The 62,129-nt window shown below is 48.2% G+C and overlaps 2 protein-coding genes and 1 pseudogene across 5 annotated transcripts; 2 read left to right on the forward strand and 1 right to left on the reverse strand.

Moving 5' to 3' along the window:
• LOC100397939 (cytochrome c oxidase associated subunit FA4 pseudogene) lies at positions 9,521–9,769 on the forward strand (annotated as a pseudogene).
• PATZ1 (POZ/BTB and AT hook containing zinc finger 1) lies at positions 22,904–43,473 on the reverse strand. 4 transcript variants are annotated; one of them, XM_035269835.3, is made up of 5 exons: positions 41,457–43,473; positions 40,028–40,091; positions 32,242–32,413; positions 25,879–25,951; positions 22,904–24,391 (listed from the first exon to the last, which is right to left on the reverse strand). In XM_035269835.3, the coding sequence occupies exons 1-5, from the start codon at positions 42,725–42,727 to the stop codon at positions 24,358–24,360; spliced, it is 1,614 nt and encodes a 537-aa protein (XP_035125726.1). In that variant the 5' UTR covers positions 42,728–43,473; the 3' UTR covers positions 22,904–24,357. The 4 variants fall into 4 exon arrangements, with proteins under 4 accessions (XP_035125726.1, XP_035125721.1, XP_035125723.1 ...); XM_035269830.3 differs by having other exon boundaries at positions 25,879–26,016; XM_035269832.3 differs by lacking the exon at positions 25,879–25,951.
• An 839-nt stretch (positions 43,474–44,312) lies between these two features.
• Positions 44,313–45,316, forward strand: LOC103796618 (uncharacterized). The gene has a single exon (XM_078338706.1). It carries the CDS (start codon positions 44,456–44,458, stop codon positions 44,849–44,851), a length of 396 nt encoding a protein of 131 aa, XP_078194832.1. The 5' UTR covers positions 44,313–44,455; the 3' UTR covers positions 44,852–45,316.
• The last annotated feature ends 16,813 nt before the right edge of the window (positions 45,317–62,129 follow it).

Genomic DNA, 62,129 nt, shown 5'->3' on the forward strand with positions numbered 1-62,129 from the left:
GCACTTAGTCATTCAGTAAATAGCTTCTTCTCTCACTACCCTATTCTAATCAATAAACTGGTGCTTAAGACTGACTAAGAAAGTTGTACCTCCTTGGGTTCCCAGTCTGGGATGAAGAGGGAAGATGAGGACAAACATGGACCAGGTCATTATGGTATAATGTAAGAAATACCACTATAGAGGAATATATAGAGAGAAGAATACACAAAGTTACATTTTCTGAAATGGGGCAAGGAGGGGTTGAAGAAGCTTCAGGGTACCAGTGACATTTGTGTTAGGCATTGAAAAACAGGCTTTGGATAAGATGGACAGAAGGTACAAAAGTTTCTGGGCAGAAGGAACAGCATGTGTGCAGGCACTAAAGTATGGAAGAGCTCGGCAGTATGTGTTCTGGTAATGGCTAGAGGTTTGGTATGCAGTTTGGGTATCGGAGGTGAGAAGGTAACTGAGTAGTAACAAATGAGTTTGCAAAGAGAGAGGCATTCAAGATTTCAGATGTCATTTATGTTCCAGCACCACTAAGACATTTAGACGTAGACATATTTTTGTTGTTATTTTTTTGGTTTTTGTTTTGTTTGTAGAGACAGGGTTTCGCCATGTTGGCCAGGGTGGTCTCAAACTCCTGACCTCAAGTGATCCTCCTGCCTCAGCCTCCCAAAGTCCTGGGATTACAGGCATGAGCCAATGTGCCCAGCCAACATGGACATATTTTAAAAGAAAATTTACTGAATGTAAATAAATTAAGCAACAAAAACTTTATAAATGCTCTATTAATATATAATTCACATACCATGAAATTCATCATTTTATAACATACTGTTCAGCAGTTGTTAGTACCTGTGCATCACTTAACAACAAGAATAGGTTCTGAGAAATTCATCATGCAGACATCATAGAGTATAGTTACACAAACCTAGTTGGGACAGCCTTCTACATACCTAGGCTATGTGGTGTAGCCTATTGCTCCCAAGCTACAAACCTGTACAGCATCTAACTGTCGTGAATACTGTAGGCAGCTATAACACAATGATAAGTATTAGTGTGTCTAAACATACTAAACATAGAAAAGGTACAGTAAAACTGTGTTATTTATAATCTATAGCAGGGGTCCCCAAACCCCCAGGCCATGACCTCTTAGGAACTTAGTAGCACAGCAGGAGGTGAGCAAGCATTACCATCTGAGCTCCGCCTCTTGTCAGATCAGTGGTGGCAGAGGATTCTATTAGGACCATGAAGTGTATTGTGAACTGCACATGCTAGGGATTTAGGTTTCACACTCCTTCCAAGAATGTAATGCCTGATGATCTGAGGTAGAACAGTTTCATCTGAAACCATCCCCTGGCTCCTGTCCATGGAAAAGTTTCTTTCATGAAACCAGTTCCTGCTACCAAAAAGGTTGAGGACCACTGTGTGACAGGACCACTGTCATCTATTCAGTCTGTTGTTGAATGAAACATCATTATGCAGCTCATATCTGTGTATTCACAAGGTTGTGTAACCATCACCACTATCTAATTCCAGAACATTTCATCACCCCAAAAAGAAACCCTAGTACCTGTCTACAGCCATACCACCCTGAACATGTCCAGTCTTGTCTGATCTCAGAAGCTAAGCAGGGTTGGGCCTGGTTAGTATGTGGATGGGAGAAACCTAGTACCTGTTGACAGCCACTCTTCATTTTTCTTTCTCCCCATCCTCTGGTATCTTCTGATCTCTTTCTTTTTCTAAAATTTTATTTATTATTTTGTTTTTTATTGTCCCAAGTGTTGCAAGTAAATACCAATCTCTTTCTATTTATATGGATTTGCCTATTCTGGACATTTTGTGTAAATGGAATCATGCTATATGCAACCTTTTGTGTCTGACTTCTACTAGGCATGATGTTTTCAAGATTCATCTAAGTTGTAGCATGTATCGGCATTTCATTTCTTTTTATGGCTGAATAATATTCCTGCCTATGAATGTACTGTATTTGGTTCATCCAGTCATCAGTTGAACATTTGAATTGTTTCCACCTTTTGGCTATTATGAATAATTCTACTATGAACATTCATATACAGGTTTTTGTCTGATACCTATTTTCATTTCTTTTGAGTCTATACCTAAGAGTGGCATTGCTGGTTATTCTATGTTTAACTTTTCAAGGAACCATCAAATTGTTTTCTTTTCTTTTTTCTTGAGAGATGGAGTCTCGCTCTGTTGCTAGGCTAGAGCACAGTGACGTCTCAATCTCTTGACCTTATGATCTTCCTGCCTCAGCCTCCCAAAGTGGTGGGATTGCCTTTTTTTTTTTTTTTTTTTTTTGAGATGGAGTCTCACTTTGTCACCCAGGCTGGAGTGCAGTGATGTAATCTTGATTCACTGCAACCTCCGCTTCCTGAGTTCAAGTGACTCTCCTGCCTCAGCCTCCCAAGCAGCTGTGATTACAGGCTTGTGCCATCACATCCAGCTAATTTTTGTATTTTTAGTTGAGACAGGGTTTGCCATGTTGGCCAGGCTGGTTTCAATCTCTCAACTTCAGATGATCCACCCCGCTCAGCTCCCCAAAGTGCGGGGATTACAGGCGTGAGCCACCATGCCTCCTGATCTAACTATTTTCCATATCAAATTTAGGCAAGATTGGAATGTTCGGGGTGGTATGGCTTCTGTAGGCAGGTACTAGTGGCTGTACCCATTTACATCCCCACCAGCAATATATGAGGATTCTAATTTTCCACCTCCTTGCCAACAGGATGTTATTGACTTTTTTTCCTTTTTTTATTATTACCATCTTTGTGAGTGTGAAGTAGGATCTCATTGTGGGTTTGATTTGCATTTTCCTAATGACTAATGGGCTTGTTGGCTGTTCATTTATATTCTTTGGAGAAATGTTTATTGAAGTTGTTTCCTCCATTTTAAAAATTGAGTTGTCTTTTGTTGTTGAGTTGTAAGAGTTGTTTTTTGTTTTTGTTTTTGTTTTTGTTTGACAAGGTCTCGCTCTGTTGCCCAGGCTGGGCAATGGCACAATCTCAGTTCACTGCAACCTCCACCTCCCAAACTGAAGTGATTCTCCTATTTCAGCCTCCCAAGTAGCTGGGACTACCGGCATATGCTACAGTACCCAGCTAATTTTTTGTATTTTTAGTAGAGACAGGGTTTCACCATGCTGCCCAGGCTTGTCTGGAACTCCTGAGCTCAGGTAATCCTACCTCAGCCTCCCAAAGTGATGGGATTACAGGCATAAGCCACCAAGTCCAGCCAGGAGTGTTTGTTTGTTTGTTTGTTTTTGAGACAATTTTGCTCTTGTTGCCCAGGCTGGGGTGCAAATGGCAACCTCTCAGCTCACTGCAACCTCCGCCTCCCGGGTTAAAGCAATTTTCCTGCCTCAGCCTCCTGAGTAGCTGGGATTGCAGGCATGCTCCACCATGCCCAGCTAATTTTTTTGTATTTTTATTAGAGATGGGGGTTTCTCCATGTTGGTCAGTCTGGTCTCAAACTCCCGACATCAGATGATCTGCCCACCTCGGCCTCCCAAAGTGCTGGGATTATAGGCATAAGCCATGTTGCCCAGCCAAGAGTTTTTTTGATACACTCTGAATACTAGACCTTTATCAGATATATGACTTGGAAATATTTTCTCCCAATCTGTGGGTTATCTTCTCACTTTCTTAATAATCCTTTGATGCACAGTTTTAAATTTTGATGAACACAAGTGTATCTGTTTTTTCCTTTAGTCTTTTATGTTTCTGATGTCTTATTTTGCATGCGAATATCCAGCACTGTTTGTTGATAGGTTAATAGACTTTCTCCATTGAGTAGTCTTAATATCCTTGTGGAAAATCAATTGATCACAGATGTGTGAATTTGTTTCTGGACTCTCAATTCTGTTTCATACATATATATGTCTACCCTAAACCAGTATCATATATTGTTTTGATTATTTAGCTTATTGAATGTTCTACTTTTGTTACTCCGGATGTGCTTGTGATTTTTAGTACCTTTTAGTATATCATGATCATTATTTCATATTCTCCCTTTTTTGATGCGAGTACTTCTGTGTGGATCATTTGCATAATCAGCACACCTGTCATTTAAGGTAATTAAGTAGTGTTTTTTTTATTGCCTTACTGTGCTGTGGTTAGATTTTCTAGGCTCTTATTTTACCCTGTTTTCTGAGTTGTTTTTTACTATTTTAGAATGCCTTGTTTGCACTGCTCCTTCTGGACCCAGACTCGTTAGCTACTGAGGCCCACTCCCTTAATATCAAAGAATACTGGCTGCTGTTTTTACTTCATCCTCACAAAAACTCAGGCTACACCCATATGCTTCAGCTCAGTGCTCATACTTCCTGCCAGTTGTGGACTGAATTTCTGAGGCAGAAAGCCTGCTAAGAAAACCTCTTCCTTGAACTAGAGCTCTCCAGAGGTCAAGAGTGGCACTTGCCTTATGCTTTCTGATATGCTTTGTTGTAAATTGCAATCCCTGAGATACCATATTGATGAGAAGACACATGGGAAAGAATCTGTCTTTTACTTCTCTTTCATGCTGCCAGAAGAAGCATTTATAAGTGCTGTCTCCATATGTACCCCTCATCTTTAGAAAGGAAGAGCTGTGACCGGTCACAGTGGCTCACACCTGTAATCCCAGCACTTTGGGAGGTTGAGGCGGATGGATCATGAGGTCAGGAGTTCAAGACCAGCCTGGCCAAGATGGCGAAACCCCATCTCTACTAAAAATACCAAAATTAGCCGGGCACAGTGGTGTGTGCCTGTAATCCCAGCTACTTGAGAGACTGAGGCAGGAGAATCGCTTGAACTCTGGAGGCGGAGGTTGCAGTGAGCTGAGAAGATTATACCACTATACTCTAGCCTGGGTGACAGAGCAAGACTCCATCTCGTTTTTTTTGTTTTATTTTGTTTTGAGACAGAGTTATGCTCTTGTTACCCAGGCTGGAGTGCAATGGCGCGATCTCGGCTCACCGCAGCCTCAACCTCCCATGTTCAAGCGATCTTCCCACCTTATCTTCCCCAGTAGCTGGGACTATAGGTGAGTGCCATGATGCCCAGCTAATTTTTTGTATTTTTTGTAGAGACAGAGTTTTGCTGTGTTGCCCAGGCTAGTCTTGAACTCTAGGCTCAAGCAATCCACTGGCCTTGGCCTCCCAAAGTGCTGGGATTATAGGCATAAGCAACCGTACCTAGCCATTAGCCAACATTTAAGATCCCAGTTTCCAACTTGCCATTCCCTCTTCCCCTAGCCCCTGGCAACTACCATTCATTCTACTTTCTGACTCTATAGTATGAATTCGACTACTCAAGGTATGGCATATAAGTGGGATTATACAGTGGGATTTTGTGACTGGCTAATTTTACTTATGTCCTCAAGGTTTATTCATGTTGTAGCACATGTCAGAATTTCCTTCCTTTTTATTTGTATTCATTTTTTTATTTGAGACACGGTGTCTGTCACCTGGGCTGTAGTGCAGTGGCACAATCTCAGCTCATTGCAGCCCCCTTGTCAACAATCCTCCTGCTTCAGCCTCCTGAGTAGCTGGAACCACAGGTGCACACCACCACATCCAGCTATTTTTTTTGTATTTTTAGTAGAGATGGGGTCTTGCCATGTTGCCCAGGCTGGTCTCGAATGCCTGAGCTCAAGCAATCTGGCCACCTCTGCATCCCAAAGGGCTGGAATCACAGGCTTGAGCCACTGCATTCAGCCTTTCCTTCCTTTTAAAGCTAAATAATATTTTAGCCACCTTTTGTTTATCCATTCACCTATTGATGGACACTTGGGTTGTTTCCACCTTTTGGCTGTTGTGAATAATGTTGCTGTGAATGTGGGTGTACAAATACCACTTTGAGACCCTGTTTTCAGTACCTTTGGGCCTATACCAGAAGTAGAATAGCTGGATCATATGGTAATTTTAATTTTTTTAGGAACCACCATACCATTTTCCAGTGGCTGTACTATTTTACATTGCCACCAACAGTGCATAAAGTTTCCAATTTCACCACATCCTCACCAACTCTTATGTTTTGATAATAGCCATCCTAACAGGTTTTGTAGAATGCAGTGAATATATATTTTAAAGAACCTTCAGTCATAACTCAATTCATATTTTGTATACAGATTTTTAAAATAATTATAACATATTTGATGTGCATTCAACAAACTTTTATTGAATCCTGGCTACATTTCAGGCATTCAAATATAAAATATGCACAGTCCCTGCCCTCATGAATAACATGCATAAAAAGCCCATGTGAAATAACTTACAGCCATTCTACCACTAACTAAAGGATCGGGACCATAGGCTCTAGCAACAGATCTGAGAGAAGGGTACAGGAGAGAAACCATCCACAGCTTCAGTGTTTTCTGAACTCTTTAGGAATTTTGCATGGGCAGGTTTGCTCAGTTTTCTACCATAACAAATGGGGTGTTCTCTGTGAAACTTGGCTACAGTGGTAATTCACTAAGTTGTTGAAAAAGAGATACATATTAGCTTTCCCTATAGGAATTTAAAAACATGCACAAAAATAAAGAAAGTAATATAATAGGCCGGCCACAGTGGCTCATGCCTGTAATTTCAGCACTTTGGGAGGCCAAGGTGGGTAGATCACAAGGTCAGGAGATCGAGACCATTCTGGCCAACATGGTGAAACCTCCATCTCAACTAAAATACAAAAAAAAAAAATTATACGGGCGCAGTAACTCGAGCCTGTAGTCCAGCTACTCTGGAGGCTGAATGCAGGAGAATCACTTGAATGCAGAAGGCAAGGAAATTGCTTGAACCTGGGAGACAAAGGTTGCAGTGAGCTGAGATAGCGCCACTGCACTCCAGCCTGATGACAGAGAGAGACTCCATCTCAAAAAAAAAAAAAAAAAGTAATATAGTGAATCAGCAAGTACTTTCCCCCAGTTTATGGAATCATCAACACGGTACCCAGTCTTGTTTCATCCTCACCCCTACTCACTCCCTCTCACCACTAGAAGATTAGTTTGAAACAAAGTCAGTATAGTTTTCATTTTCTTCTACTTGTTCTTGATGTTGTTTCCCTTAGATACTAAGGTGTGTGTTCTCATTTTGATTTCTTGTAGCTGTCTTATTGCGTACAATCTTGTGTTCTGTTTTGTATTGTATTGATAGAATCACAGCATTTTCCTGCCTCAAACTCTCTTGTTTTGTCTCTCCCACTTCAGAGTCCCATGAACCTACCACACATTTTCACTTTTACCCAAGGCAAAGTGACTTGGACCTCTACTCAGCAGTTCCCTGAGTTCATCTCTATAATGTATGAGGTCAGGGACTTGCATTCTTAATTATTCTATGTATGGTGTCTAGCCTGAAGCGTAGTAGGTACTTAATAAATAGTTGTTGATGACTGAATGGGTGAACTCCATTTGGCTTTCCACTCATCTGAACCTCACAATCAGAACTTACTTTAGCAATACACTTGGTTTTCTCTCTCTCTCTCTCTCTCTCTATATATATATATATACATATATACACATATATATAAATATATATATTTTTTGTTTGTTTTTGTTTTTTGTTTTTTTGTTACAGGGTCTTGCTCTGTTGCCCAGGCTGGAGTGCAGTGGTGTGACGTTGGCTCACTGCAACCTCCGCCTCCAGGGTTCAAGTGGTTCTTGTGCCTCAGCCTCGCAGGTACCTGGGACTACAGGTATACACCACCATGCTTGACTAATTTTTGTATTTTTTGTAGAGACAGGGTTTTGCTGTGTTGCCCGGGCTGATCTTGAACTCTTGGCCTCAAGTGATCTTCCCACCTTTGCCTCCCAAAGTGCTAAGATTACAAGCATGAGCCATCACACCCAGCTGGTTCTCCATGGCTTAAATGAGAAAATTACCTGGGCCTTGAGAAACAGCTTTTATCCTTGACTTCTTTTGTCTAGCTAAAAAAAAAAAAAAATCTAAATTTTTCTGGCTCCCCCTGCTGGTCTCTCTCGATAGGACTGTAGCCAGAGCCAAGTTTATGAAGGGAAAACAGCATTGTTGGTAGAGTGCCCTGACCAGCCCAGGCAGGTTTGAGGAAGAATAGTGCAGCTTGTTGAAAACAGTTCTGGGAAGTGCAGCTTTCTGTGTAAAGGGTAAGAAAGGTGGCCCACTGCCAGCTAAAATCAGGAGAGCAGAGATGGGGGCTACAGTTTCCTGGTCTGCAGCAATGTAGACCATGAGAATTATGACCACATGAGCCCATAAGTGAGTTGGTCATTATGTGGGGATCAGATCCTACTTTGAGAATGGAGATGGGCTCCTTTTCTAAGACAGAGCAACCTGGGTCAGACATAGTCACCATTGCAAGGAGAGTACCTACAATGTTTTATTTGGGGCTCTTGTGAAAATTGAGGTAAAAATGGTGGTGAATGTAGACAGGAGCATCCCCAGAATTCACAGTCCTGCATTGGCTACATGACCCTTCTATCTCCGAGTTAAGACCATTAACAATTTTGTGAAGCTCTGGGTGGAGTTTCTGCCAGGGTCGTCTTCCTCCACCCTCTGTAAAAACAATAAATTCCCCACATCTCTCATACCAGTCAGAATGGCTGTTATTAAGAAGTCAAAAAACAACAGATGCTGGTGAGGTTATAGAGAAAAAGGAAAGATTTTACACTGTTGGTAGGAGTGTAAATTAGTTCAACCATTGTGAAAAACAGTGTGGTAATTCCTCAAAGACCTAGAGGCAGAAATATTATTTGACCCAGCAATCCCACTACTGAGTATATACCCAAAAGGATATAAATCATTCTGTTATAAAGATACATGCATTCATATGTTCATTGCAGTACTGTTCACTGTTCTTCCTACATGGGTAGGAAGACTCAATGTTGTCAAGATATCCGTTCTTCCCAACTTGATCTGTAGATCAAAGCAATCTCAATCAAAATCCCAGAAGTTATTTTGTAGATCTAAACAAATTGATTCTAAAGTGTATACAGAGAGGGGGAAAGTCCCAGAATAGCTAAGATAATAATGAAGAAGAATAGAGTTGGAAAACTGACACTACCCGACTTTGAGACTTATAAAGCTACAGTAATTAAGGTAGTGTCATATTTGTGAAAGGATAGACAAATAGATCAATAAAACAGAATGGAGAGGCCAGAAATAGGCCCCCATAAATATAGTCAACTGATCTTTGACAAGGAATTAAAGGGAATACAATGGAGCAAAGATAATTTTTTCAACAAATGGTGCAGGAACAACTGGACATTCACATGCAAAAAATTAATCTAGACACATACCTTACACTCTTCACAAAAACTAGCTCAAAATGCATCATAGACCTAAATATAAAACACAAGCTAGATATAAACTCTGAGAGGATAACAGAAGAAAACATTGGATATGGTTATTACTTTTCCAGCACAATACCCAAAGGCTGGAAATTTATGAAATAAATAACTGACACTAGGTGACTTTGGAAGTCCGCACAGTGTCAGTGCAGATACTACTTAGTCCGGGGCCTGGTGGCTGGGCTCATTTTCTTCTTTCCAATCTGAGGTCTCCGCCACAAACATGCTCCGCCACATCTTAGGTCAGGCCAAGAAGCATCCGAGCTTGATCCCCCTGTTTGTATTTATTGGAGCTGGAGGTGGTGGAGGAGCCCTGTATCTCTTGCGTTTGGCATTGTTCAATCCAGATGTTTGTTGGGACAAAAAGAATAACCCAGAGCCCTGGAACAAACTGGGTCCCAATGATCAATACAAGTTCTACTCAGTGAATGTGGATTACAGCAAACTGAAGAAAGAACGTCCAGATTTCTAAATGGAATGTAAAGCTGCTTTAAAATGAAGGTCTTCCAGAAGCCATCCGCACAATTTTCCACTGAACCAGGAAATATTTCTTCTCTAAATGCATGAAATCATGTTAATGTAATCTATTGGTGATTACACTGATTAATAAATAACTGAAACTTGAAAAAAAAAAATAAATAAATAAATAAATAACTGACAATCTAGACTTCATTAAAATTAAAAATTTCTGTGAAAGACAATGTCAAAAGAATGAGAAGATGAGCATGAGCATAGACTGGGGGGAGGAAAATATTTGCAAAAGACACATCTGATGAAGGACTGTTATCCAATATATGCATAAGAACTCTTAAAACTTAACAATAAAATAAAACAATGCATTTTAAAAATGGACCAAAAATCTTTTTTTTCTTTTTTTTGAGATGGAGTTTTGTTCTTGTTGTCCAGGCTGGAGTGCAATGGTGTGATCTCAGCTCACTGCAACCTCCACCTCCCAGATTCAAGCCATTCTCCTGCCTCAGCTTCTTGAGTAGCTGAGATTACAGGCATGTGCTACCATGCCTGGCTAATTTTGTATTTTTAGTAGAGATGTAGTTTCTCCATTTTTGTCAGGCTGGTCTCAAACTCCCGACCTCAGATGATTCACCCACCTCAGCCTCCCTAAGTGCTAGGATTACAGGTGTGAGCCACCTCGCCCAGCCTGAAAATGGGCCAACAATTTAACAGACACCTCACCAAAGAAGATATACAGATGGCATATAAGCATATGAAAAGATGCTCCAAATCATATGTCATCAGAGAAATGCAAATTTAAGTGACTATTAGATACTACTACACATTTATTAGAATGGCCAAAATCCAGACAACAAATAGGATGTGGAGCAACAGGAACTCTCTCATTCATTGCTGGTAGGAATGCAAAATTGCTGGTACAGCCACTCTGGAGAACAGTTTGGCATTTTCTTACAAAACTGAACATACTCTTACCATGTGATCCAGCAATCACAGTCCTTGGTATTTTCACAAACGAGTTGAAAACTTATGTCCACACAACAGCCTGCACACAGCAGGTTTATTCATAATTGCCAAAACTTGGAAGCAATCAAGATGTCCTTCAGTAGGTAAATAAATGAGTATACTGTGGTACATCCAAACAATGGAATATTATTCACTGCCGAAAGGAAATAAGCTATCAGGCCGGGCGTGGTGGCTCACGCCTATGATCCCAATACTTTGGGAAGCTGAGGTGGGAGGATTGCTTGAACCCCAGGAGTTTGAGACCAACCTGGGCAACATAGACCTCATCTCTACCAAAAAAAAATATATATATATATTTTGTGTATATATATACACACACACACACACACACACACACACAAATTAGTCAGGTGTGGTTGTTTGCCTGTAGTTCCAGCTACTTAGGAGGTAGAAATGGGAGGTTCAGTTGAGCCTGGGAGATTAAGGCTGCAGTGAGCTTTGAAGGGAACCCTGAGATGGACTTTTTTTTTTTTTTTTTTTTTTTTGAGGCAGAGTCTCACTCTGCCACCCAGGCTGGTGTCCAGTGGTACAATCTTGGCTAACTGCAACCTCCACCTCCCAGATTTAAGCAGTTCTCCTGCCTCAGCCTACTGAGTAGCTGGGATTACAGGTGCGAGCTACCATGCCCGGCTAATTTTTTAATTTATTTTTAGTAGAGACAGGGTTTCACTGTGTTGGCCAGGCTGGTCTGGAACTCCTACCTCAAGTAATCCACTTACCTCAGCCTCCCAAGTACTGGGATTACAGGCGTGAGCCACCACACCCAGCCGAGATGGACATCTTTAAATGAATATTTTTATGTGTAAACATTTTAAATTAATCTTAAATGCCAGATGGAAACTGTTCTAATTCCTGAAAGTGGCTGAGTCTATGGCACCCATTATTAAGCTAACCAGAGGGAAAAAGGAATTTAGCATGGTGTCACTGAGGGTGGCTAGTGAAAATCACTAAAAATGCTTACATTTATGTAGAATGAGACACCTCAATAAACCTGTTACAAGTGCATTTCCTTCCAGTCTTTTCTCCGTGCATCTTTTTGTTTGATTGATTGAGACGGGAGTCTCACTCTGTCACCCAGGCTGGAGTGCAATGGCATAATCTAAGTTTGCAACAACCTCCACCTCCCAGGCTCCTGAGTAGCTGGGACTACAGGTGCAGTGTTGCCCAGGCTGGTCTCGAACTCCCGGACTCAAGTGATCCTCCCACCCTGACCTCCCAAAGTACTGGGATTCTGTAATCCCAGATGTGAACCACTGCGCCTGGCCTTTCATGCCTCTTCTTAAACATTGTTCAGGTCTTACCACCTAGGCAATTTTGTTCTTTTAAAACCTGCTGTTTTCTCATAATCACTCTTTTTTTTTTGAGATGGAGTTTCACTCTCGTTACCCAGGCTGGAGTGCAATGGCGCAATCTCAGCTCACTGCAACCTCCACCTCCTGGGTTCAGGCAATTCTCTTGCCTCAGCCTCCTGAGTAGCTGGGATTATAGGCACGCGCCACCATGCCCAGCTAACTTTTTGTATTTTTAGTAGAGACAGGGTTTCACCATGTTGACCAGGATGGTCTTGATCTCTTGACCTTGTGATCCACCCATCTCAGCCTCCCAAAGTGCTGGAATTACAGGCTTGAGCCACCGCGCCCAGCCAGCTCATAATCACTTATTACTTAATTTTTGAGGTAGGATCTCACTCTTTCACCCAGGCTGGAGTGCAGTGGCATGATCACAGCTGACTGCAGCTTTAACCTCCTGGGCTCAAGCAATCCTCCCACCTCAGCCTTCCAAGTAGCTGGGATTACAGTTGCATGCCACCACACCTGGCTAATTTTTTGTTTATTTTTTGTAGAGATGAGGTCTATGTTGTCTAGGCTGAGCCTCATTTCTTATCTATGGAGTAGAGATGACTGTACCCATCACAGTCATAAGGATTAGAAATGTGGTCAATAAATGGTAGTTGTTAATATTATAATGAGAAGCTATTTAAAAAGCTGGCTGCAGAATTCCTCTTAGGAAATTGTCTTTTTTCAGGAAATAGCTCGGTAATCTGTTTGGACATGAAAAGAAAGGTGAATTCCTGTTCCTCCTTATCCCCACTCCACATAGTTCAGAATTAGAAAAAGAGACATTTCAACTGGGCGGGGCACAGTGGCCCACACCTGTAATCCCAGCACTTTGGGAGGCCAAAGTGGGCAGATCACTTGAGCTCAGGAGTTCAAGACCAGCCTGGCCAACATGGCGAAACCCTGTCTCTACCAAAAATTACAGAAATTAGCTAGGTGTGACGGTGCACACCTGTGGTTATCCCATTTATTTGGGGGGCTGAGGCAGGAGGATCACTTGAGCCCAGGACATTGAGGCTGCAGTTACTCCAGCCTGGGTAACAAAGTGAGACCCTGTCTTAAAAAAAAGAAAGAAAGAAAAAGATCTAAGTATTCTACTTGGATAACTGTGGTAAAGAAAAGAAAAAGAAAAAGATCTAAGTACTCTGCAAAATATTATGAGAATTTTATGTCTCTGGGGAGGGGACAGGGGTAAGCAAAGGATGAAGAAATTGAGGGGGCCCAGGAAGTAGGGCAGATGACTGGGGAGATTGAGAATGACCAGCCACCTGAGGGCACTGAGGAACAGCCTCACGAGGGAAATGTTCCCTGTGGCAGATATGATGAAAGGACTGGGACAGTGTGTCTTATGTCTGGCTATAACAGCCTCTGTTGTCCCCAAATCAGGGTGAACATCAGAGCACCTACTGATTTTGAAAAAAAGTGAAGGAAAAGCCCTAGGTTCCATGTCTGCGCTGATGCCAGTGGAGAGAAGGACCATTTAAAAATTTTTTTTTTAGAAACAGTGTCTTGCTGGATAGCCCAGGCTGGACTCAAACTTCTGGGCTTAAGCCATCCTCCTGCCTCAGCCTCCTGAGTATCTACAGGCATGTGCCAGTGCACCTGGCTTGAGAAGGGACTTTTTTTTTTTTTTTGAGATAGAGTCTCACTCTATTGCCCAGCCTGGAGTGCCATGGCACGATCCCAGCTCACTGCAACCTCTGCCTCCCAGGTTCAAGTGATTCTCCTGCCCCAGCCCCTGAGTAGCTGGGATTACAGGCATGTGCCACCACACCTGGCTAATTTTGTATTTTTAGTAGAGATGGGTTTCACCATGTTAGCCAGGCTGGTCTTGAACTCCTAACCTCAGGTGATCCACCCACCTCAGCCTCCCAAAGTGCTGAGATTGCAGGCATGAGCCACCGCACCCAGCCAAGAAAAGGGACCATTTTTAGGTGACAAAGGGAATTCCATTAAAGTTAGAAATCAAAGAAAAGGAGCCCTTCAGACTCCTTAGAGATACCTCCCACCCTTTATGAAATGGGACCAAAGCCATTCTAACTTCAGTATTAATGAGAAGGATGATCCCATACAGCAGGAGGTGTGGAGGGCAGATGCTCAGGCTGACGTTAAACAACAGTCCAAGGAAATGTGAAAGCCCAGGGAATGTGGCTTCCACAGGCATGGCCTATTGGGATTCTCAGGTGCCTCTAGTTTGTTTGCACAGTTGAAAGTATTTTATCTTTCTTTCTTTTTTTTTTTTTTTGAGACGGAGTTTCGCTCTTGTTACCCAGGATGGAGTGCAATGGCGCGATCTCGGCTCACCGCAACCTCCGCGTCCTGGGTTCAGGCAATTCTCCGGCCTCAGCCTCCTGAGTAGCTGGGATTACAGGCACTCACCACTATGCCCAGCTAATTTTTTATATCTTTAGTAGAGACGGGGTTTCACCATGTTGACCGGGATGGTCTCGATCTCTTGACCTCGTGATCCACCCGCCTCGGCCTCCCAAAGTGCTGGGATTACAGGCTTGAGCCACCGCGTCCGGCCGAGTTGAAAGTATTTTAAAATGTTCTCAGGACCTGGAGTGGGGTGAGCCCTGGGAAGCGGCCCCATGTAATGGGGATGTCCATCTCTCCTGAATTTCCACCCAATAATGCCAGTTGGCCTTTCCTTCTGAGCTCTGGCCCTGGGCTTGCAAGAGGGTTGTGGGGTATGGGGCTGTGTTATTGGGAAAGGCAGCCTCGAGTGAGGACAGGTATCATCATTTTATCTTGTGTTCATCCTGGTATCCAGCCTCAGTATGCTTCCCACCAAACTGGCCTCCACTTTGGAACATGGTCTGTCCTGCCCATGGGGCTCTTCACAGTCTGATGGCTGGCCAGCATTTTCCAGCAGCTTCTACACAGTCTGAAAAGGCCCTTTGTCTTCCTTGGTGACATGAAGGGGCTTGTCACTTCAAATGTCAGCTGGCGTTTGGACTTCAAGGGCAAGTTTACCCATGTCCTCCTGTGAGCACCCTGCCCCCCTCCCTACATGTCCCAGTCCTAGTATGGGTCCTCTAATGCCACCTGACCAGCATCTTAGACCAGGTGGGCATCTCATCTTTCTCCACAGCACCAGAGCATTTATTTTCCTTCACTTTACATGTCTCATTCTGTCTTGTGTTATAGACATTTATTTATATGTATGTCCCACATCCTGTGCTACTCTACTATATGCTGAAGCTCCTTGAGAACAGGAATTAAGTCTCTCTTAGCACATGGTAGCCACTCAGAATATCTGTTGAAAAATAGTGGCTGCCAAGTGCCAGGCACTATTCTAGGTATTGGGAATACAGAGATGAATTATCTTTGCCCAACCTCCATTAGCAAAGAAGTCTGGTCTCATATGGCGAGATAGATCCCTAAAAAGATGATGCAAAGTGGAAATATGTGCAGAACAGGGAGGTGGCACAGAGGACCACATCCATTATGATGGAGTCCTAGGCTCCCTGGTCAGACAGTTCCAAATTCAAGTCTTGGCTTTGCCACTTCACAGCCGTGCGACATTGCGAGTTCCTTCTCTGGGTCTCCATGAGAATAAAATAGTACCTACTGCATAGGGTTGTTAATGTATGTAAGACCCCTGTCATGGTGCTTGGCACATGGTAGTGATGTAATACACATAGGCTGTCTTGTGGAGTGGGCAGGAAAAACTTTGCAGGCAAGGGGCAATCTGAACTGAGCTTCTGAAAAAGAGTTCCTTAGACAAGAGATAAGTATTTTAGAGGCAGAGGAAACTTCACAAATAAACTATAGTTTATCATCATCCAAAGAAAAGCTTTGAAAAATGAAACAGAAGCCCCACAGCTCATGGAGTTTGTGTTCCTTAACATGGACTCCAAATCATTCAGCAGCTTCAGGGCACAGATTTGGACTTGGAAGGAGGGAGGGAGATGTTAATATTCTCAAAGTCCCTCTTCATTGCTGCCACAGGCTCTGACCTCTGCCTGGTATGGACTGGCCATGGGGAAGGGTGCCAGATTTTGGAGAGCAGAAGACTTCCCTGAAGGAAAAATAAGTTACTTTGCTGGTGTTCCATTCACAGCAATACAAAGAAGCTTTATTTCAGAGGCTCCTACCTCTGCACTGCCCTGTCCTCAAAGGAAACTTGTTTTATTAGGATGGATTAATCTCTTAGATAAATATTTGGTATTTCCTTTCACAGCAGTTTAGCAAGAGATGCGGATCTAGACATTAATCATTCTGCCCTCCTCCTACCTTCCCCCAGTGAAAATAATTTCACACCGTTTACTAATCACCCTCCACTCTTGGAGAGGTGCAGAGGCGAGTAGGCAGCCTTGGGAGAGAGACTGAGAGGTGGGATTTGTAAGTAGTAGAATTCTGGAGATAAATGCTGCCAGGTGCTCAGCAGCCAGGCACGATTATGTAAACTGGAGGGAATCCTGACAGCCTGCCTCCTCCAACAAACGGAAGGGATTTGTGAGACGCTAATGATACTTCTGGGTAGGTTTTAGGTACCTTTAGGGTGAGTGCTAACCATTGTTACTCAAGGTGGGAGAGGGCGTGACTATGTAACTTCCTCCTTCAAGAGGCACTCAAAAGAACTGTGAGCCATAATCCAAGCACTTTGGGAGGCTGAGGCGGGTGGATCACTTGAGGCCAAGAGTTTGAGACCAGCCTGACCAACATGGTGAAACACCATCTCTACAAAAAAATACAAAAAGAAATTAGCCAGGCATGGTGGTGCGTGCCTATAATCCCAGCTACTTGGGAGGCTGGGGCAGGAGAATTGCTTGAACCCAGGAGGTGGAGGTGAGCTGAGATTGCACTGCTGTACTCTAGCCTGGTTGACAGAGTGTCTTTGTCTCAAAAAAAAAAAAAAAATGTGGGCCAGGTGGCACAGTGGCGCACACCTGTAATCTCAGCACTTTGAGGGGCTGAGGGGGCACATCACTTGAAGTCAGGAGTTTGAGACCAGCTTGGCCAACATGGTGAAACCCCATTTCTACAAAAAATACAAAAATTAGCCAGGCATGGTGGTGCATGCCTATAATCCAAGCTACCTGGGAGGCTGAGGCAGGAGAATCACTTGAACCCATGAGGCGGAGGTTGCAGTAAGCTGAGATCGTGCCCTGCACTCTGGCCTGGGTGATAGAGTGAGACTGTCTCAACAACAACAAAAAGAACTGTGAAATTCAGAATTTATTGCCCAAACTGGCAGCCCCCACTTGTCTCTGGTACCTCAGAGAACAAGCTTTTCAGGAAAGCCAGAAAACAGAGGCAGATAGTAACAGGATTCAGTCACTGGCTTCATTTGCCACTTCCTCTATTCCGTCCTTCTGCCTGCTTCCTGCTACCCTCTTCTGTTCCTCCTCTTCTGTCCCTACCCACAAAAGACACATGAATGAAAATAAAATGACCAGAAAACACAGTAGAAAATGCATTGAGCTGACAGTTCTTGTTCTGCACACATTGGACCCTTCTTGGTGTGGGCTTTGGAGTTCCTTAGAGCAACCTTGGTCAAGGTATGTGACACTGCACTCTGGGTGGATCGATGGATTGATCAGCTGACCAAGAAATTACAAGCCCTGAGTGTCAGATTGATTTAACTTATGAACCACGAGCCTGCAGGAGGATGGGACCTGAATCAGAGTGAAATCCAACATCCAAAACCAGGAGAGGGCCTAGAGAAGCCAGAAGAGAAGCTGGTCATGTGAAATTACCCGATAGCTTGTGGGCCAAATCCAGCCCTCCAATGTTTGTACAGTCAAGCTAAGAGTGGTTTTATATTTGTAAATCGTTGAAAAAAAAAAAAAGAATATTTAGTAACATGTAAAAATTACATGTCCCTCCATGAAGTTTTATCACAATGTAACCATGCCCATTAGTTGCTGTATTGTCTGTGATTGGCTGCTCTTCCACTGCCTCCACAGAGTTGAGTAGCTGTTACAGACAAAAGTGTTGACCCTCTGGCCCTTTACAGAAGAAGTTTGCTAACCCTTGCTCTTGTTCACTCTTTCCTTAAGAATGAGGATGTGGTCGGGTCAAAGAGACAACACAGGTAAATAAAAGGGAACTTATTGAGCGTTTCCCAATGTGCTTCAACAGGTGGCAGCTCATTTAGTCCTCATAGCAGCCCTGTGGATGAGAAACAGAGACACACCTGCTAAAGGTTACCCAGTTAGTGGTGGCACCAGCCAGTATGGTGGCTCACACCTGTAATCCCAGTACTTTGGGAGGCTGAGGCGGGTGGATCACCTGAGGTCAGGAGTTCAACAGACCAGCCTGGCCAACATGGCAAAACCCTGTCTCTACTAAAAATACAAAAAATTAGCCAGGCGTGGTGGCAGGCACATGTAATCCCAGCTGCTCAGGAGGCTAAGGCAGGAGAATCGCTTTAACCTGGGAGGTGGAGTTTGCAGTGAGCTGAGATCGTGTCATGGCACTCCAGCCTGGGCAACAGAGCGAGACTGTCTCAAAAAAACAAAACAAAAAACGTAGTGGCACAAGTATCTGCACCAGATATCACAATGAACCAGAACAGTGATAACAATCCAGAGAAGGGGCTGATACAGTGCTGCAGAAAGTCAGAGGAGAGTGGTGGCAGCTAAGGAAGACTGAAACGTATGCTGGAGCTGTGGAGGAAGAGCCTTCCAGGTGGAAGACGCCCAGTGGGTAAAGGAACGGGCTGAGAACAAAATGGAAAGAGACTGGTTGGAAAGGACACTTGGGGCCAAGCCATGGCAGTTCCTAGTGCAGGGTGGCAAGAAAGAAACAGGACTCTGGGCCTAGACTGCCAGGCTCAGAGCATCATTGTACTGCTGACAGCTGTGTTAGGCACAGGGGCTAAGAACTGCTCAATTGTAAAAGCAGTTCATACCTCTTTGGGCGAATGTGAGGGCAAACTGAATTAATATGTCAAATGTGTTTAGAAAGGTGCCTGCTGTGAAGAGTTGGTTTTGGGGGTCCCCCAAGGCTACTAAAGGAGAAGGGCAGAAAGAAGGAACAGAGTGGGCCAGAGGAAGTTTATCCCACTCTCACAGAGCCTGGCTTTCTACCCAACACCTGATGCACATTGTTCATCCTAACTGTGACCATGTAAGGGTGAGACTCAGCCAGGCCTGTCATCCCCTTTACAGCTAAGGAAGCCCAGCTTTGGAGAACTGGCTGAATTGTAAAAAGTTTCTCAGAAAGTACATCTTGAGCCTGGCCACAACCTACCAGGCCCCCAGGTCCCACCTGCTCTTGGCTGTTAGTGGTCAATATTTGCTGGGATCCCTTGGTGCCACGCACTCTCCCTCACCTCCACAAGGCAGGGATAGGTAATCACACAAAGGGAGATGGGCACAGTGCTCCAGTCTTGGCCTGTTCTTGGCTTAGGCTCTTAGCCAGGGACTGGACTGATTCCATAGTGTGGCACCTCTACCAGGTTCAAGTCCACCTTCACTTCAGTGGGGCCCAAGGTTGCTGAGAGTGGGTGCATGAATGAAGAGCGTGCTCACTTACACAGGATATCTGGGCCCTTCCTCTGGCACTTACTCTGACCCTCAGTGCCTTTTTTCTCCTGAACTATATAGGCCCTTATCCTGGGGACCTGGCAAGAGTCTCCTCTGTGCCAAGCATAGTACCAGGTATTTACATGTGCATAAAGAAACTATCACTGGGAGCTTAAGAATAAAGGCTGAGGATAAGGCAGACCTGAGTTTGAATCCTGACTCTTAAGACTTACTATGTGACCCAGGGGAGTTCCTCCATCGCTGTCACCCTATTTCCTCATCTGCAAGAGGGGGATGATAATAGAATAATGGAACTAGCCTTACAGGTTGTGCAGAGGATTTAGCTCATGATGATGGTCTCTTTTGGTTTTCACAAAAGACCTCATGAGGAAACAGGCTCAGAGATTTAGGGATTTCTCCAAGGTTGGCAGGGAGCAGATGGTGAAGCTGAACAGCCAAAGCTCAGATTCTACTTTTTTGTTGTTTGTTGTTTTGATTTTTTTAGAGTTAGGGTCTCACTCTCTTACCCAGGCTAGAATGCAGTGGTGCAATCATGGCTCATTGTGACCTTGAACACCTGGGCTCAAGTGATCCTCTTGCCCCTGTCTCCTGAGTAGCTAGGACTACAAGTGTGCACTACCATGTCCAGCTGTTTTTCATTTTTTGTAGAGATGGGGTCTCACTATGTGGCCCAAGCTGGTCTCCAACCCCTGGCCTGAAGCAATCCGCCTGCCTTGGCCTCCCAAAGCTCAGGCTGCCAGGTGAACAGTGCTTTGGAATACGCAACAGCCTGCTTGCTCTGTTGTTCCATTCCTATGTGACAGATACTCCTTTCTAATGCCTATGGTCCCTGCCTGTCCATGGACATGTTCACAGGTCTCCAGGGAGCAGAACTAAAATGAGTTCAAGAACTCAGGCCAGCCCAGTCAAGTCCATGGTTCAAGCCAGGTTCTCTCCTTTTTTTTTGAGACGGAGTTTTGCTCTGGTTACCCAGGCTGGAGTGCAATGGCGCGATCTCGACTCACCGCAACCGCCGCCTCCTGGGTTCAGGCAATTCTCCTGCCTCAGCCTCCCTAGTAGCTGGGATTACAGGCACGCGCCACCAGGTTCAGCTAATTTTTTGTATTTTTAGTAGAGACAGGGTTTCGCCATGTTGACCAGGATGGTCTTGATCTCTTGAACTCGTGATCCACCTGCCTCGGCCTCCCAAAGTGCTGGGATTACAGGCGTGAGCCACCGCGCCCAGTCTCAGGTTCTCTACTTTTAATACTCGGTGGATGTGACCAGGTTCTGTGGTGGTCACAAAGCCCTATGTCCACAGGGTCTCCACATTCTAGGGTTACCCTTTCCTTCAATACATCAAATGGCCTAAAGCCTCAATTCCACACAGTCCACAAAGCCCAGCAGCTTACTAAAGATTTTGTGTAAATGGCTTAGAGTTGTTTTTTTTTTTTTTTTAATTCAGCTGAGAGTCTTTACCTTTACACCAGAACAATGTAATTCTAGGCAGGGTGCAGTGGCTCACACATGTAATCCCAACACTTTGGGAGGCCGAGGCAGGCAGACCACCTGAAGTCAGGAGTTTGAGACCAGCCTGGCCAATGTGGTACAACCCCATCTCTACTAAAAACAAAAATTAGTCTGGGAGTGGTGGCTCACACCTGTAATACCAACACTTTGGGAGGCTGAGGTGGGCGGATCACTTGAGGTTAGGAAATTGAGACCATCCTGGCTAACACAGTGAAACCCCATCTCTACTAAAAATACAAAAAATTAGCTGGGCAGGGTGGCATGCACCTATGGTCCCATGTACTCGGGAGGCTGAGGCAGGAAACTTGCTTGAACCCAGGAGGCGGAAGCTGCAGTGAGCGAAGATCATGCCACTGCACTCCAGCCTGGGCGACAGAGCAGGACTCTGTCTCAAAAATAAATAAATAAATAAATAAATAAATAAGCCAGGCATGGTGACACATGCCTGTAATCCCAGTTACTTGGGAGACTGAGGCACGAGAATTGCTTGGACGTGGAGGTTGCTGTGCTAGATCACACCACTGCAATCCAGCCTGGGCGACAAGAGCAAACTCCATTTCACAAAAAAAAGTAATTCTGATACCAATATGGGTCTAAAAATTTTTGTGCTGTTTGTTCCCCTAGGTCTGTTTTTCTCTCCTATACCGTTGTTTGTTTTCTTCTTGCTTGGAGGTTAAATGCTGTCTCTATCCTTTTAGGGGTTTCTCTCTTCCCTGAGATTTCTCAAGATGCCCAGGGTTGCTTAAGTCTGCCTGTCCCCTCTTTTTTTCTTTCTTTGAGATGGAGTTTCACTCTTATCGCCCAGGCTGGAGTGCAATGGCGTGATCTTGCCTCACTGCAACCTCTGCCTCCTGGTTTCAAGCAATTCTCTTGCTTCAGTCTACCGAATAGCTGGGATTATAGGCGTGCACTACCACACTCAGCTAATTTTGTATTTTTAGTAGAGATGGGGTTTCACCATGTTGGTCAGGCCAGTCTCGAACTCCTGACCTCAAGTGATCCACCCATTTCAGCCTCCCAAAGTGCTGGGATTACAGGCGTGTGCCGCCAGGCCCAGCTGGCCTGTCCCCTTTTTTCCTCATTCTTATTCCCATTAATTATCCATTGTGCTTGCTTCTTGCTTTCTGTTTGTTGTTATTTCCTTCTTTCCTTCACACACTCAACACTAACGTGCACCAACCTTTTACTTAACATCAGGTGGATAACATGGCGGGGGAGACAAGTTGGTGAGCTTCTTAAAGCCCCTTGGCCATGAGGAGTCCCTGCTCATGTCCCTCCTCAGATGATAGGTGGGTAGGCTATGTCAGATCCCCTCTATAAGTCTTTTCTCCCAGAGCCCCACCCCACTTCATACCTCCCTGGTCCACCCTACTCACCCCACTGCTGTCACTGTCTCCTCACCTTGCCCAGTTTTTCTCCTTACACTTCTCATTATATGAATTCATATTTAAATTGTCTATCTCTCCCATTAACCCTCACAGCAGTGTCTTGTTCACCACTATATCCCAAGAGCATAAAACCATGCCTGGCATACAAGCAGTGAAGACAAGCAGTGAATATTTGTTGAAAAACTGGGTGAATTCTGGCATTCTAAGTCTTCAGTGCGACTCTCCACCTGTCAATCCCAGTGGAACTAGTACAATGAAGTGGAAAAGGGGTCTCCTGGGCTCCCACTCCTACCCCAGGTGCTGGGGTATAGACTGCCCACCTCTGTGTCCCAAAGATCCCACAGCTGAAAAACTGGACTCAAGGGAGCAGGGAGAGTAATGTACTAACATTTTTAATACAGTCTGATCAGATCAATTCACATCACAAGGTCAACGTGGGCTTGCTCACATGTGACACAACTGAGGTACACATTGTCCCTGCCTGCTGGCTCTCCTACCTCCCTGGCTCCCAACAGCATTGAAACCCCCTACTTCCCTGACCAGACTGGCATTTTTTTAAATTTTGCATAAAACTATTTCTTCCATAGACTTCAAACAATCAACTAGCCAAGTTAATTATGGTACATCTAAACAAAGTTTAATACTAACCCTAATGTGTGACTGCGGTTTACAAAGAGCTCTGTATCACCTGGGATAGCTTTCAGTAGCAATTCACTACAACTGGTCCTAAAAAATAATAACAATAATAATAATAATAATTAGAGAATTAAAACCCAACAGCAAGTTGAATGGTTAAAATCACGTAAGAACTGAAATTTGGGGTGGGGGTGTCCTCAATAGCTGAGCTTGTCCTAGCAGTGAAAATGCTTGCCTCTAAGCAGGGCTCAGAAAGGGCTGAGCTCAGGGGGGCTCTCAGAGGACACTCACCCCATGGTCCATGGATGCTGAAGGCTTCTGGCTTCCTTAAAAACAGTTGGGCATCAGCATTGTTTAAGTGAGTGGAGACCCTAGTGTGGTTCTTTTGAAGGATATGGGAAGGGGGAATGAGGAGTTAGAGAAGTGGGAGAGGACCAAAATCACTGAGGTCCCAGAATACTGTAGATTTGGGTATAGGATTGGGGTTACTAAGAATTGAGCACCAGGAATTCCAGCTTCTGCCCATTAGAGAAACTGGGACTGGTTTTGCCCTGGAGGCCTATGTAGTGTTTTCTGCCCTTTTCCCATACTGGGTCTCATTGATATTTCTGCAGAATATCAGATGACAATCTATTTCTAAAGACCACTGGGAGAATGGGTGGTGGAGCAGTTGGGGTAGGGTTGGGGGGTAGTTAAAAATGAATTAAAATCTCTCAGCTACAGAACCCAAAGACATCACTTCCCTCCGCATTCACAGCATTTCCCAACAGTCCCCAAATGGCTGTTTCCATGGGAACAGAGCAGTTGCCTCATTTCCCTTCAGGCCCCATGGGCTGCTGGTCAACCTCAGGATCTACTAAAGATGACGCAAATGCCGACTGAACAATCTGAAACCCAAAGGACTCAAGGAGAGACATGTTCTGCTGAGGAGAAAAAGGTGAGCCAAGGGCAGGGCCCAGGTCCCCCAAGGGGCCCCCGAGAGCCCGGACATGCACCTTCTGGATGTGTTTGTTCAAGTAGGACTTAGAGCGGAAGAAGCTCCCACATTCAGGGCATGGGTACTTCTTCTCCCCATCAGACTCCATTTTGTTTTTGGGGACTGCCATGTCGCAGGAGAAAGAGCCATTGGCACTCTGCTTCTCCGGCGTCTTCAGATCGCTGGCATCTGAGAGGTCACCATAGGAGTCAGAGCTCTCAATCGGATCCTGATGTGAGCATTTCTGGCCTTCTACAAAAAAACAAAATACAGGAGAGAGATGAGGCCAGGCTCTGGAGATGCACCCTCCTGGAGGGGTCATGAGGGGCCAGCTCACAGACCTGTGGAGGGCAGCCATTGGCCAGCCACCACCCTGGCAGAACCCACAGAGGGTCAACTGGTCAGTCTGGGAGCTTGGAGTGCCTACAGGGCTACAGGGCTAAAATGGCAGGGCCCTAGGGCCACCAGCCTCCCTTGCCGTAAATTCTTCATGCAGCTGCACATATACTGCTCACCATCATCTCAGCCTGCTTCAAGGAAGGGATACAGACAGGGCACCTGTACTACTGCTGCCCAGAACAACTTAAAGACCCCCAACTCCTAGGCACTCTTTTGGGTGCCTCTAGGAGTAAAACTGGTATTCTGATGATGCCAAACCAGTGTAACAGTGGCCTTGTCTCCTACACCAGACTAGCTACCCCCTAGCAAGGAAGGCAGAACCAGAGCCCTGAGGTCCTCAATCTGGGTAGACCCCATCAATGGCTCAGACAGAAGCCAATCCTTCTCCTAATGCTGCAAACACAAGCCCTGCCCTTACTGCCTTCCTTCTGCCAAAGCCCTTCCAGGGCCAGTCAGCCGAAGCATAGAGATTGAAAGGAACTCTGAACATCTCAGTCGGCTGGGTGTCCCCACCCTAGGCCCCAGACAAGCTGGGCCAAGAGACAACCCTGGCTGCTCTGCCTTGCCTGGCCCACACTGGAGTCCTCCACCAATCAGCAGCTTCCTGCCTGGGTCCAGAGAGCCATGCCGGGAAGGGAAGTCTGTGATGGGAGCATGGAGCATGCCATCTCTGCTGTTTCTACCATCTTCCAAGCCCCTGGCCTCATCCCCAAGGCAACGACAATATGACATACCACAAAACAACCTGAATCAACAAGTGAAGGTACGCCTGGGGAGCTCTCCACAAACCAACTCCCAAGTCAGAGGAGTCAGATAGCTCATTATTTCCATGCGTCTCATAACCACAGCCAGAGGCTCTCTGGAAAGGACCACTGACAGCAACCAATCACCCCTATTATGAGAGAAGCCAGACATTGGCTCCCACCAGCCCACTGGGTCAAAAGAGGAGAAAGCATTCAGCCGCAGTTCCACACCATCCTAAAGGGCAACAGGCAGTGGACAGGCCCAGAGTGACTCATCATGCAGGGCTCTTCTTCTGCCCAGGGCCTGGGGTATCCCTGCAGGGCTCCAGACGGTGAGGGCTGGCCAGGAGGAAGGGAGGAGGGCTGGGGAAGAGGAGGCGGAGGCTGGATCTTGGCAGTGCCCTAAAGCCTCACTCACTGCCTTCAAGTGGGATACCCACTGTGACTTTTGTCCTGGAGGCCACTGCCACTGAGATCTCTGAACCTCCTCAAGGCAGCCATAAAGCCGGCAGCCTTCCCGCCTCCCCACGCCCAGCCCAGCGCCCCCAAAACACAGTCTGCGCAGAGAAGCAAAGTGCAGAGCAAGGGGTCGCTTGCCTTTGTTGCCATAGGTCCTGGCGCAGTGGAACGCTGCTCCCCCATTCAGGATGGGCTCCTGGTGCCTGGAGACCTGGGGAAGGGGAACACCGTGGTGGGTTTTAACATGGACCTTTAAGTAGGAGGCAGAGGAGAAACCTAAACAAGACAAAAGGAGATGAGATCCCGAGGCCAGCAAGAGATACCTCTCTCCTTCCCCAACGCCTCTCCTCTGGCCGCTCTGGCTAGCATTCCCAGTTCAGCTGCACCTAGAGGGGGCCCCCTCCTTGGCTCAAAAATGGCTGCAACCACATGAGCCATGTGGCTCAGGATGGAGGGTGACACTGTCCACAAATCGGTTTCTCTTCAGAGCCCACTCTGCAAGCCTGCGGTGAGAAGCCTAGGCTGGCCGCCTGGTGGGATGGCCTGAGATCCTGCTCCTGCTAGGGCCAGAGGCCCACTGCCTCTCGGCTTGCTTGATGCCTCAGTAACAGGTGGTTTGAGTGAATGTCTCCTGCAGGAACCATGACTAGAAATGTGGTTAGACAAGAATTTGAGGCTCCAGGGAAGCCACAGGATTCTAGCCAGCAGGATGCCTGCTTAATCCTTGTAAAAGGAAACTGGACAACAAACGAGATGGAGGTAAAATGAATCCCAAAGGAACGCCTCCAGGGATCCCATCTTCTACCTGTCAGGAGATGTTCTATTTTTCTAACTTCCCCACCTTCAGCATAACAGGATTTAGTAAATGTTTAGATCTTTTGAAGAACAAAGACAAAAATAGGAAGTTGTATCAAAGGGGTGCAGTCATCTCTTATTCATGGTAGTGTTTTGGTTTGATTTTGGAGCATCCACCAGGTTCACGTACGGAAGAAACAGGAATGATCTTTGTCTTTATTTTGGGGGAAGGACAATCCAGCCGTCTTGGGACTATTCCAGCCCACCTCTCATATGCTTCGGTCAGTTTGAGCCACGAAGAGATCTTGGGCCAATTTCCACAGCAGCCATGAGTCCAAGGATACAGATCAGGCAGGCTGATAAAAGGATTTTGTGTCGGATTTCACAGGAAGGAGGTATGCCATCGAACCCCACTGTGGTCAAGGATCAGAAGGTGCCTTTAGCAGGAACTGAAGCTTTTTAGTATAAGGCCCACTTAGGGTGCCAGTGCCCTGACAGTGTCCCTTTAATCCACTTCAGATCAGGTCAACTCATTATCAGGTGTTTCCATTCACTTTTAAAATTACACAGTCACAGGATAACAGATCCACTGCTAAACGGTCAGAGGCTGAAGAGTACTATGTAATATCTGCACGAGATTTGTTTTTAAAAAGTCTGAAATGGCATGGCATTTTGAATGCCACTGAAACTGTAATAAAGGTTTACCTTTAGCAAATGCTGATGGCACACCAGGGCCCAGCACACCACATGCACTATTCTACAGAATTTGCCCAACACCCTATGTGCTACAGATCACTATTATGCCCATTTCACAGATGAAGAAATAAGAGGCTTGGTGAGGTTAAGTAACCTGGTCACACATATAGCTACTAAGTACAGAGCCTAGAGTCCAACCCCAGGATCATGTGCCACCAGAATTTGGCCCTTACCTACTGGGCAGATGCTTTAACCCACTTATGTCTCATGTTCCATTATTGGAACCCTAACCCTGTAGGAGTTAATTTATATCCTACTGCTCAAGCGTGATCTTGAGCAAGTCAGGGTCTGATTTTCACAAAAAAAATTTGCAGCTTCCAACATAAATGGGTTATTGGTTCCTGTGTCTTAGCCCTGAGCCCTAGAAACATCCAGTGGACTTTTGCAATAAGTTTCATTATCACCATTTATACTTATGTATTCTTCTGCCATAATGGTAGGTTAGAATGGAAGCTGCTGGAAAAACAGGGCTGGGCTGCGGGAACTTTATTTAACAAGTACTCCTCTGACAGCAGTTAGTGGTTCTGAAGGGAAATGTGGGATTGGGCCAATTTTCTTTCCTTTCCCAATACAGCTACTTCAAAGATCTGTCTAGACCAGATGCTAGTGTCCTGCCCTGCCCAGTAGAACAAATAGTCCTGTGCCATGACCGAAGTGGTCTGCCTAAGGCTGATCACGGGTACAGATTAGTCTAAGAGGGTCCCATGTAGATGTCCCTAAGAGGGAGGCTGTAGTCAGGAGTGAGGAGACAAGGTTAATGGGAGAGAGGCTCTTAGCCCTGCCCCTTGGGGTGGTACTATGGAGTCCCCGCAAAACAAAGCAGAACCAGGGGACAATGGCTCCCATCAATCAGCACAAGATATCAGAACTTTCTGGTAATATGACGATACCACTTTAGAAGGGAATTTTTTCCTTTGGTTTTTAATCCCTTGTGAGGCCTCTAAATTAGCAAGAAGAACCAGAGCAGGTCCGTTGCAATCAAAGGGGACAGAAAGGAGTGGGAGAGTACCAGGAATTATTATGTTTACTCCTTACTGGGAGAGCTATACCAGGAGAACACAGCAGATGCTCAATTAAAACTTGCTGAGTTCAGCTAGGCCCGGTGGCTCACGCTTGTAATCCTACCACTTTGGAGGCCTAGGTGGGTCGATCACCTGAGGTCAGGAGTTCAAGACCAGCCTGACCAACATGGAGAAACCCTGTCTCTACTAAAAATACAAAATTAGCTGGGTGTGGTGGTGTATGCCTGTAGTCCCAGCTACACAGGAGGCTGAGGCAGGAGAATCACTTGAACCCGAGAGGCGGTGGTTGCGGTGAGCCAAGATCGCACCATTGCACTCCAGCCTGGGCAACAAGAGTGAAACTTGGTCTCAAAAAAAACTTGCTGAGTTTTCCTGAAAAACAGTTTGAGAAACACGTGGCTGAGTCCTCTTGACTTTACCCCAGCTGCAGACTGTACTATCTATAGCAAAACCACATGGCGGAGTGGTAGGAGTGGATCCACAGCTGCCACTTAAAGCCTAGAATTTAAACACAGAGCAACTCAGCAGCCAAGTGTTAGGATGAAACAGAAGCTGAGTTTCTGAGCAGAATACATCTTTGAAGCCAGACATATTTAGCCGGAATTCTAAACTTACCCACCCATTCACCACTGATTAACCAAGAGCCAAAGAGGCAGCTTGATCCAGCCATCCTCGCAATGGAGATGCTGAGCACACATGTGACTGCCACTACAACCAAGAAGCCACAGGCCCTTTCACTCCAGAGACGACAGGCTTATTAGCAAAAGGCCACTGCTCCTCAGTTGCATTTTCTTGCCGGTGTGCCTGCACTTGGCATTTCAGAAGCAAATCATCTTATGGCAGAGTCTACATCCATGCAGGAGTTTGGGGACTGCTTTCTCCTTGTCCAATCCCTGAAGAGGCCATCCCCAACTGCACTGTGTCGGAGTGGGCCTACATAGCTTTATCTGAGATCAGGAGAACGGCAGGTTCTCTGCATCCATCCACTTGTGTGCTTACCTCTGATGGGAGAAGGCTTCCTCTACCTTTCCAGTCAATGATGTTTGCATCCAAATGTCTCTGTCAAAGGCAGGTTCCTGATAATATATTCCTCTTGCCCATACCAACACATAGGCATATATACAAAGATCCTGCTACAGAAATTTTAAAGGAAGAAAATCATGGTGACCAGCCAGGACCTTCTCCTTTTCAACTGTTAAACTCAACTGATTTCCTCAACTCGAAAATGAGGGAACAAGCTTTTCTAGCCATAATATTCCCTCTACTGCAAATGATCTTCCTCTACAAATAGTATCATACACATCCTGATATGTCTGTATGACAAAGCCAGAGTTATCTGTCGCTCATTAACTTGCATCTGACTCACATGTGAGGCTGCAGGAGTCAGGCTGCCTTCCTTCTTTCCCATTCTTCACAGCCAGGAGTCGTTTTTGTGGGAAAGACTGAAAAAGACAGATCTATAGGTAGATACTCAAGGCAACTAAGAATTGTTGGGACTGAAGGATCTGAAGGCACCTGGAAGTTCACCTGATTCAATCATAACTGTTCTAATCAGCTGGCTGACATTTAGCCTTTGCTTGAACGCATGCAGAGAGATAAGAACATTCATTTATTCGTGCAACTCCTCTTATAGGTAAAGGCTTGGTGGCAGCAGGGCAAAGGAGGACACAGAGCTCTCTGCATTCTGATTCCAATGTCTTCATCTCAACGTTTTTGGTGCTCAGAAAGAACTTTATCCTCTTCCTTTTTTTTTTTTTTTTTTTGTCTCTTGTTTCTGCCCAAGGAATGAGTCCAGGAGTAGAATCCAGCTCCTCCTCTTCTGATAAAAACTGCAATTGTTTTATCTTCCTTCTGAGTACCCAGCATGGGTTGGACCAGAACCTTCTTTAGTCTTCTTGCAGGAAAGGGACTTCCCACTCTGGCTCTGGGACCAAAGATGTTTGGCCTGTGATCAGATCCAGTCTTGGCTTTTCTGAGAAAAAGTAGACTCTGGTTTACTCTTCTAGATTCTCCATTCCAGTCATGTAGCTTATGGCTGTTGCCCAAGTTCTCTTTACCAGCCCTTAGAAAAGAAATCCTGACATACAATAGTGTTGGCTTTGCGACATCAGCTGCCTCCTAACTGGGCCAACTTTCCCACTATCCCTGCTGCCTCAGTTCTTCTTTCCTCCTGAGCTGGACTCCCAAGGGCTGTGGCCTGGGTCTCCTGCCCAGTTCCTGCCCTACTCCACCATCTGGGCTGGGCTTTCTAAGTTTTATCATGAGCACCCTTCTCCACTCAACAGTTTTCAGCCTCTGGTCTCTGACCCCAGTTCTCAGACTGGGAACTTCCACATTGAAAACTTGGCAAAATCCCTGTTCCAGCAAGTTTTGAGTTATCTGGGGGAGCTGTCACGAAACCAGGTTAGGATGAAGCAAGACAAGAAACAACATCTAGGGCCGGGGCAGCCTCAGTCAATACAGTCAGCCACAGCCTGGTAACTCTCCCTACATGTGCAAGCCCACCACCTGCAACCTGGAGGAAGCTCCGGTCAGAAATGGGCTCTACTGACATGTCAGAAAACAGAACAGACAGCTTAAAAGGCCTTTACTAATACCTCCCTGCAGGTGTCCTGGTGGTACAAACCCCAGGTATGAAGCTGCAAAGAGGGACCCAGTTCCAGGACACCAAGAACACCCAGCTACTCAGCAATCTCCTTCCACCATGGACCTCAGAGCACATGAACACAGCACAGGCACCCAACGATTCCACCAAGGCCTGCAGGAGTGTTGTGCCTGGTCCAACCCAGAGTGTCAACAAGCATGTCTTTCCCAACATTGTTACAAAGTGCAAGGATAGGGCCTCCGAAGTGTGCAGCTCCTTTCACCTACCTTGTCTCTTGGGATCCTCATAATAACCCTGTGAGGTGGAAAGGGAGGGTATTCTTAACCCCATTTGAGAGATGAAGAAACTGAAGCTTAGAGAGGAATGGGAGAACTCAAGGCCACCTAGTGAGAGGCTGAGACAAAACCCTGGGTCTCTTGATTCCTGGTTCAGTACTCAACCCACTAAGCCATACCCCAGGCTCTGAGAAGCACTGGGACAAGCAAAAATGCCCCAGGAGATAAGGATATCCCAGCAACCTCCCCACCTGGCCAAAGCAATGCACACCATGCAGAAGCTTCCTCATGTTCAGACAGCTACTCCGACCTCCTTTAGCACAGACACAGCACAAGCCTCCACTGATGCTGTGCTTGCCAAACACAAACATCTAGCACTTCCAACGGCCAACTAGACCTGGCAGAACCTTGGGGACAGGCTTGACTTCACCCAACACGACACCACTGCCACAGAGTTGGACACTACCTAGACCCACCTTGTCCTCAAGCACACTGCCCTGTTCAAAGTACCTTCCACTTTCCTCTCTCATCAAGGCCACAATCTACCTGAGTTTGGGCTCTCTTCTGACCACCTGTGCTAGCAAATGACTGCTCCTTGTTTATCTCCAGACTCAGCCTCCTTCCCTGGCTGCTGAATTTCATATGCCAGTGAATCAACCAGCAACAAAAGCTCTCAAGCCGGACTGACCTCTTTTTCTCCCACTTTGGGACCTATTAACACCCCAACCAACCTCAGTAGTTCAGTGGTGTCTGCTAAATGCATCCATCCTGCCACCTGAGTAGCAGGTGGGAGTTATGGGCCCAAGCTTGGGAAGAACTTCTCTCCTTCCATTCCAACCTGCTGGTCTCTTGGGACCTCCCATTCTAAGCACTCCAAGCTTGGGAAGTAAGGGGTTGCAAACAGCTAGCTGGGTGATGAAGGTATTTATCATTCAGTGGGAAGGGAAGGGCTGTGTGGAGTCTGAGGCAGGGTCATCAAGACACCCCTAGACCTCCCATACAAGCTCAGGCCCATCCACTGGAAGTGAGGAAACAGTGGGCTTATTACCTCGGTTACAGATACTGCAGAAGTTGCTGGGCCCCTCACTGTGCTTCTTCAGGTGGTCTGCCATGTATGCTGCCCGCAAGTACTTCCCACACACCTGGCAGGGCACCTTGTCTTCATGACAGGCCAGGTGGGAGCGCAGACGGTCTCGGGTGGCAAAAGAAGCGTTGCAAGTCTGAAGGCAGAAAAGAAAACAGGATGAGGTGAAACCCAGCACACCACACCTGACTCCCCACCAAGTGCACCATGAAGCAAGAGCAATTTCTGGCCATCACATGACCTCCCTTTATAAAGAGAGCTTTAGAGTTTGGCTCAGGTTCTCTACCCAGAATTCCAAGCAGCTTTTCTTATTTCTCATGGTGCCTCCTTACAGGACACTTGAGTGGAAATCACTGGTACTAACTAAATGACTACTGGAAATGTGCCCAGGACATGGCAAGCTAAGTTCTACACCCCTCTACACAATGAAGAGTTATACATTTGCTCATCCTTAGACATTGAGAATTGACTTTAGGTACATTGACTGTAATGCACAGAATTACATTTACATGAACTTACAGATGAGTTATTGGCATATAAACCAGCCTTCCTGTTCTCTATCCCTGGGTTTTCCCTAGTTGTTTTATGCAAAGAATTCTATTTATTCATTTTATTCAAAAGTGACATTAATCTTGGCCAAGGAAATGGAAAGGAAAGGCAGGACAAAACACAGAGATAATTCTTCATAATATTTTCGTGAGTTTTAATTTAAAAAGCAGCCCATAAAATGACAGTGGCAGCTGGGTGCAGGGGCTCATGCTTTTAATCCCAGCACTTTGGGAGGCTGAGGCGGGTGGATCACAAGTTCAGGAGTTCAAGACCATCGTGGCCAATACAGTCAAATCCCATCTCTATTAAAAATACAAAAATTAGCTGGGCGTGGTGCTGGGTACCTGTAATCCAAGCTACTTGGGAGGCTGAGGCAGGAGAATCACTTGAAGCCAGGAGGCAAAGGTTGCAGTGAGCCGAGACTGTGCCACTGTACTCCAGCCTGGGCAACAGAGCTAGAGTCCATTTCAAAAAACTAAACAAAAGATAGTGGCAATTCTGACGACATGAGAATTAGCATACAGAACAAGGGCCGGAGGCTTCAAGAGCGTTTGTGGGCCAGGCGAGGTGACTCACCCTTGTAATCCCAGCACTTTGGGAGGCTGAGGTGGGTGGATCACCTGAGGTCAGGAGTTCAAGAGCAGCCTGGCCAACATGGTGAAACACTGTCTCTACTAAATATACAAAAAATTTAGCCAGGTATTGTGGCAGATGCCTGTTAATCCCAGCTATACTCAGGAAGCTGAGGCAGGAGAATCACTCAAACCCAGGAGGTGCAGGTTGCAGTAAACTGAGATTGTGCCACTACACTCTAGTCTGCGCAACAAAGTGACACTCTGTCCCAAAAAAAAAATTGGCCGGGCACCGTGGCTCACACCTGTAATCCCAGCACTTTGGGAGGGCAAGTTGGCAGGATCACCCGAGGCCAGAAGTTCAAGACCAGCTTGGCCAACATGGCAACGTGGTGAAACCTCATCTCTACTAAAAATACAAAATTAGCCGGCAGTGGTGGTGCATGGCTATAATCCCAGCTACTCGGAAAGCAGAGGCAGGAGAATCTCTTGAACCCAGGAGGCGGAGGATGCAGTGAGCTGAGATCATGCCATTGCACTCTAGCCTGGGCAACAAGCAAAACTCCACTCAAAAAAAGTGTTTGTGAAACATTAAGCTGGGAAGTACTGGTGACAGCAAAGATGATGATACATTGTGTGCCAGACAGGCACCATGCTCAGCCTTTTAGAGGCACTTATCTCATGCAACCCATCCTGATGGCAGCCCTCTGAGGCAAGCTGTGTGATCACCCTCCAAGACAGTGTGGCTTTGGAAAGCTGTGGTGTGAGCTGAGCACCAACTCAGAGCCAGGTCCCCAGGCTGGATGAGTCAGGAGCTGAAGATCAGAACCAGCACCCTGAAAGGACCCAGGCTGGCAGGATTTCCGGTACCTGAGGACCTGACTTAGTATCAGTGATCAGTCCTCAACAACATCCCTTCCTCAGCTGGAGCTTACAAAGGCATTCCAGCCGTGGCGGGGGTCACAGAATATGGGGAAAGCCCTGAGAAGAGACGTATCTGTTGGCTTTCAAGCTATTTTGGTACCAGGGAGATGTTTCAGGGGTTCTAGTCAATTTTGACTCACTTCTTTTTTTCTATGTGTGTGTTTATGGTTTATAGAACTGTAAGAGAAAGCAACATGCACCTTTAAATGAGTTACAGATCAAATGGTAACCCCCTGAAGACTACCTTGTGCTAGAATGGAACTGCCCCTGCCATCTCTCTTTAACAGAAGCACATCCTGAGAACCTGAGAGTTCAAGGTAAGGGTCTGAACACTGTCACCACAAACAGACAGCTATCTCCTCAAGGTACAACCAAAGTGAGAAACAAACGCTTTCTCGCTTTGCTGTCAAAGGTGGAAGACACCACTGTTTACCACCCCAGTCCCAGATATCTGTATACGTTAGCACAGCCTTACCTAGCTCTTCTGTCAATGTCTTTTTAAGTAAACATTACACATTTGAGTTGAATTTGTAGCAATGAAATACTGCTTTTATCTGTTTTATATATTCAGTGTATTCATATCACAAATGAGGCAACTAACTTTAGAAGGTGAACTTGCCTAAAACACAAGACTCAGCTACTAGATAAAGTCTAGCACAACCACCCTCACCACAGCCAGGCTAATACTCTACCAATCCTCCTGGCCACCCAGGGATATTCTGATCCCTCCCAGTTCACGGCTGGGCCAGTGGAGGCCCTGAGAGGATATGAGACAGCTGGACTAAGAACCTGTCCCACAGCTGTGCTCTTACCATCTCCAGATTCAGGAGAGGGAGCTTCTGGAGAGTGAAAGGTGCTCATACTTTATAACACCGTGTATAGTACTTGGCAGCCAGGACGCTTAAAAGGGAACATTGAACAGATCTGTGCAAGGAAATTTCAGCATGTAGGTGAGTTAGAAAGCACCATGGGCCAGGCGCAGTGTCTCACACCTGTAATCCCAGCACTTTGGGAGGCCGAGGCGGATGTATCACAAGGTCAGGAGTTTGAGACCAGCCTGGGCAAGATAGTGAAACCCTGTCTCTACTAAAAATATAAAAACTAGCCAAGCATGGTGGCAGGCATCTATAATCCCAGCTACCTGGGAGGCTAAGGCAGAGAAATGCTTGAACCCAGGAGACAGATGTTGCCGTGAGCCAAGATCACACCACTGTACTCCAGCCTGGGTGACAGAGCGAGACTTCTCAAAAAAAAAAAGAAGAAAGCACCATGGATGCTTGCTCTCATGGCCACAGGTGGGCCCCACCCCAGCCAAGGACCTCGTGACCCAGCAACAGGCCACAGTAGCAGAAAACACTCAGAGCTTCTACACAGCCCAGCAGTCTATAATCAGTAAACCAGGGCAGGGCTACATAAACACTCCACCCCAGGAAAGAGAGGTGCACCTGTTGGTTTATTTGGGGACAAGAGTTAGCTTTGCCAGGCAGTGACCCAAAGATCACCCCTCCAACGGTGAGAGAGGCTATGTTCTAAGCCTCAGAACTCACAGGAAAAAGTGGATCAATTGTAAGAAAATGAGACTAAGGCCAGGTGCGGTGGCTCACACCTGTAATCCCAGCATTTTGGGAGGCCGAAGTGGGCAGATCACAAGGTCAGGAGTTTGAGACCAGCCTAGCCAACATGGTAAAACCCGATCTCTACTAAAATACAAAAAAATTAGCTTGCCGTAGTGGCGGATGGTTACAGTCCCAGCTACTTGGGAGGCTGAGGCAGGGGCTGAAAGCACATTCAGGATTCTGTCTTCCACGGTCCCTAGGAGAGGGAGTCACAAGAGGGATAGGAAAGAGATGCCTGGTTTCTCTTGCCAACCTTCTTTTGGGATCTTCATCTAAAGGCTTTGCCTGTCATGCTTTGCTACCTAAAGATGATGGATAGCCAAACTTCAATTATCCACAAGTGGCTTATCCATTTGGAGATTAGCTAAGCAAAAGTAAAATCTCAGACTGGGCTGGCTTCCCCCACCCTGTCCTCCACTGATTATCTCTCAAGGAATGAAAGCTAACTTTTGCCTGAGCAAACAGAATTAGGAATGTAAATCTGCTGCTGGGGGAAAAAACACAAACATGACAAAAGCTTTCCCTGTGTTACAAAACCAAGCTAAAGTGATTGTTGGCTTCTCTGTGCCAGGATTGACCCTCTGTGGCTGCAGTCCCCAGGTTTTCTGGGGATCCTGTGAAAGTCCAAAGTCTAGGCACAGTGTAAGTTCAGACAACACAGAATATGAAAGAGCTTGGTTACACAACCCAGGAGAGAAGGGGTGGAAGGAGACAGATCTCAAAGGGAACATCCAGAACTTCCATGCTGGGGCCTCAGGAGAAAAGCATTCTTTGTCCTAGAGATAGAGAGAAGACAGAGGGAGGCTGATGTGAAGAGAATGAGCCAGGGGCAGAATGCTGTGACTGCCTGTGGCACTCAGAAGAGCTGCCCTGCCCGCAGCCCTGTGCTTAGACACCCTACTGTAGTTAGGGGCCATGCCTGCCAGGTCATGGCCCAGTCTCCCTGAGTGCAGGTCATCACCACTCAACACTGAGCCCCAGTCTTGCTGCCTTCATAGATTTCCTGAAGCTTTTCTTCCTAAGGATTGAGCAGCTTGGGAATGGGGCCCAAATGGTACCAAGGGCACTAGTGCACACCCCCACCCTTGGTGGCCCCTGAACTCTGGAAGCCTCAAGGGTAGTCTGAAGCAGCCTTCTCCCACAGCCCTGGAAAACTCGTAAGGGCAATGCATTAAGGTCCAGCTCTCTAGGCATTTCTGGCCCCCTTCTTCTTGAGCATATGCCCATCTCAATTCATCCTTCTCTAACCAGCCCTCAAGAAGTCGAGCCAGTGAAAGCTAGGAAGGAGATCTCAACTGCTGCAGACCCTCAGCTTCAGGTTGAACTCCAAGTGGGGGAAACGTCCAGCCCACTAAGCTCATAAATCCAGCAGTGCCTAGGGCATCTGGGCCCGTTAAAGACACTTAGGCCAAGCCCCAAGGAGACATCCCACTGTCAAGCCTGAGGCTTCTTGCCCCTACGGCACCAGTCTCTGGAACTGGCCTCTTTCTTTCTCTCTGGCCTCAGAAGGGGATGAGAGGTACAGACTGTGTTCTAGCCAGTGGGGCGCCCAAGGAATGAACTCTCAGAGAGATGTCTCTTCACCTCTGATGTTTTCAGCATCCCCACACCATGCCAGACAGATGCCCCTGCTGTTTAACCAAGCCCAGGCACACCCAGCTGCCAGCCCAGAGCACGAGAGCCAGCACGTCTTCACCTGCTGGGTCCCTGTTAGGGAAGTTCTGGCTATGGGGCTGGAGATGGGGCCAGCAGGTCTATGAGAGTGTATGTTGGAGGGGCAGAGCAGGAGCGCGTTTGTACACCAAGGGACAGTGATGTCAGTGTTACGACACAGACCAAGACAAAACACACAAAGCCTCAAATGTTAGAATGAAAAATTTTATCATCACTCCTGTTCACCCCACAGACTCTGCAGGGTGCTAAAGGGCACACCAATGGGATCCCAGGAAGGGGGTCTACATCTGCTTTATCAGCCCCCAAAGCCATATATTGGGGTGGCCCAATATAAAGCTACTCATTAGTTTAGTTCCTGAGCAGACCTGCTAATAAACCTCAAAACACAAAAGTCTACTTCACTAGCCAGAAATGAAAGCAGGAGCTAGATCTGAGTGGGAAGGGCAGAGGGCAGCATGGGTTAACTCTAGTTGGAATTGTGCCAGAGTCTTCTCTGGAGGCGGACTCACTCCTGGCGTCGGGGGAGGGGTGGTCAGGCCCCAGTCTAGAAACCCCAGGCCTATGGGAAGTGACACCAGGGGAGGGGAAGCAGATAAGCTAGTGGCTAGTTCCCAGGAAGGCACCAAACTCCAAAATCACACAGGCAAGGACAGATACCCAGGTGTGCCACCTGTGAAAGGGGGGAAAAGACAAGAGAGCCCAAGAAAGAAACTTGGATGCTATAGGGGGGTCCAGGAAGGTGCTCCTTGCTACCTCCATTTGGGGGCTCTGAGATGGAAAAGACTCTAAGTCACCCAGGGAGGAGCTGGGCATGGTGGGCAGGACTGTAACCCTGCTAGCCTCTCCCAAAAGCAGGGGTCTCAGGCCAGCTGCCACTCCTGTTCCCCTCCACCGTGAAACCTCTCCAGGGAGGCCGAGGCTAGCCAACAGGCCACTGGGTAAAGGCCCTGCTGCCCTCTGGGGCGGTCCAGCCCTGCCTCAGATATCCTGGTGGGGCTGGGCAGAAGAGAGCGTTGCTGGAGTGTGCTGGGCCCAGGTTTTCAAGGGCTGGGAATGATTTTTTTAGAGAAAGGGAAAAGGCGGTGTCAGGAACTGAATGGGACGACCTCCACAAAGCAGGCTGGGCAAAGTCCCATGATGGCAGGTCGCTAGGAAGAGGTTCCAGGGGCGGCAGGCCGCTGCTGCTCCCAACCCACACCTGGAAAAAGGGCAGAGAGTGCAGGTTACCCCCCCAGGCCACCGGGCTTGTCCCCACTGCCCTCTGGGCTCCTCCTCCTACTCTGCCCGGGCTGCTCAGCACACTACCTGAGTCAGAATGTATGCTCTGTGATGAGAGAATCAGAGACAGAGAGAGAAGGCAGCAAGGCAAAGGCAGATCCCAGCAGGCCCACCCTGGGTTATCCTCCTCCAGGAGACTGCTTAGCCTAGCACCTGTGAACACGGTCCATGCCTAGCCCCCAGGGGCTCTGCCCTACTTACAGCACATTCATCCCTCCCTGCCGATCTCCCTGAACCCTCTCCCCTTGCCACCAGGAGAAGAAGTAGGTTATCCTATCAGAGGCTGTAGTGCGCACCCCACACTCATGGCTCGCCCTCAGTTGGTGGGAACTTGGCACAGGAGAAGGGAGATAACCAAGGAGAAGACAGAGGTGTGTTCACTATCTACACAGGAAGGCTCAGTGGCCAGGAGAGGAAACAATCTTCTGGGCACTAGCAGGGCCCCCAGATATTGTTCAGGCAGGTAAGCCAAGGGTGAGACTCTTATCTGGTCCAGCCTTCCCTACCTGCTATTTTGCAAAGAGCTCAAGAGAAGAGGAGACTACCTTGCTCTCCAGTCTTCCAGAAACCCTGGCTCAGGATGGGTTAAACAGATGCCAGTGTGGGAGAAAGGTCCACCCACTCCCTACCTCTGACCTCCCCCACTGCCTTGTGCCCTAAGCTAAGGGGACTCAGGAAGAGATCTAACTCAGGTCAGAAAAGGAGAAGAGTGGTTGGCTGGACCACCAGGAGCCCTTTTAAAAAAAACCTGCAGTCCCTACAAACTGCTGGGAACCAACAGCCAGGCCCAGCGCACTGCCACATCTCCCAACACAACATCCGTGCGATATGGCCCACCATCCAAGGAGCCAGCAAACACCAGGAAGGGAAAGCCAAGCAATAGAGTGAGGCAAAGACAGGGTGGGAACCAGGACCAAGCAACCAGGAAGGGGGAACATCCGCCGTGGGGGAAGCGGGGCTGGGGGAAGAACAAAGGAAGAAAGCAGAGGGAGGGTGGAGGAACAGAGGAGGGGAGGTGTGCAAAGCGGTGGGCAGTCAGCTGGGCCCCCGGCACACACAGCAGCTGGCTCATGACTGCGACCATGAGAACAGCAACATCTCCTTCAGCCCATCTCTCTGCCCTGGCCCAGCCCCTACCTGACACTTGTGAGGCCGCTCAGAAGTGTGCACCTGCTTGATATGTCCATTCAAGTGATCAGGCCTGGAAAAGAGAGAACCAAGAGGGACTTTAGAAACTTGGCCAGACCTCACCACACAGGCACACATGCATACGTGTACACACACTCACTGCTGGAGAGGACTCCCTCTCCCCCACCCCAGCATGACGAAGACAAAGTCACCACCCAGATTTGGCTCCACAGGCCCAGAACTCTCTGCCCTGGTTTTCTCTGGAGGGGGAAGGGAAGTGGGCATTTGTCTCTGATCTTGTCTCCCCACCCCCTCAACTCCCCCCACCAGAAACTCAATGATTTCTAGGACCAAAGGCGGTGGCAGTAGAATGAGACAGAGCTGCCTCACTGCAGCCTTTCCAGGAGGGGGTATGTGTGATTCATTGTCCAGACTAAAGCCCCTTAGAAACTCAGCATTCCCCTCCCCCAGCCTCTCCCGCCACGGGCAGCCAATGAATGCCACCCGGATGGAATTCAGTCCCCAGAGGCCAGCAGTGGAGCCTTAAGTCCCCAGCTGGGCTGGTAAGCCAGATGCCCTCCTGAGCAGGTGGGCAGGGGCTGCCTGACTGGTAAGACTGGTTCCTGGTTGGGGCCCCTCTGAGGGAGTTCTCCATCCCTGTGTTCACATGCACAAGGTCCTCCAATCCAAGTTAAAACCAGCCTTTTAGGAGAAAAAACAACCCTCTGCTCCCAGACGAGTCCTCAGTTCCCCAACAAGCTAACTAGAAAGTGAACCTGCACAGAGATCCTGCCCCGCTTTCTTTCCGTCCTGAGAATAAAGGGGCTCTGTGTGCTCCATTAGGCTCTAGAGCCAGCAAGCAGGTCGGAGCAGATCAAAGCTTTTGGTTGTAAGCAGTAGCTCTGGATGCCCAGCTCTGTGTCCCATGATCCCAGGGTGGTGTAAGAGGCATAGCTGGAGTCTACTGATCAGGATGGCCAGTGTTCTGTGTTGGGGAATCTGGTGCCTCAGGAGTGTAGGGAGTCCCAGATGCACTTGTCCCAGTCCCTCCCTCGGCAGCCATTCAAGCGGGGAAGTCGCTGAGGAGCCCAGTCTCCCGCCCCCAGAGGGGGCCCCACGCTTGGTGCCAGAAACACAAAGGGAGCCCAGGGAGAAGAATGGTGAGGTCCGGTGGCTCTGGACTGAGGAATCTGGCCCCAGGAGAGATAGTAGGCCACACTTAGTGTCAAAGAACTTCCCTGAGGGAAGAGGAAACAGGTCTCGGATATACCATCTCAAAATAAGGGCCCTTAAATCACTCTTCCCAAACCTGGCACGGCTCTATAAAGTCAAGTGACCCCCTACAAATCCCACACCCCCAGATCTTGGCAGGGGCCTTCTCAGGACTAAGATACATCGTGGCAGGGGAGCAGGGGAGGAAGAGGGGGCCTTTCCTCACCTGGAGAAGCCTTTCCCACAGCTCTGGCAGATGTAAGGCTTGCCCACAGACCCATCATGAGACCGCACATGGTAGGACATGCGGTCTTTTCTCTTGAACCGCAGCCCACAGACAGGGCAGGAATAGGGCTTCTCCCCAGAGTGGGACAGCTTGTGCCGGTTGAGATGATACACATCACGGAAGATCTTGCCGCAGATCTCACAAGCAACCTGCTTCCTGGTCCGGCTCCTCTTTCGGGGGCCGTCGGGGTCTTCAGAGATGGGTAGCCCATTCTCACCCAGCCTGGGAGGTGGAAGGTCGATGTAGCCCAGCTGGAGGCTGGTGACACCGTGCTGGGCCTCGTGCTGCCGGAGCCGGTTGGCATCAGTGAACACCTTCCCACACAGGCCGCATGGAAGGATGCCTGCCTCCCTCAGGCCCCCTGGAGACCCAAACATTGAGTCCAGCAGGTTGGCCTTCCTTGGGCGGCCCCGGCCTCGCTTGCCAGTCAGGGGAGGGGCACTGGATGCCACACTGGGGAATGGGGAAGTCAGAAGTTGGGGGGACAGGGGTCCAGCCACCATGGGCAAACGGTCCACCCCAGGTAACACAGGCAAAGAGGCTTGGCCTGCAATGGCTGCACCAGCCGCCCGAGCTGCCTCCTCCTCTGGCTGCATGCTGCCCGCGATGCCATTGCTGTTGGCTGCCAAGGCTGCCCCGTTGGTCATGTCCAAAGGGAAGCCCAAGTCCGATGTCCCAGGGGGGCGAAAGAGCATGATATCGGCGCGGGCAGGGGGTACCAGGATCTGCACGTTGGACTGTTTGATGACTTCCTGGCAGATCTCGATAACCGACCTCATCAGCAGGAACTTGGCGGCCGTCATGAGTTCAGGAAAGCTCTCCAGGCGCACCACAATGCGGGATGTGTAAGCGAAGTCCAGAATGTCCCCGAATACCTTGGAGCTGATAGTGTGCATCTCCAGCTCCCGGCTGCCCCCAGCCCCGCCGCCCGGGGCTGCCGTTGCGCCCCCCACATCAGCCGGACCCCCGTCCGCGGCTCCACCGTCGCCCAACTGGGCGCTGAACACCGACTCAAAGTACTCGCTGCAGGCGGCCAGTACGGCGCGGTGCGCTGGGAAGCTCTCATCGCCTACCCGCAGGAGCACGTCGCAGAAGCGCCCGCCGTTTTTGCGCTGCTGGTTCAAGTTGTGCAGCATCTCAGTGCTGTGTCTGCTCACCTGGTAGGTGTAACAGCCCGACGGGCCGCAAGAAGCGTCGTTCACCCGCTCCATGGCCGCCGCCCCCTCCCACTAGCCCGGCCGCCGCACCTGCCCGCCCCCTCCCTTCCCCTAGGCAGCGAGAAGTGGGGCGCAGCAAACGTGTCCACACTCCCCACACGTGCCGGCCCGGGGCTCTATAGTCTCGCAGGTGCGCTGAGCGTACACGCCCCCAGCCCGGATCGGACTGTCTAGACTGCGGGGTGCACCACCCCCGGACACATAGCCAACCCCCGCCCCCTCGCTGGACTGCGCGCTGCTCTCTTCTCTCCGCCCGCCCGTCTCCCCTTCCCGGTCTACCTTCCGGGGGGGTGCGCGAGCAAAGAGGTGCGCCCCTCCAGCAAACGCGCCTGCCACCTCCCCTCCCGCCCGCCAGGCGGCGCCGGCGCGCAGCCAAGAGGGGCACGCGCACGCGAGGAGGAGAAGGAGGGGTCCGCCGCGCAGGCGCGCGCGCGCGCCGCGGCTTTTCCCGGGCCCGCTGGGGGCGCGCGCTGCGTCCCCTGCAAAGCGCGAGCCGGGGCGGGGGCGCCGGAGCGGAGGAAACAAAAGGCGAAGGCGGCGGCGGCGGCGGGGCGCGCACGGGGGCGGCGGCGCGGGCCGGATCTCGGAGCCTGGAGGGCGGTGGCGGCGGCGGCGGCTGGAGCGGGCGGGCGGCGTCAGCGGCGTCAGAGTGGGCCCTTCCCCGGGCCGGGAGAAGGCGGTGGAGGAGCGGCGGCGCAGCGGCCCCGGGCTCCGTGTGTTCGGAGCGGAGGAAAGATGGCAGCGGCTGCACTTCCTCTTGCACTTTCACCCCTGGGGGGAGGAGAAGGAGGGGGCGATACCAACAACACCCCCCCCTCGCTTGCAGAAAAAAAAGAAACGGCGAGCTCGGAATGGGGGCCCCCGGAGCCCCGGTCCTTGCACGTGCGCGCCCGGATGCCTAGCCCGGGCCGCCAGGCGCTGCAAACTTTCCACTTTCTTTGTGCCGAGCGCCCCCCCCCTCACCAAGCCGAGGATGCACGTCCCCCCTTCCCTATTTATACACCCCCCCCCACAGCTCCGCTCCCCCCGCTTCCTGCCCCCCCTCCCCATTCCCCAGCTCCGCCAATGCTAGAGCAGCCTGAGCCCCCGTCCGGCCCCCGCCTCCCCACCCCGCCCGCGGGGCCGGGGGCTGCAGTCTCAGCCCCCCCGGACCAATGCAAACGTAGCGCCGAGCCAGCAAACCAGCTCCCACTGCCCCTCCCCTGCCCGCTGAGAGTGTCGGCGAGTGGGGGTGGGGGGGCAGGAACTGAGGGGTGCGGATCCGGGCCCCCCAGCTTGCGATGCGCACTAGCAGGTCGAGCGGGCGTCGTCCACGCTTCGGAGCCCCGCTTTCATGCGCGAAATCCCCAGAAGTCGTCTGTGACCGCCTCCCTGCTTCAAACACCAGAGAGGGCCCGGGGTCCTGGCCGCAGTCAGGCCGAACCCCGGGAGCTGCTTCTGGACCCCGTACATTGACTGAACTGACGGGCTACGCGCCCGGAAGAGCTGGGTAGATGAAGCCAGCGTCCAGCTTCTCCCCCAAACCACAGCACGAGCTTTGTCCCTGGGGAGCGTGAAGTCACCGGCTCCGGGAGGCAATATGAGGGCGATGGACGGGGCAGGGAGCCCCAGGAGCCCTCAGGGAAGTGGGGGTGCCGGAGGAGTCGGGGACACCCGCGGGCCTCTCCAAGCTCGGAGCATCCCCTGCCCCCGCAGCCCTGTGAGACGCTGGGTGCTCTGGCCATGGGCTCTGCCGCCAGGCCTCGGCGCTTTGTCCCCGGCCCGCCCGGGGATACTACCGCGCTAGAGTTGGACTCCAAGGTTTGCCTGCCGGGGAAGCGCTGGCGGCCGCCGTTGGGCCGCCTGGCGCGGAGCCCCAGGCTGCAGGCGCCGCGTGTGCGGGCGGGAAGTTCCCACAGTTGCAAAGAGGGAGCGAAGTATGTGTTCCAAACTTTCCACGGTTCCAAACTGAGCGCTTCCATTAAGAGAAGCGGTGTGCAGGGGAAAAGCATTCTGGGTATTAGCATGCAAATGAACGGGCCCGGCTTCCAACTCCGCTCGGAATTCCCACCGCTGCGCGCGGAGCTCGCGCCCAGCCACGCGCGCCCTGGGGCTTCCGGGCGTTGCCCTGGCGGATGATCCGAGTTCAAAATCGAGACCTCTTCGTTCTGGTTTTGTGTCCTGGTGCTTAGTCACTTGGCCTCCCTGAGATTCATTTAATCTGTTTCTTAATCTGTACACAGGGACAACAGCACCTGTCTTACACACCTATGCTCTAGGGCATAGTATATGCCAAACGCCTGTTGGAGATGATAAGTGAGCCTCAGAGACTACGTTCCCTGAACCTGAAGCCAGGAGATCTGTGTTCTAAGCCCAAAGTCACTGTCACCTTGGGCTAGTGCCTCCCTCTCTGAGCCACAGCTTTCTTGGGCAGATTTTGGGAACTGGCACATTTTATTTTCGAGAGAGCTGCTGGGAACATCCACAACGAAAGAGAAATGGGTTTGATGATTGAGTGTCCAGTGTATACGTATACACATCGTCTCTCCCTGATAGGTATAGATATTCCCATTCTACCACTGGAACTGGGGAAGGTGAGCGACCTGCCCAAGGCCACACAGATAGTGATGGAGCCAGGATTCAAACTGGTTAACTGCCTCTTCTCACCAGTTGGCTTCTGAAACCTGTCACCCGTCCATGGCTCCACTTGAACCAGGAACTCGCTCTCTACCTGCCATGCTTAGAAAACAGGGTGCTGGCTGGGCGCGGTGGCTCACGCCTATAATCCCAGCACTTTGGGATGCCAAGGCGGGTGGATCACGAGGTCAAGAGATCAAGACCATCTGATCAACATGGTGAAACACCATCTCTACTAAAAATACAAAAATTAGCTGGGCATGGTGGCGCGCGTCTGTAGTCCCAGCTACTCGGGAGGCTGAGGCAGGAGAATTGCTTGAACCCAGGAGGCGGAGGTTGCGGTGAGCCGAGATAGCGCCATTGCGCTACAGCCTGGGTAACGAGAGAAACTCCGTCTCAAAAAAAAAAGAAAAGAAACTGATCCCATTTCAGCAGCTTCACTCTGTGAAGATGGATTAATAGTGAGCTCTCAGGACCCTCATCCATGGTGCCCTGAGGAAGACAGAACATGCATCAGCCCTATTTTGCAGATAGAAAGCCTGAGGCTCAAGGAGCCAGAGTGACCCAGGATCCCACCTTGGGGAAGTGGCCAGAAACAGTCCAGATGCCGTTCTGACCCCACCTGGGAGCTATTTTCCACATGTCGCCTTGGCAGTGTTATTGTGGGGATGGGAATAACCTCTCCACTTCATCCATTACGCCCTGTATTGCCCATCTCTCAGGCTTCCAGGAATTCCATTATGTTACCTCAGGCTTCAAAGCATGCTTGCAGAATATGGTTTTTGTTCTTTGAGGTAACATTCATATGACATAAAAGTAACAATTTTAAAGTGTGTAATTCACTAGGACTTAGTACATTTACAATGTTCTGCAACCATTAACTCTGTCTAGTTGCAAAACAATTTTATCATCCCAAAAGAAAACCCCATACAAGTTAAGAAGTCACTTTTTTTTCATTCCCTTCTCCCTCCATCCCATGGCAACCACCGATCTGCATTCTGCCTCTATGGATTTACCTATTCTGGATTATTTATTTATTTATTTATTTATTGAGATGAAGTCTCTCTTTGTCACCCAGGCTGGAGTGCAATGGCACGATCTCGGCTCACTGCAGCCTCCATCTCCTGGGTTCAAGCGATTCTCCTGCCTTAGTTTCCGAAGTAGCTGGGATTACAGGCGTGCGCCATCACACCCATAAAAATTTTTGTATTTTTAGTAGAGACGGGGTTTTACCATGTTGGCCAGGCTGGTCTCAAATCTCTGACCTCAGGTGATTCACTCACCTCAGCCTCCCAAAGTGCTGGGATTACAGGCGTGAGCCACCACACCTGGCCTGGATATTTTATTTAGATGGAATTTTACAATACCGTACATGACCTTTTAGGTATGGCTTCTTAATGTTTTCAAGGTTTATTCATGTTGTAGCATGTATAAGTACTTCTTTCCTTTTTATGGCTGGCTGAATGATACTCCATTGTATGGATATACACCTTTATCCATTCATCCACTGATGGCCTTTTGATTATTATGGGATAGTGCAACTATGAACATTTGTGCACAAGTATTTATTTGAATGCCTATTTTCAGTTCTCTTGGGTGTATACCTAGGAGTGGAATTGCTGGGTTATATGATAGTTCTATGTATAACTTACTGAGGAACCACCGTACTCTTTTCCAAGTGTACCATTTTACATTCCTACCACACGTCTTTTTTTTTTTTTTTTTTTTTGTCGAGACGGAGTTTTTTGCTCTTATTTCCCAGGCTGGAGTGCAATGGCAAAATCTTGGCTCACCACAACCTCCGCCTCCTGGGTTCAAGCAATTCTCCTGCCTCAGCCTCCCGAGTAGCTGGGACTACAGGCACACGCTACCACGCCCAGCTAATTTTTGCTTTTTTAGTAGAGTCCGGGTTTCACCATGTTGACCAGGATGGTCTCGATATCTTGACCTTGTGATCCACCCGCCTTGGCCTCCCAAAGTGCTGGGATTATAGGCATGTAGCCACCGCGCCAGGCCTCACACGTCTTTTTATAAATATTTCAGTGCTGGTCGAACCTCCCATTTTATGAATGAGCGTGCTAAGGCCCAGAGAGGTTAAGTAACTTGCCCAAGGTCACACCCTTAGGGTCCAGACTAAAACCAAACTTTCCGAGTTGCTAGCCTTTCAAATACTAAGAGCCTCCCATGTCACCTTTAAAGACCTCGACTACTTCCCCGAGTTTTCATTGATTGATTTGACAAACCTGCCTGGTGAACAACTGAGTTAGCTGTATTTATGAAGCTCTTTTTCCCTCAATATCTGTTGAAAGAACCCACCGCCACATTCCTGATTTCTAGGCCACACCTTGAAAACATGCAGAGTTCGCAATCCCTGCATCTGCCTCCTGCTGCTGGCCTGTCAGGCCCTATTCCGTTGCCATGGAAACCATGCACCTTAGTTTTGGCAGCAGACCAGCTGGACAGTGAACTGAGAACATCCTTGTCTCCTAGGCTAAGCTGAGCTGTCAAGGTCATATATTCATTCACTAGATTTGTATTTATTGAGCACCTACTAAGCACCAGGCTTTTGTTTTGCAAGATGTTAGGGATACATCAGTGAACAAGCCAGACCACAGATACTGCCCTCAAGGAACCCGTAGTCTAGAAAAGACAGACAAAAACCAAGGAATAAAAAAGGCTTCACCCGGCTCCCCTCCCCAATTCACATTCTGCCAACCTTTCAGGCTGTGCTGAAATCCACTCCCCTGGACCATCCCCCACCAAAGAGCCCAGATGCCGGTGATAGCTCCTCTCAGCATTTACATTGCATTTTTTGTGTTACCGCTTTTCCCTGATTGTAAATGTGATATGTGCATTGTGGAAAATGTAGGAAATACACGAAAGCACAAAGAAGAAAAATAAAGATCCATAATTTCACCACCGAGAGTTAAGCGCTGCCAACATTCCCTTCTGGCCTTTTTCTCTTTCTACATATGTATATTTCTGTTTTTTTTTTTTTAATTGGGTCTTATTTTACATACTGCTTTATAAAATTGTCTCATTAAAAAGTTTTGTTGGTTTTTGTTTTTGTTTGTTTTTGAGACGGAGTTTTGCTCTTGTTGCCCAGGCTGGAGTGCAGTGGAGTGATCTTGGCATACTGCAAAGCCTCCCAGGATCAAGCATTCCTCCTCTCTCAGCCTCCCAAGTAACTGGGACTATAGGCATGCGCTGCTGAGCCCAGCTAATTTTGTATTTTTACTAGAGACAGGGTTTCACTATGTTGGTCAGGCTGGTCTCGAGCTCCTGACCTCAAGTGATACTCCTGCCTCGGCCTCCCAAAGTGCTTGAGCCGCTATGTCTGGCAAAAAAGCATTTTTTTCCCCAACACATTTTTAAGTTCCCCGAGGGCAGGGACAGGGCATTAATAACAAATTTGTTCAGCACTAACTGTGCCAGCCATGGTGCTGAGAGTACTCCTTGGTTTACTCTCTGGAATCCTCATAACCACCCTATGAGGCACTTACTCTGATTATTCCCATTTTATTGGTGTGGAAACTGAGAAATGAGCAGATGGGGAAGGGAGAGGAAGGCCCAAAGCATGCTGAATAGCAGAGCTGTGTGGGGACCTCTACCTGCTCCAGGGGCTTTCAGCACAAATCCAGGCTGCCAGGCTTTATTGAGGACCTGATGGGAGGAGATGATGGAGGGAAACATAGGAATGAGGCACCCTAGTTTCTCACCCACTCGCCTTTAGCTTAGAAAGCATGTGAAGCCATCGGCCGGGCACGGTGGCTCACGCCTGTAATCCAAGCACTTTGGAGGCCAAGGCGGGTGGATCACCTGAGGTCGGGAGTTCAAGACCAACCTGACCAACATGGTGAAACCACATCTTAAAAAATAATAATAAATAAATAGAAGAAGGCACGTGAAGCCAACCCACTTCCTTCTGTCTTCAGTGCCGTGCTGTTTGGCTTCTTAATAGCAATAGCAACAAGACCATTCCTTGAACAATCTTGACACTTCAAGCAGAACAAAGTTCAGTGTTTGGAGCCAGATAGACACAAGTTCAAGTTCCAGGTCTGCCCTTGGTGATAGTTTGGCTTTGGAAGAACAATGCCAGGAGTTCATTTAACCCCCACAGCCTTTCTCTGAGGGCAGGATCATTGCCCCTCTCTTTTGTTTTTTCAGAGACAGGGTCTTACTCTGTCACCTGGGCTGGCATGTACTGTCACCATCATAGCTCACTGCAGTCTGGAAAGCCTTGGGCTCAAGTGATCCTCTGGCCTCAGCCTCCGGAGTAGCTGGGACTCCAGGCATATGCCACCATGCCCAGATCATTTTTAAAAATGTTTGTAGAGATGGGGTCTCACAATATTGCCCAGGCTGGTTTCAAACTCCTGGCTTCAGGCAATCCTCATGCCTCAGCCTCCCACAGGTCTAGAATTACAGACATTGAGCCACTATGCCCAGCCATTGCCCCCTTTTTATAGGTGAGCTAACTGGAAAGTTAGGGGATTCATGCAAACCTGCGTTTGTGAAGGGTGCGGTCCAAATTAAGCCCAGATCTCCCTGATTCCAATAGCCAGGTTCTTTCCCCTGCACCATGGACCTCTTTTCTTTCTCAACAATTGGGTTTCCTTCATGACTGGGAGGAGCAGGCAAATCTTCCAATTGACACGGAGGCCTGGCTCCTTGACCTACACAAGGATCTTTCAGGAGGCAGAGGCTCAGCAGTTCCTGCCTCCTGCCTCCGCCTGGTTTATCTCAGCCCCTCTGTTCTGTCTTCAGGGCCTGACAGGGACCCAGTGGACCACAGTTTATCATTGGCCTTGTTTCCTGCCTCTGCGTCTCAGTAGCAGAGACTTTAACACTCTTTCATTTATCAGGCACAAAAAGGAAACAAAGTCCTTTAATGTAAGTTTGTATTTCTATACTTTAACCTGAGAGGATTTCTTTTTTCTTTTTTATTCAAATGGAGTTTTGCTCTTGTCCCCCAGGCTGGGGTGCAGGGGCTCCATCTCAGCTCACTGCAACCTCCACCTCCTGAGTTCAATGGATTCTCCTGCCTCAGCCTGCCAAGTAGCTGGGATTACAGACATGTGCCGCCACACCTGGCTAATTTTTGTATTTTTAGTAGAGATGGGGTTTCACCATGTTGGCCAGGCTGGTCTCAAACTCCTGACCTTAAATAATCCGCCTGACTTGGCCTCCCAAAGTGCAGGGATTACAGGCATGAGCCACCACAGCCGGCCCAGGATTTTTTGTGTGTATGTCAGATTACCTAAAGGAGAGAGAGTCAAGGTATCACTGGTGACATGGGGCCAGGAAACATGGTCACACACACACGTGAAGGGCAACTGTCTAACTGAAGAAAATCAGCTACACATTACAGAGAAAGAATATCCAGAAATGCCTTAAGATCTTCCTGGCAGAGGCACACTATGGAGATTTGGTGGTCAGACATTTTGGTTTAGAGACCACAAAACGATTCCTTTAGCACAATTACTCCCTGAAAAATTGAGATAATGCGCATGCTGAACTGTTTCCATGAGTTAACTATGAGCAAGATCCAGTGTGCCTTACTTGGCACCTAAATACTCAATATATATATATATTTTTTAAGACGGAGTTTCACTCTTGTTACCCAGGCTGGAGTGCAATGGTGCACTCTCAGCTCACCGCAACCTTCGCCTCCTGGGTTCAGGCAATTCTCCTGCCTCAGCCTCCTGAGTAGCTGGGATTACAGGCACGCGCCACCATGCCCAGATAACTTTTTGTATTTTTAGTAGAGACGGTGTTTCACCATGTTGATCAGATGGTCTTGATCTCTTGACTTCGTGATCCACCTGTCTCGGCCTCCCAAAGTGCTGGGATTACAGGCGTGAGCCACTGCACCCGGCAATACTTTTTTTTTTTTTTTTTTTGAGACAGAGCCTTGCTCTGTTGCCCACGCTGGAGTGCAGTGGTGTCATCTCGGCTTACTGCAATCTCCACCTCCTGGGTTCAAGCAATTAGGCTGAGGTGGGCAGATCACCTGAGGTCAGGAGTTCGAGACCAGCCTGAGCAACATGGTAAAACCCCCATCTCTACTAAAAATACAAAAGTTATCTGGTCATGGTGGCATGTGCCTGTAATCCCAGCCACTCCAGAGGGTGAGGGAAGGAAATCACTTGAACCCAGGAGGCAGAGGTTGCAGTGAGCTGGAATAACGCCATTGCACTCCAGCCTGGGTGACAAGAGAGAAATTTCGTCTCAAAGAAAGAAAAAAGAGGCTGGGCAAGGTGGCTCATGCCTGTAATCCCAGCACTTTGGGAGGCTGAGGCAGCGGATCACGAGGTCAGGAGTTCGAGACCAGTCTGGCAAACATGGTGAAAACTTGTCTCTACTAAAAATACAAAAATTAGCTGGGCATGGTGGCACACACCTGTATTCCCAGCTACTTGGAAGGGCAAGGCAGGAGGATCGCTTGAACCTGGGAGGTGGAGGCTGCAGTGCGCTGAGATCACACCACTGCACTCAGCCTGGGCAATAGAGCAAGACTCCATCTCAAAAAAAGAAAAAAGAACAGACATTTAATTGACTCATGTTTATTCAGGCTCTATAGAATCATGGTGCTGGCATCTGCTCAGTTTCTGGTGAAGTCTCGGGAACTTTCAATCATGGCAGAAGACAAAGGGGGATCAGGCAAGTCACATGGTAAAAACAGGAGCAAGTGACAGAGAGTAAGAGTAGGTGCCACAAACTTTTATTTTATTTATTATTATTTTATTTATTTATTATTTTTTTGAGATGGAGTTTTGCTCTTATTACCCAGGCTGGAGTGCAATGGCGCAATCTCAGCTCACCGCAACCCTCCTGGGTTCAAGCAATTCTCCTACCTCAGCCTCCCGAGTAGCAGGGACTACAGGCTGCACCACCATGCCCAGCTAATTTTTTGTATTTTTAGTAGAGACGGGGTTTCACCCTGTTGACCAGGATGGTCTCAATCTCTTGATCTCGTGATCCACCCGCCACGGCCCCCCAAAGTGCTGGGATTATAGGCGTGAGCCACCGCACCCGGCCTTATTATTATTATTTTTAAAGATGGGGTTTCACCATGATGGCCAGGCTGGACTTGAACTCCTAACCTCAGGTGATCCACCCACCTCGGCCTCCCAAAGTGCTAGGATTACAGGTATGAGCCACCGTGCCCGGCCTATTTTATTATTTTTAAAAATTTTTTTGTTTCTTATCTTTTGAGACAGTCTCGCTCTTTCACCCAGGTTGGAGTGCAGTGACACAGTCTTGGCTCCCTGCAACCTCCGCTTCACAGGTTCAAGCAATTCTCCTGCCTCAGCCTCCCAAGTAGCTGGGACTACAGGCCCATGCCACCATGCCCAGCTAATTTTTGTATTTTTAGTAGAGATGAGGTATCACCATGTTGGCCAGGCTGGTGTCGATCTCCTGACCTCAGGTGATTCACGCACCTCGGCCTCCCAAAGTGCTGGGATTACAGGCGTGAGCCACACCTCGTCTGGCTATTTTTATTTTTATTATTATTATTTTTTGACATAGGGTCTTGCTGTGCCACCCAGGCTGGAGTGCAATAGTGTAATCTCAGCTCACTGCATTCTCCACCTCTGGGGCTCAAGCAATTCTCTCCCCTCAGCCTCCCGAGTAGCTGGTACTACAGGTGTGTGCTACCATGCCCCATTCATTTTTGTTTTTGTTTTTGTTTTTGAGAAAGAGTCTAGCTCTGTTGCCAGGCACCAGGCTGGAGTGCAATGTCGTGATCTCAGCTCACTGCAACCTCTGCCTCCCAGGTTCAAGCAATTCTCCTGCCTCAGCCTCCCAAACAGCTGGGACTACAAGCGCGCAACCACCATCCCCAGCTAATTTTTGTATTTTTTAGTAGAGACGGGATTTCACCATATTGGTCAGGATGGTCTCCATCTCCTGACCTCGTGATCTGCTTGCCTCAGTCTCCCAAAGTGCTGGGATTACAGGCATGAGCCACTGCGCCCAGCCAATTCTTGTATTTTTGATAGAGACAGGGTTTCACCATGTTGGCCAGGCTGGTTTCCAGCTCCTTAGCTCAGGTGATCCACCTACCTCTGCCTCCCAGAGTGCCACCACGCCCAGCCTAATGTTGGTATATTTTCATCTAGACTTTTTTTTTTGTTTGTTTCAATGCATAGTTGTTAAAAATACTACTGATGGCCCAGCGCGGTGGCGCGTGCCTGTAGTCCTAGCTACTCGGGAGGCTGAGGTGGGAGGATCATTTGAGCCCAGGAGTTCTGGGCTGTAGTGCGCTATGCCAACTGGGTGTCCGCACTAAGTTCAGCATCAATATGGTGACCTCCTGGGAGCAGGGGACCACCGGGTTGCCTAAGGAGGGGTGAACCGGCCCAGGTTGGAAATGGAGCAGGTAAAAACTCCAGTGCTGATCAGCAGTGGGATCGTGCCTGTGAATAGCCACTGCACTCCAGCCTGGGCAACATAGCAAGATCCTGTCTCTATTAAAAAAAAAAAAGAAAGAAAAAAAATGTTACTAATGAGAATAAACTTTTTTTTTTTTTTAAAGAGATGAGTGTCTCAATTTATATAACCCAGGCTAGAGTGCACTGGTGACTCATGGTAGCCTTGAACTTGTGGGTAAGAACAATTATCCTGCCTCAGCCAAGTAAGTAGCTGGAATTAGAGGCACCAGCCACCACACCTGGCCTCTCCAGCTTCTTAAATGAATCAGTATATTATGAATATGTTGCAGATTAACACGGGGTCTATAGGTAAGTATGTTTGTGGGGCACTTTCACTTTTTACCTTAAAGTTTTATATAGTCTTATTTTATTTTTACAACACAACTGGTTACTTTTGTCATTTGAAAAGCAATAGATAAAAAAATGATTTCCTTGAAGTTTTGTGTTTAAAAAAAAAAAAGCAATAAAGAGGTGGGTCGAGATGGCTCACGTCTGCAGTCCCAGCACTTCTGGAGGCCAAGGTGGGTGGATCACCTGAGGTCATCTGACCAACACAGTGAAACCCTAAAGATACAAAAATTAGCCAGGCATGGTGGCAGATGCCTGTAATCCCAGCTACTCACTTGGCTGAGGCAGGATAATCGCTTAAACCTGGGAGGTAATTAGAAACAAAACAAAACAAAACAAAACAAAAACCTAGGAGGTGGAGGTTGAACTAAGCCAAGATCGTGCCATTGTACTCCAGTCTGGCAACAAGAGTGAAACTCTGTCGAAAAAAAAACACTCATATAGTGTTTTATTTTTACAATGTAAATTGTTACTTTTGTCATTTCTAAAGCAATAGAGAGGCCGGGCATGGTGCCTCATGCCTGTAATCTCAGCAATTTGAGAGGTCAAGGTGGGTGGATCATGAAGTCAGGAGTTCGAGACCAGCCTGACCAACTTGGTGAAACCCCGTCTCTACTAAAAATACAAAAATTAGCTGGCTGTGGTGGCGCGCACCTGTAATCCCAGCTACTCAGGAGACTGAGTCAGGAGAATCACTTGAACGTGGGAGGCAGAGGTTGCAGTGAGCTGAGATTGAGCCACTGTACTCTGGCCTGGGTGATGGAGTGAGACTCTGTCTCAAAAATAGAAAAAAAAGAATCATAGCCCAGTGCCGTGGCTTACAACTTTAATCCCAGCATTTTGGGAGGCTAAGACAAGAGGCTTGCTTGAGCCCAGGAGTTCAAGATCAGCCTGGGCAATATGGCAAGACTATGAGTCTACAAAAAAAAAAAATTTTTTTTTTTTGAGACGGAGTTTTGCTCTTGTTACCCAGGCTGGAGTGCAATGGCGTGATCTCGGCTCACCGCAACCTCCGCCTCCTGGGTTCAGGCAATTCTCCTGCCTCAGCCTCCTGAGTAGCTGGGATTACAGGCACGCGCCACCATGCCCAGCTAATTTTTTGTATTTTTAGTAGAGACGGGGTTTCACCATGTTGACCAGGATGGTCTCGATCTCTTGACCTCGTGATCCACCCGCCTCAGCCTCCCAAAGTGCTGGGATTACAGGCTTGAGCAACGGCCCCTGGCCCTCAAAAAAAATTTTTATAGGTGAGGCGTGGTGGCTCACATCTATAATCCCAGCACTTTGGGAGGCCCAGGCGGGCAGATCACCAGGTCAAGAGATCGAGACCATCCTGGCCAACATGGTAAAACCCTGTCTCTACTAAAAATATAAAAATTAGGTGGGCATGGTGGCGGGTGCCTGTAGTCCCAGTTACTTGGAAGGCTGAGGCAGGAGAATCACTTGAATCTGGGAGGTGGTTCAAGCTGAGATCCCGCCACTGCACTCTAGCCTGGTGACAGCGTGAGACTTCATCTCAAAAAAAAAAAACTTTTTCTCCTGGCTGGGAAGGCTGAGCCAGGAGAATGGTTTCAGCCCAGGAGGTTGAGGCTGCAGTGCACTGTGTTTGAACTGTTGCACTCCGGCCTGGGTTATAGAGTGAGAGCCTGTCTTAAAATAAACAAACAAAAAAAGAATTATTAGCTAAATGAGCCTCAGATCCATTCCGGCTCAGGAATTTGTAGTGTTTTATGGTCAACTGTCTCAGGTTCAGGCTAGGGTGAGGGCTAGGTGAAGATACAAGCAGAAGCTTGCAGTCCACCGTCTGCATTCACAAAAACACTCCCAAAGCCCTTGAGATTCCTTCCTAGTTTGACTCTCCAGCTCCCTCCTGTGCAGACCCGACTTTTTTTTTTTTTTGAGGTGGAGTTTCACTCTTGTTGTCCAGGCTGGAGTGCGATGAAGCAATCTCAGCTGCTGCAACCTCCGCCTCCCAGGTTCAAGTGATCTCCTGCCTCAGCCTCCCGAATAGCTGGGATTACAGGCCTGCGCCACCACACCCAGCTAATTTTTGTATTTTTAGTAGAGATAGGTATTCTCCATGTTGGTCAGGCTAGTCTTGAACTTCCGACCTCAGGTGATCCGCCCACCTCAGCCTCCAAAGTGCCGGAATTACAGGTATGAGCCACTACGCCTGGCCTTTTTTAAAATTTTTTTTGAGATGGAGTTTTGCTTTTGTTGCCCAGGCTGGAGTGCAATGGCGTGATCTCAGCTCACTGCAAACTCCGCCTCCCGGGTTCAAGCGATTCTCCTGCCTCAGCCTCCTGAGTAGCTAGGATTACAGGCACAGCCACCATGCCTGGCTAATTTTGTATTTTTAGTAGAGACGGGGATTCTCTATGCTTCTTGTTGGTCAAGCTGGTCTCGACTCCTGACCTCAGGTGATCTGCCTGCCTCCGCCTCCCAAAGTGCTGGGATGACAGGCATGAGCCACTGCACCCGGCCTAAGTTATTTTTAAAAGTACAATTAAGTTATTTTTGACTATAGTCACCCTATTATGTTATCAAATAGGTCTTATTCATCCTATTTTTTGGTGCCCTTTAACCATTGTTTTTTTTGTTTTTTTTTTGAGATGGAGTCTCACTCTGTTGCCCAGGCTAGAGTACAGTGGTAAGATCTCGGCTTGCTGCAGCCTCCACCTCCTGGGCCCAAGCGATTCCCCTGCCTCAGCCTCCTGAGTAGCTGGAACTACAGGCATGGACCACCACACCCGTCTAATTTTTGTATTTTTATTAGAAACAGGGTTTTGCCATGTTGGACAGGTTGGCCTGAAACTCCTGGTGTCAGGTGATCCACCTGCCTCACACTCCCAAAGTGCTGGGATTACAGGCATGAGCCACCCTGCCTGGCTGAATTTTTTATTTTTAGTTTTTTTTTTGTAGACAGTGGGTCTCACCATATTGTCCAGGTTGGTCTAGAACTTGCCTTAAGCAATCCTCCTGCCTCAGCCTCCCGAAATGCAGGAGTTACAGGCGTGAGCCACCCTGCTCATCAAGTCTCCAGTCTTTGTGACCCTAGTTAAGTCTCTTCCTCTCTCTAGGATTTAGTTTCTTCATCTGTAAAACCAGGGAATTGATCTAAATCAGGGATCTCAAACTCAGGTGTTTCTTTTTCTTTTTTCTTTTTTAAGATGGAGTCTTGCTCTATTACCAGGCTGGAGTGCAGTGGCATGATCTTGGCTAACTGCAATCTCCACCTCCTGGTTTCAAGCTATTCCCCTGCCTCAGCCTCCCGAGTAGCTGGGACTACAGGTATGCCCCACCACACCTCTTGTGACCTCATGATCCTCCCACCTCGGCCTCCCAAAGTGCTGGGATTACGGGCATGAGCCACCGTGCCTGGACAAACTCGGGTGTTTCTAAGGGCCAGGATAACTTGGTGAGATCTGTGGGACAAGTGGGAACTACAGGGCAGAAGAAGGCACCACAGCAAAGGGGCAGCCAGGCTGGACATAGCAGCTCAGGCCTGTAGTTCCAGCACTTTAGGAGTCCCAGGCAGGGGGATCCTTGAGCCCAGGAGTTTGAGACTACGCTGGGCAACATAGTGAGACCCTTGTCTCTACAAAAAAAGGGGCAGCCAGAGTCCAGCCTGTGAACCCAGAAGTATCTGATTTGGATCTCAGTCAGTTTACAAAGTTAATTGTGCCAAGGTTAAGGACGTGCCCATGCCATAGCCTCAGGAGGCCCTGAAGATAATGTGCCCAAGGTGGTTGGGGCACAGTTTGCTTTTTTTTTTTTTTTTTTTTCTGACCAGAGATTGGGTTCACAGTCAAAGCTTTTTTTTTGAGACACAGTCTCCCTCTTGTTGCCCAGGCTGGATGCAGTGGCATGATCTCGGCTCACTGCAACCTCCGCCTCCTGGGTTCAAGCGATTCTCCGGCCTCAGCTTCCTGAGTAGCTGGGACTACAGGGTGCGCCACCATGCCCAGCTAATTTTTGTATTTTTAGTAGAGACAGGGAATCACCATGTAGGCCAGGATGGTCTCGATCTCTTGACCTCGTGATCTGCCTGCCTCAGCCTCCCAAAGTGCTGGGATTACAGGCGTGAGCTATCGCACCCAGCCTACAGTTTGCTTTTATACATTTTAGGGAGACAGGAGACATTAATCAATATTGGTTCATTCTGGAAAGGCAGGACAACAGGAAGTAGGGGCTTCCAGGTCACTGGTAGATTACAAGGACAAAGAGTTGCATTCTTTTGAGTCCTTGATCAGCCTTTCCCTGAATCCACAATTTAGTCTGGCTCAGTGAGTCTTCATTTTTACATAAACAATAGGGCAGAGGAAGCAATCAGATATGCATTTGTCTCAGGTGAGCAAAGTGATGACTTTCTGTTTGGCAGCTGTGAAGATAAGCTATCATTACATTGCCAGGTGAAATTCAACAGAACTGATTTAGGGTAAAGATCTTGAGGCTCACAAGAAATTTCCTTATGGGCAAATTGTGCAGGAGGTATGTAGCTTTTTGGTATCTTCGTAGCTATCTTTGTTTTGTTTTTTTTTTTTTGAGATGGAGTTTCGCTCTTGTTACCCAGGCTGGAGTGCAATGGTGCGGTCTCGGCTCACCGCAACCTCCGCCTCCTGGGCTCAGGCAATTCTCCTGCCTCAGCCTCCTGAGTAGCTGGGATTACAGGCACGTGCCACCATGCCCAGCTAATTTTTTGTATTTTTAGTAGAGACGGGGTTTCACCATGTTGACAGGATGGTCTCGATCTCTTGACCTCGTGATCCACCTGCCTTGGCCTCCCAAAGTGCTGGATTACAGACGTGAGCCACCGTTCCCGGCATGTAGCTATCTTATTTAGGAATAAAATGGGAAGCAGTTTTGCCTGACATAGTTCTTATTTCTTTTTTTTTTTTTTTTGAGACGGAGTTTCGCTCTTGTTACCCAGACTGGAGTGCAATGGCGCAATCTCGGCTCACCGCAACCTCTGCCTTCTGGGTTCAAGCAATTCTCCTGCCTCAGCCTCCCAAGTAGCTTGGGATTACAGGCACGCGCCACTGTGCCCAGCTAATTTTTGTATTTTTAGTAGAGACGGGGTTTCACCTTGTTGACCAGGATGGTCTCGATCTCTTGACCTCGTGATCCACCCGCCTCGGCCTCCCAAAGTGCTGGGATTATAGGAGTGAGCCACCTGCGCCCAGCCTTTCTTTTTTTTAATCTTTTTTTTTTTTTTTTTTTTAACATGGAGTTTCGCTCTTGTTGCCCAGGCTGGAGTACAATGGCAAAATCTCGGCTCACTGTAACCCCCATCTCCTGGGTACAAGTGATTCTCCTGCCTCAGCCTCAGGAGTAGCTGGGATTACAGGCACCCACCACCACGCCCAGCTAATTTTTTATATTTTAGTGGAGGCATGATTTTACCATATTGGTCGGATGGTTTTGAACTCCTGACCTCAGGTGATCCACCCGCCTTGGCCTCCCAAAGTGCTGGAATTACAGGTGTGAGCCACCGCGCCTGGCCCCAGCTTGACTTTTCTTTTGGCCTAGGGATTTTGGGGTGCCAAGATTTGTATTTTCCTTTGACAAGCCAGTCATGAGAAAGTGGGTGTAGGGCCATCAGCTTTTCTGACTTTTCGCAAGAATCTAGAAATCATATTTAAATGCTTGGCAATTGGTGTAAACTTTCCCATTAACATATGCTGGTCCAGTGGAGCAGGCCAGTGGGCCAGAGTGGGCTCCCAGCCCCCAGTTTATTGCCCCTGGAATGAATGGCTGTTCTTGGAGGAGTCCTCTGACTTCTCGTTTGCCATTTTATGTGCCTGGAAATTGCTCCCAGCGTTCCCAGTGGGCCCTTCTCTGCCGATGGGATGTAATGTATGACCTTGGGCAGCAAGGTCAAATGGTTTGAGGCTGCAGGCCATACGTCCACGAGAGGAGAGCTCTGAGATGGGGCTTGTAGTGTAACCCTAGTGCTTTGGGAGGCTGAGCAGGGAGGATCCCTTAAGGCCAGGAGTTCCTGACCAGGCTGGGCAACATAACAACACCTTTTTTTCTCTCTACCAAAATTAAAAAGTTCTGCTTTTTTCAACAGCGGGCTCAGATTTCAACTCCTTTCTGAAGCCTTTTATTCATCTCTTCATTTGACTAGATAATACATTCACACATTCCAAATTTAAACAGTAAGAAGTATTTATTTTCTTTTTCTTTTCTTGTGACAGGGTCTTACCTTGTCACCCAGGTTGGAGTACAGTGGCATGATCATGGCTCACTGCAGCCTCGACCTCTTCTGCTCACGCCTGTAATCCCAGCACATTTTGGGAGGCCGAGCCAGGTGGATCACTTGAGGTCAGGAGTTTGAGACCAGCCTGGCCAACATAGAGAAACCTCGTCTTTACTAAAAATACAAAAATTAGCTGAGCATGATGGCACATACCTGTAATCCGAGCTACTTGGGAGGCTGAGGCAGGAGAATCTCTTGAACCCAGGAGGCGGAGGTTTCAGTAAGCTGAGATCGTGCCATTGAACTCCAGCCTGAGTGATAGAGTGAGATTTCACCTCAAAACAAAAACAAGAAGACTGGGCAGGGTGGCTCACGCCTGTAATTTCAGCACTTTGGGAGGCCAAGGTGGGTAGATCACATGGTCAGGAGATCAAAACCATCCTGGCTAACATAGTGAAATAACCCCGCCTCTACTAAAAGTACAAAAAATTAGCCGGATGGGCCATCACGCCCAGTTAATTTTTGTATTTTAGTAGAGATAGGGTTTTACTATGTTGGCCAGATGGTCTCAATCTCTTGACCTGGTGATCCGCCCGCCTCCGCCTCCCAAAGTTCTGGGACTACAGGTGTGAGCTGCCGCACCCGGCCAGTTCTTTACATTGTTAACTTTCTTATACTCTTTTTTTTTTTTTTTAAAGACAAGGTCTCGATCTATCACCTAGGCTGGAGTGCAGTGGCTCCAGCAACTTCTGCCCCACCTTGGGCTCAAGCGATCGTCCCACCTTAGCCTCCTGAGTAGCTGGGACCACAGGCACACACCACCACACCCAGCTAATTTTTTGTATTTTTAGTAGAGACAGGGTTTCACTATGTTGCCCAGGCTGGTCATGAACACCTGGACTCAAGCTATTCTCCTGCCTCACCCTACAGATTTGCTGGGATTACAGGCATGAGCCACCAAAGCCAGCCCTGTTATTTCAATTTTAGAGATGTGCAGACTCAGGTTAAAGGAAGGTATAGGTCGGGCGCGGTGGCTCAAGCCTGTAATCCCAACACTTTGGGAGGCCGAGGCGGGTGGATCACGAGGTCAAGAGATCGAGACCATCCTGGTCAACATAGTGAAACCCCATCTCTACTAAAAATACAACAAATTAGCTGGGTGTAGTGGTGTGTGCCTGTGGTCCCAGCTACTCAGGAGGCTGAGGCAGGAGAATTGCCTGAGCCCAGGAGGCGGAGGTTGTGGTGAGCCGAGATCACGCCATTGCACTCCAGCCTGGGTAACAAGAGCAAAACTCCGTCTCAAAAAAAAAAAAAAAAAAAAAAGGAAGGTATAGGATTTGTCCAAAGTCTGAAGCTAAGCTAAGGTGTGGAGTCATGACTCTGAAATCCATATCTCCCCAAATACTGTTCTCTGCTTCCTTAGGGGAAATCCCACAGTCACTTCCTTCGTTCTGCTAGCTATGAACATGTGGTATCTAAAGATTATGCAACGGGCCAGAGAGGCCAGTGCAAACAGAGACACAGAGCAACATCTAGAATGAGGCTGGCATTCTCAGGGACAATGCTGAATTCCCCATACACACAGGTATATGTCCATGCTTTAACTGGTACAAATATGTTGTTTTAGTCAAATCTCTTTTGGAAAAAAACAGCGAGGACCTATTCAAATTAGCTTAAGTGAACAGAAAATGAATTTACTAGAAGGGCACTGTCACCTTTATAGGACCCAAAAGTAATAGGGCCTCAGGGGGCCTAGAAGGGTACATGGGAAGGAGCTCCAGGAAGCAGTTAA

The sequence above is a fragment of the Callithrix jacchus genome, chromosome 1, assembly GCF_049354715.1.
Source record: "Callithrix jacchus isolate 240 chromosome 1, calJac240_pri, whole genome shotgun sequence".
In the NCBI taxonomy this organism is placed as follows: Eukaryota; Metazoa; Chordata; class Mammalia; order Primates; family Cebidae; genus Callithrix; species Callithrix jacchus.

Bases quoted from the DNA above. Each gene is read 5' to 3' on its own strand.
- LOC103796618 (XM_078338706.1), top strand. From the start codon at position 44,456: ATGGGCTCTGCCGCCAGGCCTCGGCGCTTTGTCCCCGGCCCGCCCGGG.
- PATZ1 (XM_035269830.3), bottom strand. From the start codon at position 42,727: ATGGAGCGGGTGAACGACGCTTCTTGCGGCCCGTCGGGCTGTTACACC. The intron at 32,414-40,027 runs GTAGGGGCTGGG...TTCTGCCTTCAG, and splicing joins AGCGGCCTCACAAGTGTCAG to ACTTGCAACGCTTCTTTTGC. The intron at 26,017-32,241 runs GTAATAAGCCCA...TGTCTTGTTTAG, and splicing joins CTGCAGTATCTGTAACCGAG to GTTTCTCCTCTGCCTCCTAC.